This window comes from Mesoplodon bidens, assembly GCF_964165515.1.
Source record: "Mesoplodon bidens genome assembly, chromosome: 6".
Classification (NCBI taxonomy): Eukaryota; Metazoa; Chordata; class Mammalia; order Artiodactyla; family Ziphiidae; genus Mesoplodon; species Mesoplodon bidens.
In genome coordinates, this window is record NC_138162.1 from 96807629 (window position 1) to 96879717 (window position 72089).

The 72089-nt window shown below is 39.7% G+C and overlaps 1 protein-coding gene across 3 annotated transcripts; it reads left to right on the forward strand.

Annotated features, from left to right (window-relative positions):
- The first annotated feature begins 7343 nt into the window (after positions 1 to 7343).
- ZNF169 (zinc finger protein 169) lies at positions 7344 to 53975 on the forward strand. 3 transcript variants are annotated; one of them, XM_081237859.1, is made up of 5 exons: positions 7344 to 7876; positions 20707 to 20794; positions 37306 to 37432; positions 37913 to 38008; positions 49969 to 53975. In XM_081237859.1, the coding sequence occupies exons 2-5, from the start codon at positions 20762 to 20764 to the stop codon at positions 51516 to 51518; spliced, it is 1806 nt and encodes a 601-aa protein (XP_081093985.1). In that variant the 5' UTR covers positions 7344 to 7876; positions 20707 to 20761; the 3' UTR covers positions 51519 to 53975. The 3 variants fall into 3 exon arrangements, with proteins under 3 accessions (XP_081093985.1, XP_081093984.1, XP_081093986.1); XM_081237858.1 differs by having other exon boundaries at positions 7602 to 7640; XM_081237860.1 differs by having other exon boundaries at positions 7602 to 7640; positions 49972 to 53975.
- Positions 53976 to 72089: the final 18114 nt, after the last annotated feature.

A 72089-nucleotide genomic window follows, 5' to 3' on the forward strand; every position in this document is an offset into this window, starting at 1 on the left:
CTATGCCAATAAAATGGACAACCTGGAAGAAATGGACAAATTCTTAGAAATGCACAACCTGCTGAGACTGAACCAGGAAAAAATAGAAAATATGAACAGACCAATCACAAGCACTGAAATTGAAACTGTGATTAAAAATCTTCCAACAAACAAAAGCCCAGACCAGATGGCTTCACAGGCGAATTCTATCAAACATTTAGAGAAGAGTTAACACCTAGGCTTCTCAAACTCTTCCAAAATATAGCAGGGGGAGGAACACTCCCAAACTCATTCTCCGAGGCCACCATAACCTTGATACCAAAACCAGACAAGGATGTCACAAAGAAAGAAAACTACAGGCCAATATCACTGATGAACATAGATGCAAAAATCCTCAACAACATACTAGGAAAGAGAATCCAACAGCACATTAAAAGGATCATACAACATGATCAAGTGGAGTTTATTCCAGGAATGCAATGATTCTTCAATATATGCAAATCAATCAATGTGATACACCATATTAACAAATTGAAGGAGAAAAACCATATGATCATCTCAATAGATGCAGAGAAAGCTTCTGAAGAATTCAACACCCATTTATAATAAAAACCCTGCAGAAAGTAGGCATAGAGGGAACTTTCCTCAACATAATAAAGGCCATATATGACAAACCCACAACCAACATCGTCCTCAATGGTGAAAAACTGAAATCATTTCCACTAAGATCAGGAACAAGACAAGGTTGCCCATTCTCAGCACTCTTATTCAACATAGTTTTCGAAGTTTTAGCCACAGCAGTCAGAGAAGAAATGGAAATAAAAGGAATCCAAATCAGAAAAGAAGAAGTAAAGCTGTCACTGTTTGAAGATGACATGATACTATAGTATACTATACTATATATAGTATACTATACTATATATAGTATACATGATACTACAGTATAGAGAATCCTAAAGATGCTACCAGAAAACTACTAGAGCTAATCAATGAATTTGGTAAAGTAACAGGATACAAAATTAACACACAGAAATCTCTGGCATTCCTATACACTAATGATGAAAAATCTGAAAGTGAAATCAAGACAACACTCCCATTTACCATTGCAACAAAAAGAATAAAATATCTAGGAATAAACCTACCTAAGGAGACAAAAGACCTGTATGCAGAAAATTATAAGACACTGATGAAAGAAATTAAAGATGATACAAATAGATGGAGAGATATACCATATTCTTGGATTGGAAGAATCAATACTGTGAAAATGACTCTACTACCCAAAGCAATCTACAGATTCAATGTAATCCCTATTAAACTACCACTGGCATTTTTCACAGAACTAGAACAAACAATTTCACAATTTGTATGGAAACACAAAAGACCCTGAATAGCCAAAGCAATCTTGAATACGAAAAACGGAGCTGGAGGAATCAGGCTCCCTGACTTCAGACTATACTACAAAGCTACACTAATCAAGACAGTATGGTACTGGCACAAAAACAGAAAGATAGATCAGTGGAACAGGATTGAAAGCCCAGAGATAAACCCACTCACATATGGTCACCTTATCTTTGATAAAGGAGGCAGGAATGTACAGTGGAGAAAGGACAGCCTCTTCAATAAGTGGTGCTGGGAAAACTGGACAGGTACATGTAAAAGTATGAGATTAGATCACTCCCTAACACCATACACAAAAATAAGCTCAAAATGGATTAAAGACCTAAATATAAGGCCAGAAACTATCAAACTCTTAGAGGAAAACATAGGCAGAACACTCTGTGACATAAATCACAGCAAGATCCTTTTGGACCCACCTCGTAGAGAAATGGAAATAAAAATAAAAATAAACAAATGGGACCTAATGAAACGTCAAAGCTTTTGCACAGCAAAGGAAACCATAAAGAAGACGAAAAGACAACCCTCAGAATGGGAGAAAATATTTGCAAATGAAGCAACTGACAAAGGATTAATCTGCTAAATTTACAAGCAGCCCATGCAGCTCAATAACAAAAAATCAAACAACCCAATCCAAAAATGGGCAGAAGACCTAAATAGACATTTCTCCAAAGAAGATATACAGAGTGCCAACAAACACATGAAAGAATGCTCAACATCATTAATCATTAGAGAAATGCAAATCAAAAGTACAATGAGATATCATCTCACACCAGTCAGAATGGCCATCATCAAAAAATCTAGAAACAATAAATGCTGGAGAGGGTGTGGAGAAAAGGGAACACTCTTGAACTGCTGGTGGGAATGTGAATTGGTACAGCCACTATGGAGAACAGTATGGAGGTTCCTTAAAAATCTACAAATAGAACTACCATATGACTCAGCAATCCCACTACTGGGCATATACCGTGAGAAAATCATAATTCAAAAGGAGTCATGTACCAAAATGTTCATTGCAGCTCTATTTACCATAGCCCGGAGATGGAAGCTACCTAAGTATCCATCATTGGATGAGTGGATAAAGAAGATATGGCACATATATACAATGGAATATTACTCAGACATAAAAAGAAACGAAATTGAGCTATTTGTAATGAGGTGGATGGACCTAGAGTCTGTCATACAGAGTGAAGTAAGTCAGAAAGAGAAAGACAAATACCGTATGCTAACACATATATATATGGAATTTAAGAAAAAAAATGTCATGAAGAACCTAGGGGTAAGACAGGAATAAAGACACAGACCTACTAGAGAATGGACTTGCGGATATGGGGAGGGGGAAGGGTAAGCTGTGACAAAGTGAGAGAGTGGCATTGACATATATACACTACCAAACGTAAAATACATAACTAGTGGGAAGCAGCCGCATAGCAAAGGGAGATCAGCTCGGTGCTTTGTGACCACCTAGAGGGGTGGGATAGGGAGGGTGGGAGGGAGGGAGACGCAAGAGGGAAGAGATATGGGAACATATGTATATGTATAACTGATTCACTCTGTTATAAAGCAGAAACTAACACACCATTGTAAAGCAATTATACTCCAGTAAAGATGTTAAGGAAAAAAAAAAGCTAAAAATAGAACTACCCTATGACCCAGCAATCCCACTACTGGGCACATACCCTGAGAAAACTGTAATTCAAAAAGAGACATGTACCACAATGTTCATTGCAGCACTATTTGGAATCATCAGGGCATGGAAGCAACCTAAGTGTCCATCGACGGATGCATGCATAAGGAAGATGTGGCACATATACACAATGGAATATTACTCAGGTATAAAGAAGAAATGCAATTGAGTTATTTGTGAGAGGTGGATGGACGTAGAGTCTGTCATACAGAGTGAATGAAGCCAGAAAGAGAAAAACAAATATTGTATGCTAACACATATATATGGAATCCAGAAAAAAAATCGCTCTGATGAATATATGGCCAGAACCGGAATAATAACACAGACATAGAGAATGGAGTTGAGGACACGGGGTGGGAAGGGTACGCTGGGACAAAGTGAGAGAGTAGCACTGACATATATACACGACCAAATGTAAAACAGGTAGCTAGTGGGAAGCAGCTGCACAGCACAGGGAGTCCAGCTTAGTGCTTTGTTACCCCCTAGAGGGGTGGGATAGGGAGGGTGGGAGGGAGACACAAGAGGGAGGGGATATGAGGATATATGTATACATACAGCTGATTCACTTTTTTGTACAGCAGAAACTAACCCAACATTGTAAAGCTATTATACTCCAATAAAGATGTCTAAAAAAAAAAGAAAACAAAAAGAAACTATCTCAAAGGCATTTCTTTACAGTCCTTCCTTCATAGTAAGGTAATGCTATTAAATAATCCAGTCCATCCACAAACAGCTCCCCGTATCTGCTGTAGTGTCTTCTACCATATCATTTTATATTTATGCATGTGTGAGATAAGTGTTCTAAACATTCTTATTTTGATAACCTGAACCTGTTGTTACTTGTGGGCTCTTGTCCTCTCCAAATTACACAGTAAAGTCCATGGCAAATGGGAAGAAGTTCAGTGTTGGCTCCTGCCTTATATCCCTTACTGTGCCACTGCCTCTTGTACCATAGTTTCCTCCACCGTAAGTTTCTCTTATGTTCCTACTGTCACCAAAATTTCCACTCTTCATTGGACCATAGATATAAGGTTGCTAATTATAATTTTAAAAACATTCTAATTTCCACTTCCATAATTTTTTCCTGCATAGTTGTCATAATCACCTCTGTAGCCTCCCCACTACCCACCTCCGACTGCCAGATCCAGGTCCTCCACTATTATATCTTCATCTTCCTCCTTCATAACCTGTGCTACCTCTAAAATTGCCACCTCCAGATCTTCCTCCATACCCATTATAGCTATCCCCCAATCCATGTCCTCTTCCATATTCATCAGATCCTACTCTAAACTTGCCTCATGATCCTGGTCCCAAAATTCACTGCCTCTGCACGAATCCCTCAAAGTCTCCTCTGCCACTACTAGAACTTTGGACTTTCTGTGTTCTTGTCTAGATAAAGCCTTTCTTACTTCTGACCACTGATGGTATGGTATTGCTGCAGTACAGTTTAATCCACATGATCATGGTTATCAAAAGTAGTAAACCCAGAACTTCCCTTGTGGTCAAGTGGTTAAGACTCTGTCCTTTCAAAGTGGAGGATGTGGGTTCAATCCCTGATCAGGGATCCCATGTGCCGCACAGCGCAGCCAAAAAAAAAAAAGTAATAAACCCAATGCTTCTTTTCTTTCCACACTGCCTGTCAAGTAATTATCTCAAATGACATCAACTTTTCCATAGTCCTTGCAGTAATCTCTAAGCTGATGTTCTTTGGTATCTTCTTTAGTTCCACCAACAAAGAGCTTTTCAGTTACCTGAGTGCCAGGCTTTCCAGATTCCTCTCTGGCTATGGCACATTTTGGCTCAATCACTCTTCCGTCAATTGAATGAGATTTTGCAGCCATGGCAGCATCAACCTTATCTATGGATGGAAAAGTTACAAAACCAAATATTCTTGAGTTTTGCTTTCAGGATCTCTGATTACCACAGTCTGTAAGTTTTCCCCATGGCTCATAGTAGTTCCTCAAGCTTTCTTCTGTGGTTTCAAAGCTTAAGCCACCAATAATGTTTATAGAAATGTCCTTTTCTCTCTCAATAGCAGACTCAGTCACTTCAGCTGGATTTCAGCCCAGACAGATGAGAGACATATCCACCAATGAGCATGAGCATACTTGTCCTGACACTGTTGTCTTGAGGCATTCTTTTCTTGATGGTCTCTGCTTCAGTGTAATGCATGTAGAGGCCTTCCGGACCACAAGATGGTTTTCAAAATCATTTATATTTCATGTTAGATCTCTGACTTCTCTTTTTATATTTGTTTTGTGAGCTAGCTTAATTTTCCCAAGTAACTATTTTTTCTTAAACTTTCCAAACTGAAGCTTTCCATCTTTCTCAATTTTCCTCCCTCTCTCCCTTCCATTTTATTGACTTTCCCTTTAGTTCCATTCAGCTGACTTGCATTACTGTCACACTAATTATTATAGTTTTATATTAAAATGCTAATAATAGAGCAAACTGGGTTTTATTATTTATCACCATTTTTGATAAATATCATCAATATAGTCATCCAGATATATATTAGAATTACTTTGTGGTGTTGAAATATATGCAAATGCTATTTTAAGTGCATTTTATTAAATTTACTGCTCATTTTATGGGAAACCTTGAATCTAGTTTCTTCAAAAATTTTTTATATAAGAATATGTATATTTCTGCATACACAATTCATGTAAAAATGGAAGTGACTTTTAAGATTTCTGAAACATATTTGACATACTTCTCCCCTAAATTTAACATAAAGATTCTCTCAATCAGGCATTTAGGCCTAATTTTGCCCCTGTCATTGAGGCAAAATTCTTGTGAGAATTCTTTACTCCACACCATGTGAATTATGAAGATTTCCGTTCTGTCTGGCAGGAACAGGCACTATTCCTGGCCCTATGTGAGCTCACGGTATTTCTCTCTAATCTTTTTCAGTTTCTTTCCTGGGGGGTTGCACGTGTGCACATTCGTTGGCACTCAACTGACACTTGAGAAAGAGGTCCCTCCAGTTGGATTTCCCTTCTCTGTCCTGTAGCCTGAAATTTCTCTCCATCCAGTGATGTTCAAAGTCTCATCTGGTTTCTTACCTATTTCTCAGGGTTCATGGCTCTTCATTGTCTTATGTCCAATGTCTTCAAACCTGTCATTTCATATGTTTTGTTTTTTTAAAGTTGATTTAGGCAAGAGGTTAAATCTGGTTCTCATTATTTCATTTTGAGTAAATAGGAAGTAATTTGAAAACACTTTCATCAAATTCCTAGAAAAAGAGTACGTCTGTTTATTAATACTTTTTAAATATAAATTTATTTTATTTATTTTGGCTGCGTTGGGTCTTTGTTGCTGCACACAGGCTTTCTCTAGTTGTGGCAAGCGGGAGATACTCTGCTGTGCACGGGTTTCTCATTGTGGTGGCTTCTCTTGTGGCAGAGAATGGGCTCTAGGCACACGGGTTTCAGTAGCTGTGACACGTGGGCTCAGTAGTTGTGGCACACGGGCCCTAGAGCACAGGTTCAGTAGTTGTGGCACACAGGCTTAGTTGCTCTGTGGCATGTGGGATCTTCCCAGACCAGGGTTCGAACCTGTGTCCCCTGCATTGGCAGACAGATTCTTAAGCACTGCACCACCAGGGAAGCCCTGTTTATTAATACTTTGAAATGTTTCTAAGCTTCCTATTCTGTTACAACTAATCAGCGATTTTTGTATTAGTAAAATAATTTTAATTTTAGTTATTGTAGCTTTAAATGTCTTCATGCTTAGTTTTCCTCATTTTTTCTTCTAATTATTGTTATTTTTAATAAACTTCAGAATTTTTCCTCTTTAAAAAAGAAAAATAGGGCTTCCCTGGTGGCGTAGTGGTTGAGAGTCCGCCTGCCGATGTAGGGGACACGGGTTCGTGCCCCAGTCAGGGAAGATCCCACGTGCCGCGGAGCGGCTGGGCCCGTGAGCCATGGCCGCTGGGCCTGTGCGTCTGGAGTCTGTGCTCCGCAACGGGAGAGGCCACAACAGTGAGAGGCCCGCGTACCGCAAAAAAAAAAAAAAAAAAAAAGGAAAAAAAAAAGAAAAAAAAAGAAAAATGCCAGGACCTTTGGCATATTTTAAAAGTTCATTCATTACGCGCTGTTATTTAAATATAAAAACACTAGGGTGAATCTGCAGTATGGAGGACAAGTACACATCCAGGTGACTAAAAACTAAGAGGACCCCACAAGTTAAAAAAGAAAGATTTTAATGCTCACCTGAACCACCTGAACCACCCTTCTAATGTACCTGAAAGTCACTTTACTAGACTTTACTTATCTAATTTTCCACAATTTCTCCCAGAGCCCAAGTGGCTGTAATTATGGATCTTGAGCGCGGGTTCCAACGGAGCAGAAGAGAGGCGTACTGGAGCTCAACAACTGGGTCCAGTGGGGAAATGTGCCCGCGCCCCGGCGCATTGTGGGTAATGTAGTCCCGCGCCCACCGGTGATCTGGCGAGTACGGTCTTGAGCTGTCTGGGCATTTTGGGTATTGTAGTCCCGCCCAAAGGTATTGTGGGTATCGCACTTCCGCTTCGGGCTTTCGTATTTATGCACATTGTGACCATCTTTTAACTCTCGTGGTGAGCAAGCCCTCTCATGGCCGCTGACTCCCGGGATTAGAGGGTTGGGAAAACTTGGCGAGGGCAGGCGGGGTTGGTCTTCCCTGTCCGCGGGTTCCTTCAGGTTTGATTGTTTTCCGGACGGGGTCGGACGCAGTCCGCCTAGTAGGGGTTGTGGGCTGGGGTCTCGGGTCTCGTGCTGTCCGGCGGTGCAGGGGAGCCAGCGTCCTGTCCCGGAGGGGTCTGGACTGGTGCAGGTGATTTGGGGGACATAAGTACCCCTCGCCCGGAGCAGACGTCTCCACTGCTGGGGCGCGCGGCTCGGCCATCCTTCCTGGGTCTTAATTGGGGAGCGCGGCTCGGGCATCCTTGCTGGGTCTTAATTGGGGAGCGCGGCTGGGTGGTGCCAACCATGGTGATGGAGGCGCCGCTTGGCCCCGATGTCCCGGATTTTGGGGGAAGGACTGGCCTGGGGCAAACACCCAGACTTGTCTTGATTGGGGTGGGGAGGACGACTTGGGTCAGCGGCATCGGGGCCCGCAGGCTCCTGGGGGAGTTGGAAGGGCCTGGTGGGAGTCAGACATCCCCAGGTTTGCGTGGGGCGTCCTTTTGCCCAGATCGGCGACTCCAGAAGTTGTCTGGCTCCTCCGGCGCTGGGGCTCTTCCAGGAGCTTGGGGTGGAGCAAGTGGAGTGCAGCCCACGGGGCAGGGAACTTTCCTCAATCCCCAGGGGGCTGGTGGCTGACTCCCTGAATGACTGGGGATGGGAGAGAGGAGTGGGTGGTAAGACGTCCAGACTTAAGTTTTATTTTAAATTTTGCATTATGAAAACATTGTAAATATACACGGAAGTAGGCGTGAGGTCTCCTGGATTCATCGCTCAGATTCACCACTTACGAATGAGAGCCCTATCTTTCTCCCCCAAATCTGCAACCTCAAGTGTGCGTCTCTTTGGGCTTTGCCTTTCCCTCGGGGCCTATCCCAGGCCTGCTGTGGGAGCCTCGCCCTCCATAGGGAGAATTCAAATCCAGGTCTGCCTCTTTCTCATAGTCACGTTGAGCAAGGTACTGAACCTCCTGGGGCTATTGGGAGTGTGGAAAGGGTAAAACGGGTGTCTGGTACATGCTAATATGACGTTCATTTCAATAACGTTCAACAACCCCCATAGGCACATAGAAGATTAATGTCATGCTGGATATCAGCATGACATGAGAGAAGGCTTAGTCTAAAACCCATACCCCAATTCTGTCCCACGTATTGTCCTTCCCTTCCATACCTGGTTCTGATACCTTACTTTAGTGAAGTGCTCCCCAACTGCAGGCTTGGGGATTTCCAGCCTGCTGTCTGTGCTGGGAGAGAATCCTGAGGCCAGAACCACTTCTGTTGTACCAGGTTTGCCCTGGAGCTCTCTGTTCTCTCACATCCAGAGGGGACTGCCCGTTAGGGAGGAGAGAACTCCTAGGGGCCTGGCAGCCCTGCCTCAGATGGGTACCACTTCCTTGTTGTGTTGTTATCTTTGGTCATAATGGAGAGTGTGTCCTTGATATCCTATGCCAAAGTCATAGTCCCTTTGGGGCACAGCTGCAGGTGGTCTTCCAGGAAGCCAGGCTTGTTCTTGAAGGGGCACATTCCTGTGCCCTCATTCAGGGCTTTCCATCTTCTCTGGAGGTGCTCCTGCATTGTCCTGCATTGTTTCTCTCCATATACATTCACACTGTTGTATTCTCCGGGCCTTAGAGTGCTACCAAAACAACGATGGTGAAAAGTACTGTTTTGTTAGCAGTAGTCCTGTGTCGGCAGTGTGCTTTCTATTCACTGCCATACTTTATTTTCTCAGTCACCTTGCACATTAGGTAGTTGAATTCTCATTTTCTAGAGAGGAAAATGGTATAGTAGAGGATTAAGTAACTTTTACTTTGGAGCTATTAAAACTTTCAAAGTTTTGATGAAAATTTAAAAGGAGCTGCTCTATTTTTCACGTTTGTCTCATACATCTAATGCTGATAAAGATAAACTATATGTTCATTTTCTCCTGATCATTGGTCTCAGCCCCTAACAGTAATGGTGACATTAATGACACCAGCAGAAGGCTGGAATCAGACCAGTGTTTGGAGTCCACATACCACCCACCCCTACCCCCACCCCCATAAAGTTTTTTCTCCTTTTCTTTTTTGGGGGTATAGAAGGAGATGGAGTTATTACATTTAAATTTTATTATGAAAAGTTTACAAATGCAGCCAAAAGTAGTGAGAATACTGAAAGAACATCTTTGTACCCCTCACTCAGCTTCAGCAGTTGTTAACACTCTGCTCTTCTCTTTCTTTTAATTTTCTCTGTTGTAGTATTTTGCAGCAAGTCCCAGGTATTTTACCTGTAAATACTTCAGTGTGCATCGTTTTTGAATAAGGACTTTAAAGAAAATAACCTTTATACCAAATGGCACACCCAACAAAATTAACCATAATTCCTTAATGTCATCTAATATTCAACCTGTGTTCAGTTACCCCATTTGTCTCAAAATGCCTTGCTACAGTTTAAATCCTACTCTCTTAACCCAGTTAAGAGGCATGAACAGGGAAATATCTGGAACTCTGTCTTCTGAATCCTCCCTTCCCCTTTTTTTATACCCACTCTTGCCTTGCTGATCTTTGTTAATAGCAGGAGTCCACCTCTGGGCACTTACTCCTTGACCTCAGCATTCTTCTTGCCTCCTTGTGTTTTACAGATTTTCTCACTAATCTGATGAGCTGTTAAATCCTGTCAATTCTTCTTGCCTTTCTCCTCTCCCCTCACCTTTGTGTTAGCTCAGCATAATTTGTCTTTCCCCATGTTCTAGTTTGTCTGTTAAGAAAGGACCCTCCCTTTAGGCTCTGAAGTTGGACTCTTAGGCTCCACCACCTATTGACTCTGTGACCTTGGATATTGCCTCTGTTCTATGTGCCTCCCTTTTTCTTACCTGTAAAATGGGGTTGATAGCAATGTCAGGGTTGTTGGGAGGTGGAAATGTGCCTGTGCTTCTGAAGTGGTTAGGGTGCCTGGCGCACAGTGAGTGCTCAGGGAAAAGTGAGGTGTGGTGATGATTATTATCAATTCTGAATTTCCCCCCCAACCCACCTTTCCAGAATTATCCTTTACTCTTCACTCTGATTGGACTCTGTCTTACAGTCACATAGGAATATATTCTACTCCATGCAGTTGTATTCCTTCATGCCTTTATTATTTTTTTGAATTTTATTTTATTTTTTTTTATATAACAGGTTCTTAGTAGTTATCCATTTTAAACACTAGTGTATATATGTCAATCCCAATCTCCCAATTCATACCACCACCACCACCACCCCCGCCACTTTCCCCCTTGGTGTCCATACGTTTGTTCTCTACATCTGTGTCTCAATTTCTACCCTGCAAACTGGTTCATCTGTACCATTTTTCTAGGTTCCACATATATGTGTTAATATACGATATTTGTTTTTCTCTTTCTGACTTACTTCACTCTGTATGACAGTCTCTAGATCCATCCACGTCTCTACAAATGACCCAATTTCGTTCCTTTTTATGGCTGCATAATATTCCACTGTATATATGTACCACATATTCTTTATCCATTCGTCTGTCGATGGGCATTTAGGTTGCTTCCATGACTTGGCTATTGTAAATAGTGCTGCAATGAACATTGGGGTGCATGTGTCTTTTTGAATTATGGTTTTCTCTGGGTATATGCCCAATAGTGGGATTGCTGGGTCATATGATAATTCTATTTTTAGTTTTTTAAGGAACCTCCATACTGTTCTCCATAGTGGCTGTATCAATTTACATTCCCACCAACAGTGCAGGAGGGTTCCCTTTTCTCCACACCCTCTCCAGCATGTGCTGTTTGTAGATTTTCTGATGATGCCCATTCTAACTAGTGTGAGGTGATACCTCACTGTAGTTTTGATTTGCATTTCTCTAATAAGAAGTGATGTTGAGCAGCTTTTCATGTGCTTCCTGGCCATCTGTATGTCTTCCTTGGAGAAATGTCTATTTAGGTTTTCTGCCCATTTTTGGATTGGGTTATTTGTTTTTTTAATATTGAGCTGCATGAGCTGTTTATATGTTTTGGAGATTAATCCTTTTTCCGTTGATTCATTTTCAAAAATTTTCTCCCATTCTGAGGGGTGTCTTTTCGTCTTGTTTGTAGTTTCTTTTGCTTTGCAAAAGCTTTTAAGTTTAATTAGGTCCCCTTTGTTTATTTTTGTTTTTATTTCCATTACTCTAGGAGGTGGATCAAAAAATATCTTGCTGTGATTTATGTCAAAGAGTGTTCTTCCTATGTTTTCCTCTAAGAGTTTTATAGTGTCCAGTCTTACATTTAGGTCTTTAATCCATTTTGAGTTTATTTTTGTGTATGGTGTTAGGGAGTGTTTTAATTTCATTCTTTTACATGTAGCTGTCCAGTTTTCCCAGCACCACTTATTGAAGAGACTGTCTTTTCTCCATTGTATGTCCTTGCCTCCTTTTTCATAGATCATAGGTGCGTGGGTTTATCTCTGGGCTTTCTATCCTGTTCCATTGATCTATATTTCTGTTTTTGTGCCAGTAGCATATTGTCTTGATGACTGTAGCTTTTTTTTTTTTTTTTTTTTTTTTTTTTTTTTTGCTGTACGCGGGCCTCTCACTGCTGTGGCCTCTCCCGTTGCGGAGCACAGGCTCCGGACACACAGGCTCCGCGGCCATGGCTCGCGGGCCCAGCCGCTCCGCGGCATGTGGGATCTTCCGGGATAGGGGCACGAACCCGTGTCCCCTGCATCGGCAGGCGGACTCTCAACCACTGCGCCACCAGGGAAGCCCTGTAGCTTTGTACTATAGTCTGAAGTCAGGGAGTCTGATTCCTCCAGTTCCATTTTTTTTCCTCAAGACTGGTTTGGCTATTTGGGGTCTTTTGTGTCTCCATACAAATTTTAAGATTTTTTGTTCTAGGTCTGTAAAAGATGCCATTGGTAATTTGTTAGGGATTGCACTGAATCTGTAGATTGCTTTGGGTAGTAGAGTCATTTTCACAATAGTGGTTCTTCCAATCCAAGAACATGGTATATCTCTCCATCTATTTGTATCATCTTTATTTTCTTTCATCAGTGTCTTATAGTTTTCTGCATACAGGTCTTTTGTCTCCCTAGGTAGGTTTATTCCTAGGTATTTTATTCTTTTTGTTGCAGTGGTAAATGGGAGTGTTTCCTTAATTTCTCTTTCAGATTTTTCATCATTAGTGTATAGGAATGCCAGAGATTTCTGTGCATTAATTTTGTATCCTGCAACTTTACCAAATTCATTGATTAGCTCTAGTTGTTTTCTGGTGGCATCTTTAGGATTCTCTATGTATAGTATCATGTCATCTGCAAACAGTGACAGTTTTACTTCTTCTTTTCCAATTTGTATACCTTTTATTTCTTTTTCTTCTCTGATTGCCGTGGCTAGGACTTCCAAAACTATGTTGAATAATAGTGGTGAGAGTGGACATCCTTGTCTTTTTCCTGATCTTAGAGGAAATGCTTTCAGTTTTTCACCATTGAGAATGGTGTTTGCTGTGGGTTTGTCATATATGGGCTTTATAATGTTGAGGTAGGTTCCCTCTATGCCCACTTTCTGGAGAGTTTTTATCATAAATGGGTGTTGAATTTTGTCATAAGCTTTTTCTGAATCTATTGAGATGATCATACGGTTTTTCTTCTTCAATTTGTTAATATGGTGTATCACATTGATTGATTTGCGTATATTGAAGTATCCTTGCATCCCTGGGATAAATCCCACTTGATCATGGTGTATGATCCTTTTAATGTGTTGTTGGATTCTGTTTGCTAGTATTTTGTTGAGGATTTTTGCATCTATATTCATCAGTGATATTGGTCTGTAATTTTCTTTTTTTGTAGTGTCTTTGTCTGGTTTTGATATCAGGGTGATGGTGGCCTCATAGGATGAGTTTGGGAATGTTCCTTCCTCTGCAATTTTTTTGGAAGAGTTTGAGAAGGATGGGTGTTTGCTCTTCTCTAAATGTTTGATAGAATTCACCTGTGAAGCCATCTGGTCCTGCATTTTGTTTGTTGGAAGATTTTTAATGACAGTCAATTTCATTACTTGTGATTGGTCTGTTCATATTTTCTAATTCTTCCTGGTTCAGTCTCAGAAGGTTGTGCTTTTCTAAGAATTTGTCCATTTCTTCCAGGTTGTCTGTTTCATTGTCAGAGAATTGCTTGTAGTAGTCTCTTAGGATGCTTTGTATTTCTGTGGTGTCTGTTGTAACTTCTCCTTTTTCTTTTCTAATTTTATTGATTTGAGTCGTCTCCCTGTTTTTCTTGAAGAGTCTGGCCAATGGTTTATCAATTTTGTTTCTCTTCTCAAAGAACCAGCTTTTAGTTTTATTGATCTTTGCTATTGTTTTCTTTGTTTCTATTTATTTCTGCTCTGACCTTTATGATTTCTTTCCTTCTACTAACTTTGGGTTTTGTTTGTTCTTTCTCTAGTTCCTTTAGGTGTAAGGTTAGAATGTTTATTGAGGTTTTTCTTGTTTCTTGAGGTAGGCTTGTGTCGCTAAAACTTCCCTCTTAGAACTGCTTTTGCTACATCCCATAGGTTTTGGATCGTCGTGTTTTCATTGTCATTTGTCTATAGGTATTTTTTGATTTCCTCTTTGATTTCTTCAGTGATCTCTTGGTTATTTAGTAACATATTGTTTAGACTCCATGTGTTTGTGTTTTTTACGTTTTGTTCCCTGTAATTGATTTCTTATCTTATAGTGTTGTGGTCAGAAAAGATGCTTGATATGATTTCAATTTTCTTAAATTTACTGAGGCTTGATTTGTGACCCAAGATGTGATCTGTCCAAGTGTCATCTGCAGTTTTTGGGTGGAATGTCCTATAAATATCAATTAAATCTTCACTCTCATTATTCTGAATTCTTTTTCTGGAAGGTTGCCTATCTCCACTTCATTTAGTTGTTTTTCTGGGGTTTTATCTTGTTCCTTCATCAGGTACATAGCCCTCTGCCTTTTCATCTTGTCTATCTTTCTGTGAATGTGGTTTTTGTTCCACAGGCTGCAGGATTGTAGTTTCCTTGCTTCTGCTGTCTGCCCTCTGGTGGATGAGGCTATCTAAGAGGCTTGTGAAGGTTTCCTGATGGAAGGGAATGGTGGTGGGTAGAGCTGGCTGTTGCTCTGGTGGGCAGAGCTCAGTAAAACTTTAATCCGCTTGTCTGCTTATGGGTGGGGCTGGGTTCCCTCCCTGTTGGTTGTTTGGCCTGAGGCGACCCAACACTGGAGCCTACCTGGGCTCTTTGGTGGGGCTAATGGCGGACTCTGGGACGGCTCATGCCAAGCAGTACTTCCGAGAACTTTTGCTGCCGGTGTCCTTGTCCTCATGGTGAGACACAGCCACTGCCTGCCTCTGCAGGAGGCCCTCTAACACTAGCAGGTAGGTCTGGTTCAGTCTCCTGTGTGGTCACTGCTCCTTCCCCTGGGTCCCAATGTGCACACTACTTTGTGTGTGCCCTCTAGGAGTGGAGTTTCTATTTCACCCAGTCCTGTCGAAGTCCTGCAATCAAATCCCACTAGCCTTCAAAGTCTGATTCTCTATGAATTCCTCCTCCCGTTGCTGGACCCCCAGCTTGGGAAACCTGACGTGTGGCTCAGAACCTTCACTCCAATGGGTGGACTTCTGTTGTATAAGTGTTCTCCAGTTTGTGAGTCACCCACCCAGCAGTTATGGGATTTGATTTTATTGTAATAGCGCCCCTCCTACCATCTCATTGTGGCTTCTCCTTTGTCTTTGGATGTGGGGTATCTTTTTTGGTGAGTCCCAGTGTCTTCCTGTCAATGATTGTTCAGCAGTTAGTTGTGATTCCAGTGCTCTCACAAGAGGGAGTGAGAGCATGTCCTTCTACTCTGCCATCTTGAACCAATCTCTTCCTTCAAGCCTGTATGCTTCACAAATTCACTCTTGTTATCTAAGTAGCTCAGATGTTTCTCCAGTGCAAAGATTTCTGAATGTTCTCTGGCAGAATTACTCCTATTGCTCCCTTTAGTCCCAGAACACCTTATACACGAAGACTCCAGTGCTTGCATTGTACATCCTGTTTGTCCCACTGGTTTTGAGATGGTGCTTTGAGGGACGGGCACCTTGTCTGCTCCTCATGGGTCACTGATTGGCACCCAACTGTGAGGATATGAGGGGCTGTCCTTTCTGCCTGGAAAGGTTTGTAGGAGGACTGATGGAAACCCAAGTGGAAAAGGGGGTTAGGCTATTATTGGGGTAGACCGTGCGTGCCAAAATAATAGGTGTGGACCTATTTTTGTGGTCATTGGGACCCACTGCAGGGTTTTGAGCAGAGAAGGCTCATCATTTCCTCCTTCAGTTATTACCTCATCTCTGTGTTCTCCTTTATAATGGAAATCATCAAGAGAGTTTTCTGTGTTTGATAATCCAGTTTTTTTCTGCCCAATCTCTCATTAATTTCCAGCTATTTGGGATGTTTTTAGATAATTTATTGTTACTGATTTCTTATTCAATTCCACTCAAGTCAGAGAACCTTCATAGTGTTTTCCACAGTGTCTATACAGTGCACTAGGGTTTCAGTTTCTCCACATCCTCGCCGAAACTTGTTATTTTGTTTGTGTGTGTGTGTTGTTTTTAGTTTTTTAAATTATGGCCATTTTAATGGGTACAGGTGCTATCTCATTGTGGTATTGATTTGTATTTCCCTGATAATTTGTAATGCTTAGCATCTTTTCATATGCTGTTGGCCATATGCTGTTTATTTAAGTCCTTAGTCCATTTTTTAGTCTGGATATATGTTTTTTGTTAGTGAGCTGGAGTTCTTTATATATTCGGGATATTAACCCTTTATCTGATACATGGTTTGCATCTATTTTCTTTCATTCCATAAATTGCCTTTTCACTTTGTTGTTTGTTCCCTTGCTGCACAGAAGTTTTTAAGTTTAACGTAGTCTCATTTGTCTATTTTTGCTTTTGTTGCTTGTGCTTTTCATGTTATATCCAAGAAATTATTGCCTATTCCAATGTCATGAAGCTTCTCCCCTATGTTTCCTTCTAGGCGTTATACAGTTTCAGGCCTGGGGTTTAGCAATTTTAATATTTGCAAATAATCAACCTTTGGCTTTTTAATTTTCCTTGGAGTTTCATTGTTATTTTTTCCTCTTTATTAGTTTCTTCTTTTTTTTCCTTTTAATTTCCTAGCGTCTTAAGGTGGGAGCTGGAGTTGTTTTTTTAAATTAAAACTTTTCTGGTATATTCATTTAAAGCTATAAGTTTCCCTTTAAGAACTGCCTTAGCTGCTGTGTTTGTTGCTAGAATTGCCATAATCACCACAGACTGGGTAGCTTAAACGACAGAGATTGATGTTCTCTCAATTCTGAGGCTAGAAGTTAAAGATCAAGGTGTTGGCAGTGTTGGTTTTTTCTGAGGCCCTTCTTTGGCTTATAGCTGGCTGTCTTCTCCCTGTTTACATGGGCTTCCCTCTGGACCTGTCTGTGTTCAAATTTCCTCTTATAAGGACACCAGTTATATTGGATTAGGGCCCACCCTAATAATGCCATTTTAACCTAATTACCTCGTTGAAGACCTATCTAAAAATACAATCACATTCTAAGGCACTGGAGGTTATGAATTCACATATGAATTTCATAGGAGACACAATACACCTGTAATAGATCTATATCACAAATTTGGTTAGTTGTCATATGTTTTGATATGTTGTGTTTATTAAATCATTCAGTTAAAAGTATTTCTAAATGTCCCATGGAATTTTTTCTTTCATCCATATCTCCTTTAGACCAGTATTGCTTTACTGATTCCTACTTTAATTCCATCTTGGGCAAAGAACATACTCTTTTTAAGTTTCAGTCCTTTGAAATTGGTGACTTGTTTTATATGCCTTGGAATTTCATTTTCCTTGGTTAATATTCTTTGTGCCCTTGGAGGGTTTAGCATTCTATAAATGTCAATTTGATCAATACTGCCTGATAGTATTTTTTAAACCTTCTGTTTTTCTTCTTTACTGTTAGTTTGCTTTTTCATTTACTGAGAGGTGTATCAAGTTTTTTTAACTGTGATTATGATTGTTTCTCTTTTCCACTCTCATTTTTTTCCTTCCTGTATTTTTTCCAGTCTATGACTTGACTTTTTATTTTCTTGCCAGTATCTTTTGCGGAACAGAAGTCTTTTAATCCTAACAGAATCCACCGTATCAATATTTTTCTTTCATTGGTTGTGTTTCTGGTGTTATATCTGAAGAGACACTGCCAAGTCCCTGGTCACCTAAATTTTCTCCCATGTTATTTTCTAGGAGTTTTATAGTTTCATATTTTACCTTTAGCTCTGCTATCCATTTTTTAAAAATCAATCAATTAATTAATTAATTAATGGCTGTGTTGGGTTTTTGTTGCAGTGCGCAGGCTTCTTATGGTGGTGGCTTCTCTTGTTCTAGAGCACAGGCTCTAGGCACACAGGCTTCAGTAGTTGTGGCACGCAGGCTCAGTAGTTGTGGCTCACGGGCTCTAGAGCACAGGCTCAGTAGTTGTGGCGCACGGGCTTTGTTGCTCCACAGCATGTGGGATCTTCCTAGACCAGGGCTCGAACCCGTGTCTCCTGCATTGGCAGGAGGATTCTTAACCACTGTGCCACCAGGGAAGTCCCTGCTATCCATTTTGAGTTAATTTTTATGGCAGGTACAAGGTCTGTGTATGTGGATGTTCAGTTGTTCCAGTACTGCCATTTATTGAAAAGATAGTCCTTTCTCCATTAATTTTTCCTTGCTCAGTTGACTTTATTTATGTGAGTCTATTTCTTTGCTCTCTATTCTGTTCCATTGATCCGTTTGTCTATTTTTTAAATTTATTTTTTGCCAATACCACACTTTCTTAATTCCTGTAGCTTTATAGTAAGTTGCAAAATCTGGTCACGTCAGTCTTCTGACTTTGTTGTTCTTCAGTATTGTGTTGGCTCTTCTGGGCCCTTGCCTTTCTGTATAAACTTTAGAACCAGTTTGTTGATATCTTCAAAGTAACTTGCTGGGATTTTAATGGATTGAATGTATAGATCAAGTTGGGAAGAACTGACATCTTAACAATATCAGGTCTCCCTATCCATAATATGGACTATCCATTTTATTAGATCTTTGATTTTTTTTCAGCAGAGTTTTGTAGTTTTCCTCATATAGATCTTATATGAAAAATTTAAAAAGATTTCTACCTAAGTATTTCATTTTTCTGGGTGCTAATGTTGATTTTAAAATCCATCTGTTCATGGCTGGTATAGGAAAGCAGTTGATTTTTGTATATTAACCTTGTATCCTGCAGCTTTGATATATCACTTGTTCTAGAAATTTCTTGTTGATTCTTTGGGATTTTCTGCATAGACAATCAGGTCATCTGCAGACAAAGACAGTTTTATTTCTTCCTTCCCAATCAGTATACCTTTTATTTCCCTTTCTTATCTTCTTACATTAGCTTGGAATTCCAGCATGGTGTTGAATAGGAGTGGTGAAAGGTGACATTCTTGCCTTGTTTTTGATCTTAGTGGATAGCATCTAGTTTCTCAGCATTAAATATGATGTTAGTTGTAGATTTTGCACTTTTTTTTTTTTTTTTTTTTTTTTTTTTTTTTTTAATTATTTATTTATTTATTTATTTATTCATGGCTGTGTTGGCTCTTCATTTCTGTGTGAGGGCTTTCTCTAGTTGCGGCAAGTGGGGGCCACTCCTCATCGCGGTGCGCAGGCCTGTCACTATTGCAGCCTCTCGTTGCGGAGCACAGGCTCCAGACGCGCAGGCTCAGTATTTGTGGCTCACGGGGCTAGTTGCTCCGCGGCATGTGGGATCTTCCCAGACCAGGGCTCAAACCCATGTCCCCTGCATTGGCAGGCAGATTCTCAACCACTGCGCCACCAGGGAAGCCCGATTTTGCACTTTTTATTTAAGCATAGCCACAATTATTTGCAGAGAGTATCAGCACAGCCCATTTTTAGCCTAATCCTAACAAAATTAATATTGATTCTTTAATGTCATCTAATATCTTATCAGTGTTCTTATTTCCTTGATTGCCTCCAAAATGTCTAAACAAGGTCCACACATTGTATTTGATTGCTGTGTCACTTAAGTCTTCCTTTTATTCCATAAGACCTCCCTCTTTTTATGCTATTAACTTGTTGAAATCTTCATGTTTTTAAAAAATTGCAAATTATGTCAGTTCGCCCTCAGTACTTCAGCATCATTTCTTAATTGTGACTTGTTTTTCTCTATATCCAGAATCTCATGATCCTACCTAACAATATTCACAATAATTATCTAACATCACCTAATACCCAGTTCATTTGAATTGGCCTTCATAGTCCCCAAAATGTTTTTCAGTTCATTTGTGCAGACTAGTCAGTCAAGACTAATAGATGACATCTGAAGAATGGTTTATCTCTTAAGTGGATTTGCATTAAGGACAATCTCTCCTCTTAAAAATTTTGTCATGAAATTGATTTGTTGAAGACCTAGGGTATTTTATGACTGCCCATTCTTAAATTTCAAGTCACATTTCAAATCTTGGGTATATAAGTGAAGGGGAAGGTGCAGCCAGGTTATGGCTTCTACTGTGCTTCAAGTTCCCCCGTCCCCCAAATCTACATTCTGTCCTGAGCTGTAGTGGTCTTTCTGTTTTGAATTTCCTAGGCCTTGTCCTTTGGCCTCAGGGCTGATGTGGATGGGGAGCTTCTATTTTCACTATGATAGGTCACTTTATTTCTCAACGTGAATGCTCATCTGTGGGCACTGTGAGGCCCTTTCCTCTTAATAAGAGTCCACACAGTGACTTAATGGAGTCTCATCCAACTGCTAGGGCTGTGGACTTCATTTCCCAACTGGAGATTGGGACTAAACCTGCTGCTGGCCCAGCTCTGGGAGCCTTATTTACAGGACACACTGGTTAAGAATGGATGGCTCTGATGCCCTCTGCAACCTGCCTTCCTATCTCCTTCTTGCCTCTGCTGAACTGGGAGGCTGGATAGAAGGGTACTTCTCCCAAGCACCCCCTCACTTCTCTTCTCTTTCCCCAGCTCTGCCTCTGCAACTTGACTCTTCTCTAGGAAGAGCACTCAGCAGACCAAGACTATGGCCCCAGGGCTCCTGACAACCAGGGATGAGGTGAGTCCTGAAATTTCTTCCTAGCTCTTGCAGGATGGACCCATTGCCTTTTCTTGTCTTGGAGCTGCCTTGTTGGTACCTAGCCCTGATCTTGGAGGTGGGGTTCATCTTACCTGGAGCCTTTTCTCAGACTCCTGCTCCATTCATGACCTATGCATTCATCAAGTAGTAAAGTGTTATCAACACAGTTAAAACACAATCATGCTTATGTGCCCAGTGATTCCCAAGGCCTAAAAAAGGGAAGGAAGGCTTTCAAGGAAGGAGCCGCCTGAGCTGCCCCTGACAGATTTGACAAGTTAAAGAGCTGAGGGAATTCATTCCTGTGGGAATGTGGCTGGAATCCTAGCATGTCTCAGAGAGCAGGTGACCTGCAGGCTGTCCCTCATCATATGGGAAGCTTGGAGCAGTCAGTGGCCTTTCGTCACATCATTTTTCTCTGTTTAGAGGTGAGGATGCTGATCTGCTGTCTGCTGGTGATTCATGGGTAGACTTAGTTTGGCTGACCCCATGCATTATATTTGGGTTTTCCACACTTAAAAATTGGAAGATTACACCTAAGTCCTGAGTCCACACTCTTGGTGTGTATGACAAGTAGCTGGAGCCAAACGGCTTCTCCGTGGTGTTGTCACACCCCCTTGTGCCCCTTAACCCCATGGCTGAGGTGCCTGATTCGTTCATTACTTGCCTTGCCCTTGAAGGCTTTGCTTTCACCCCCTCTGAGCCTGGATGGAAGTAGTTCAGCCAGAATCCTGAAAGCCAGGCTGAGGAGTGTGGACTTGAACCTGGAACAAGTTCGGTTTTGAAGGATTCTGAGAAGGAATTTGCCATAAATAGTAATCGAATGAATGTATGTCCCGAAGGGAAGATTTTCTAATCCCTGAGACTAGGCATATTGTGAACTTGACGTAATCAAACGGAGTTAACATTTACTGACCACCTAAACAGATGCCAGGTGGGATGCTTATGCTGATTATATCAATTACCAAAAATAGTGTCAGTTGGACTAATTAAGTTTTGCTTTGCCTGTCCTAAAAATATGACAAGTGTAGAATTTTTTTTGTAAGATCTGAACTTGATCTTAATACTGAGCTCATATAGTGGATATTTGTCTGTTACTGTATCAGTTAAAAATGATTGGTTTTGATGTTATCAGATATTGTTGAGGGCTGTATGTCCCTCAGTTGTCAAATCTTTTATACCTTTGAGAGAAAATGTTTATGTAGTGTATGCAATTCAGAATGTTCCCGGGGTGGGGGGGTGGCTTTTCTTTTGTATGTTTCACTTTACCATTTCTGATGTTAATATAGAAGCATTCTTGGCCAAAATGGAGCATTACTTTTCCTGTCCCTATTCTGCCACTTCCTGTGGGATCCTTAGCACACCCTGAACCTTATCCTATCTATGACCAACATTTCTCAGTATACACTTTTTTCTTTTATTCATTCATGAAAAATTGATTCCAGGGCACGAGCATCTGAGTAGGTTTGTTTTTTAAGATGAAGTTTCCATACCTGCAAATGTAAGACACTTATAACATAGCTGTTTCATAAATGGACCCAATCTTAACTTACTTTGAAAGTACAACAGAACAAAGGGGTTTGCTTGTTTTTATGTTTGTTATTTGAGGCATAGAAATTATATATTTTAGGGTTCTTTAAATTGCATTTTCAGGTACTTTGTTATATGTCAGTTCTGAATTATATAGAATATTCTGACCTATATATACATCATGACATTTAGGCATTTTTTCCTAAGGGCTTTTACCTGAGAGGAGAAATTGGAATATGCATTAGAGTTGTGACATAGAAGGGGGTTGTACCTAGAGGCTATTAACTAGTAGGAAATTAGCACTTTTTAATTTAATCTCAAAATTTTTTGAATGTCTGCTGTGTGCAGGAGCCTTTGATGGTTTACAGACAGTGTTACCTATAGCACAGCCTCCATTCTTATAAGACTTCCAACTTTTTTAGGGGTTTACCTATCACTGGAATTAAATATTTTGAAAAGTTTTCATTGACATATAATTCATTTCCAATAAAATTTGCCCTTTTAAAGGGTACAATTCAGTAGATTTTAATATATTCACAAAGTTGTGCAACATTCACCACTATCTAATTCCATAATGTTTTCAGACCCACCCCCACCCCAAAGAAACCCTGCATGCATTAGGAGTCACTCTCCATTCTCCCCTCCCCCAGCTCTTGACAACCACTAAACTATTTTTATAAACTTGGTTGTTCTGGATATTTCATATAAATGGACTCATATAATATGTGGTCTTTTGTGTCTGTTTTCTTTCACTTAGCATAATATTCTCAAGATTCATCTGCATTGTAGCCCAAATCAGTAATTCATTCTGCTTTAAGGTTGAATAGTATTCCATTGTATGGCTATGAGACATTTTATTTATTCATTTATCTATTGATAGACATTTCAATTATTCCTATCACTTGAATTTAATTAATATTTTTGGTCTGTGTGCATCTGACTGATTTTAATGATAAAATTGTAGTGTATTAAAACTAGTGACTACCCTACTGTCATACATTTAAAGTGAAGAAACCATAAACATTCATATTGAAATCAATGACTCTACAGGTTAAAAGTATTCACAGGAAGGGATGTGGGAACAGATGTATATGTATGACTGATTCACTTTGTTATAAAGCAGAAACTAATAAAAAAAAAAGTATTCACAGGTTTTCACTATTCCATCCCACTGTTTCTCAGTCATTGGAAATTTAACCTGTTCTCAATGTTTGAGAACCTATTTCTTTAGGAAATTTTGTTCATGAAATGAATTTTGGACTTACCACAAAATATGGCCAAGTGAAGAGACATGAGTGTTTTAAATCATATGAGCTACAACTCTATAGTAGAGTATGTTCTTTTGTCTGCTTTCAAAACCATCCACAAGATGTTCTAACACCTCTGCTCTCTATTCTACCACTAGCTTACCTTTCCCTCCTGCCAGATGTTTTACCCTACCCATATCATAGGCTTTCTCCCTCTTCTGCTCATGGCATCTGTGTTCCCTTCCTCCCTACATGCCTCATCTTGATTCTTAACCCTCTGCTTTTTCCTCAACTATTCTGAATCTTACTCATCTTATAAATTTTAATTTTTTTGATATGTAGTTTACATACCATAATTCACCCTGTGGATGAAATTATCAGACAAGGACTTTAAAGTCTCTACATTAACTATGCCCAATGAGGAAAGGAAAACATAGCACTCACTATCAGCTATCAGATAAAATCAACTTCAAGACAGAGGGAAAGAAGACCATTTCGGAATGATAAAGGAGTCACTTCATCAGGAAGACATAAGAGTTATGTGTGTATATAACTGTTCAAAATAACAAAGCTTCAAAATAATTGTCAGAATTAAAGGGAGAAAAAGGCCCCCTTTTGAGTAATTGATAGAACAACTAGGTAAAAAATTAGTAAAGACATAGATGATCTGAAGAAAACTAACGACTGTGTTATCCTGGTTGATAATTGTAGAACACTGCAGCCTACAACTGTAGAATACACATTCTTTTCAAGTACATTTGGTGTGCTCACCAAGACAGACTACATGGGGGGTCTATAAAGGAAGTCTTAATAAATTTAAAAAGAGTTAAAGAATACAAAGTATATTCTATGACTTAAGAGAATTGTATTAGAAGTCAACAATAATATAAATTTAAAATACTGGAAATTAAACAACACACTCTTTACTAATCCTTACATCAAAGAAGAAATTGTAAGAGAAATTAGAACAGAGTGATGATGGAAATACAACATATCAAAGCTTGTGGGAGGCTAACCTGGGTAGTTCTCCCTTGCCAGCCCTCTAGCAGTGCCCTCCACCACTTCTGGGGCTAGGGTCTCTGTGCTAGCCCCACCCCTGGCATCCAACTTGGAGACCCATGCAGTGTCCCCAGAGGAACTGAGAGGAAGACAGAGTATTGCTGATTGGGCCCCCATGTTCTCTCTCTCACTTGACTTTCTGTTCCTTGTTGGGGAAGCTCATGGTCTGTGATTTGATGATGAGGTTACAAGGATTAGCAGTTGGGAAGTGACTGGAATGAACACCGCAGAGCCATCACCTGCTTACTTTCTTAGACTGGGATAGAGGCAGCTACATGTGACCACAGTGCTAGCTTGCCAATCGGCTGATGAGCCACTCTGGACTTTATCTGAATTACTTTGGTATCAGGCACATTGCACCCAAAAGCAAGATCTCCTTTGCCTAATGAGAAAGAACTTCAGGACAGAAACATCATAGGCTCTGCCTTCAGTGGACTAATGTTGAATAGGAGAAAATTCATGTATACAACCTAAATCAAAACAGGTAATTCTGCAATAAAGATGGAGACAAACCATCTTATTTTGTGAAAGAAATCTCAGATAATGGTTCCTTCTTGGTACTGGGGATGGTCTTGAGGCATGGTCCTTGGGAGCCTGGTTTGGGGAAAGCTTGTAACATTGGCTCAGGTTACATTCCTCCAAGACCCTCCCTGAGTAATTCTCTTGTATTTCTGGCAAGTGACCATGCCTCTCCAAATTCTGCAGGAACAAGAACCAAGGGATTTGATGAGTGTAGGAGCAACATCAGTCTAAACTCAGACTTTCCTACAAGGAGAGTGATACTTCAGGAAAAAGAACCCACAATTGTGTCATTTATGGCAGAGGCTTCAGATTCAATTATGAACTCGGGCAACATCAGAAAATTCATTTTGGTGAGAAACCCTATGTGTGTGATAATGGAAGTAAATGCTTCATTGAAAGCTCAAAACTTACTTAGTATCAGAGGATTCATACTGGAGAGAAACTTTACAAGTGTATTGAATATTTTAAAAGCTTCAGTCAAAATTCTAATCTTCAGCATTAGAGATTTCACACTGGAGAGAAACCCTATGGATGTAACAGTATAGGAAAAGAAAGGATTTAAATCCATCTCAAATCTCTTTCAGCACCAGAGCATTCATTTGGGAGAGAAACTTAAAAATCTGGTAAATGTGAGATAGATAGCCTTTAGTTAGAACTCATACCTTGTTCCAATAGGCAAACTTACAAACTCATAGGGAGAAGCCCTATGAGTGTAAGGTGTGTGGGAAATCCTTTATCTGTAGCTTATATCTAACCCAACACCAAAGAATCTACTTCAGAGAGAAGCCCTACAGATGTGATAAATGTGGGAGGGGCTTCTGTTTGAACTCACAACTTGGCCAGCACCAAAGAAGTTACAGCATGGGAAAGAAGCCATACAAATGTAGTATCTATAGGGAGTGCTTCCGCCAGAGCTTCTACCATCATTGCCACCACAGAATCCCCACTGGTGAGAAACTCTATGGATGTGATAAGTGTGGGAAAGCCTTTTGTCAAATTGCAAATCTTATTCAGCATCAGGAAGTTTATAATGGAGAGAAACCCTCTGTATTAGACTGCTAGGGCTGCCATAAAAGAGTATCACACACTAGTTGACCTAAACAACAGAAATTTTATTTTATCACAGTTCTGGGGGCTGGAAAATCTAAGATCCAGGTGTAGCCAATTCAGTTCCTGGTGAGGATTCTTCCTGGCTTGTAGATGGCTGGCTTCTTGCTGTGTGTTCGTATGGCAGAGACAGAGTTCTGGTATCTCTTCCTCTTATGAGGCACCATTCCTATTGGATCAGGGCCCCACCCTTATGACCTCACTTAGCCTCAATACTTTCTTAGAGGCCCCATCTCTAAATACAACCAAATTGGGGTTTAAGGCTTCAACATAATTTTGTGGGACATAATTCACTCCATGGCATTCCACCCCCGGCCCTTCAAAATTCATGTCCTTCTGACATGAACATACATTATTTCGTCTTAACAGCCCCCCAGATCTTAACTCATACCAGCATCAAATTTAAAGCCCAAAGCCTCATCTAAATATCTAAATCAGATACAGGTGAGACATGAGTAAAGGTACCATTTCCCTAAGGTAAAATTCCTCTCCAGTTGTGAACCTGTGAAACCAGGTAAGTTATGTACTTGCAAAATAAAATGGACAGGAGTAGGATACACATTCCCATTCTAAAAGGGAGAAATCAGAAGGAAGATAGGGTGAAGGATTCTAAATAAGTCCAAACCTAGCAAGGTAAATTGTATTAGATCCTAAGGCTGGAGAATAACCCACTGGATTGATGTTCTACTCTCCAGGCCCACTAGATTGGCAGTACCCCTTCGGCCCAGAGGTGTGACCCTGCCTCTGTGGCTTTCTGAGAGGGCCATGCTGTAAGCAAGGAGTGGCAGCCTTGCCCCCTGGGCCTGTGGTGGGATTAGAGGACCTGACAACTTACAAATAGCCTCTCTTTCCTTGAAGGATAATACATATTCACACTCTTCCTGTTTCATCCCATTTTCTGTGCCTACTTTAGTCCCAGCTGCAGTGTTTTTGTGGGTATACTTCCATCTCTTCCTGGCGTCTGCTGAGATGGCTGATTAAATTCATGGTTCACACCCATACTAATTATCTTATCAAATTGTTCAGACATGCCCTCAGTGTTCTCCTCAGAACAAGTTTTCTCTCTCTTTTTTTACAATGTAGATAAGTTAAGAATTTTCCAATCTTCAGTATGGGTTCATTTTTACTTAACAATTCCTTCTTCAATTCATCTCTCTTCTTTCACATTTTATCATAAGTAGTCAGGAGGAACCAAGCCACTCCTTAACACTGCTTTGAAATCTCAGTTAAATATCCAGTCTCATCACTCACAAGTTCAACCTTCCACAGAACACTAGAACACAGTTCACTCGAGTTCTTTGCCACTTTATAGCAAGGTTCACCTTTCCTCCAGTTTCCAGTAACCTGTTCCTCATTTCCATCTGAGACATCACCAGAATGTCCTTTAACATCTATATTTCTGCCGTCATTTTTTCCATGATTATTCATGTATTCTCTAAGAAGATGGAACTTTTCTTTTCAGCTCTTCTCTTTCTGAGCCCTCATAAAAATCACCTTTAATGTTTGTATTTCTACCAACAGTCCCTTCATGTCAATCTCAGATTTTTCTAGCATGCACCACAAAATTCTTCCAATCTCTACCCATCATACAGTTTCAAAGCCATGTCCACAGTTTTAGGAATTTGTTACAGCAGCACCCCACTGTCAGTACCAAAATCTGTATTAGTCTGCTAGGGCTGCCATAACAAAATACCATCGACTGGTGACTTAAACAACAGAAATTTAGTTCTCACAGTTTTCAAAGCTGGGAAGTTAAAATTAGGGTACTGGCTGATTTGGTTCCTGGTGAGGGCTCTCTTCCTGGCTTTCATACTGCTGCCTTCTTGCTGTGTGCTCACACAGCAGCATCAGAAAGAGAGTAAGCTCTGGTCTCTTCTTATAAAGTACAAACCCTATCAGGGCCCTACCTTTCTGACCTCATTTAACCTTATCCCTTGCATGCCATATCTCCAAATGTAGACACATTGAGAATAACGGGTCAACATGAATTTTGAGAGGACACAATTTAGTCCATAGCACCCCACAAATGTTATGAGTGTGGAAAAACCTTTAGTCAAAATTCACAACAAGCATCAGGGAGTACACAGGTAAAAATTCACAGGGGTGGAGAGAACCCTTAAATACAATGAATGTGAAATTCTGGATTTGTTCAGTGTTAAGAAGACTGATAGAGGGAGAAAGGCCATAGATACAAGTGACATGTAGGAAGCTTCAATGTGCTAAGCCCAGGTGGAGCCTGACCCCACATCAGAGTGTTGACACCAGGAAGTGTAAGGAACATGAGGAAGATTCTGATGATACTCAGTGTATGTAAGATCATGAGAGCCCTGTGAATAATCTCTTTCCAATTTGTTGGAAGTATTAGTCTGGGCCATCTACTAGGATATGTAAAGTGCCCTTGGAAACACATCTCCTTAAAAGTGACTTTAAAATTTTTTGTTGATGTGAAATTCACATAACATAAAGTTAGCCGTTTTTTTTTTTTTTTGCAGTACGCGGGCCTCTCACTGTTGTGGCCTCTCCTGTTGTGGAGCACAGGCTCTGGATGCGCAGGCTCAGCAGCCATGGCTCACGGGCCCAGCCGCTCCACGGCATGTGGGATCTTCCCGGGCCGGGGCACGAACCCGTGTCCCCTGCATCGGCAGGCGGACTCTCAACCACTGCGCCACCAGGGAAGCCCAGTTAGCCATTTTAATATGTACAATTCAGTGGCATTTAGTACATTCACAGTGTTGTGCAACTATCACCTCTTATCTAGTTCCAGCATTTTTATCATTAAGCAGTCACTCCCTATTTGCTCCTCTTCCCAGATACTGACAACCACTAACCCTCTTGTGTCTCTGTGGTTTTAACTGTTGTGGATATTTCATATAAGTGGAATCATACAATTAAAAAAAAAAACTTTGTGATATGAAAAATGACAGAGTAAGGGATATCCATGACCGTACCTGCTCAAAAGCAACTAATGGGCTGCCAGAAACTGTCAGAATTAACTTTTGTAAAACTTTGGAATCTAGTCAAAACTGGAAGATTTGGTGAAGAAAGAAGCTCCTTTGTTTGTGGCAGGAGAGTACTGTGGCATTTTAAACTGCTTGCCTACTAACTATCCATGAGGAAGCCCCAGCACAAAGACTTTAAATCAACTATCTTAAATATGCATAAAGAGCTAAAAGAAACCATGGACATGGAACAAAAGGAACTAGGTCAACAATGTTTGAACAAATAGAGATTATCAATAAAGAGAAATTATAGAAGGGAACCATATAGGAATCTTGGAGCTGCAAAGTACAATAACTGAAGGGAAGAATTCATTATAGGAGTTCAACAGCATATTTAAACAGGTAAAATTAAGTCTGTGCACTTGGAAGTATTTCAACTGAGGTTACCCATTGTGAGGAACAGGAAGAAAAGATTGACGAAAGATGAACAGAGCTTGAAAGACCTGTGTGACACCATCAGGTTTACTTACATACACATAATGGGAATTGCAGAAGGAAAGGGGAGAGAAAATTTCAAGAGATAATATCCAGAAACTTCCCAAATTTGATAAAAGAATAAATCTATACATCCCTGACACTCAACAGACTCCAAGTAGGATAAAATCAAAAAGATCCACACCAAATTGTCAAAACCCAAAGACAGAATTTTGAAAGCAGCAAGTGAGAAGTTGTTTGTTACCTACAAGTGACCCTCAAATAGATTAACAGCCAATTTCTCATCAGAAACCATGGAGGCCACCAGTCAGAGAGATAACACATTTTAAGTCTTGGAAGAAAAACCGTCAACTAAGAATTCTATGTCTGGCAAATTATTCTTGAAGAATGAGGGAGAAATTAAGATGTTACCAGATAAAATCTGAGAGAGCTCATTAACAGTAGACCTGCTCTACAAAAACCCAAAAACCAAACCAAAACAAAACAAAAAATTCAAGCTGATTTGAAAAGGACACTAGATAGTAACTCTAAACCGTAAGAAAGAAAAGTGAACACTAGTACAGAGGCTTGTATAAAAGCCAGTATTATTGTACTTTTTGTTTGGTTTATAACTTCTGCTTTTTCTGTATGATTTCAGGCAAACACAAAAAATATACATCTACGTTAATGGGCATACACTGTATAAAGATGTAATCTTGGACAATTACAAAATAAGGGGAGAGGGTTGGAAAAGTATAGGAGCAGAGTGTTTGTATGCTATTGAGACTAAGTTAGTAGATTTTTACAAGCTTAACATGTTAACATGGTAACCACTAAGAAAATACTTAAAAATATACAGAAAATGAAAGAAATGATAAAAGTGAAAAAAGTACAAGAAAAAAATCAATAAATATTTTAAAAGGCAGTAATGGAGGAACTGAGGAACAAAAGATATACACAGAAAACAAAAGGCTAAATGGCAAAAGTAAATCCTTCCTTTTCAGTAATCACATTAAATATAAATGGAATAAACTCCCCAATCAAAAAAGGCCTAGGTTAGCAGTTTGGATAAAAAAAAAAACCCAAGATCTGTACATATACTGCCTACAAGAGACTCACTTTAGATAACATGGACATAAAGAGGTTGAACGTAAAAGGATGGAAAAAGATATTTCATACAACTAGTAATCAAAAGAGAGTTGGGATGGCTGTATCATGAGACAAAACAGATTTTAAATTAGGAAAAGATAATAAAATGAAGAAAGACATATATTGATAAAAGGTTCATTACAGAAATAATATATAGCAATTATAAATATGAACATAACCTAGCAATATAGTCCCAAAATATATGGAATAAAAATGGACAGAATTGAGAGAAAAATAGGTCTACAATAATGGTTGGTGACTTCAGTACCCAGCTTTCTATACTGCATAGGGCAGCCAGACAGGAGATCAACAAGGAAATATAGAACTTGAACTACACTGTAAATCAGTTTCACCTAACATATGTACAGAACACACCACCCAACAACAGCAAAATATATATTCCACTCAAGTGCACATGGAACGTTCTCCAGGATAGACCATATGTTAGGCCACAGGTAAGTCTTAAGTTTGAAATGATTGAAATCTTACAAAGTAACTTTTCTGTTCACTTTCTGGAATGAAACTAGAAATGAATAACAGAACTTCGGAAAATTCACAAATTTGTGGAAACTAAGTAGGACACTCTTAAACAACTACTGTGTCAAGAAGAAAAATCACAAAGTAGAAAATACTTTGGGAGACAAATGGAAATGAAAACATGACATACCAGAACTTATGGAATATAGTAAAAACAGTACTTAGAGGGAAATTTATAGCTGTAAATGCATGTATTAAGAGAGAACTCAAATTAATAACCTAACTGTATAACCTATGTAACTAGGAAAAGAAGCACCAACTAAACTCAAGCTAGCAGAAGGCAGGAAATAATAAAAGAGCAAAGACAAAATAGAGAATAGAAAAATGATAGAGAAATCAACAACACCTAAAGTTGGTTCCTTAAAAAGATTAACAAAATTGACAAACCTTTGTCTAAATTGACTAACAAAAAAGACAAGTTACTAAAATCAGAAATGAAATTGGAAACTTTATTATCAATTTTTTAAAAATATAGAGGATTATAAGGGAATACTATTAACAGCTGTTTGCCAACAAATTTGCTACCCAAGGTGAAATGGACAAATTTTGAGACATGCACAGTTTATCTCAACTGACTCAGGAAAGAATAGAAATTATGGATAGATCTATAACTAGTGAGGATATTGGAGCAGTCATTAAAAAAACCTCCCAACAGAGAAAAGCTCACAATGAGATGGCTTTACTTGTTAATTCTACTAAATATATAAAGAAGAGTTAACATAAATCTTTCTCAAACTATTCCAAAATACTGGAGAGGACACTTTCTGTCTCATTCTGTGACACATTGCTCTGACTACAGAGGTCTCAGACAAAGACACTACAAGAAAAGAAAACTACAGGCTAATATCCCTTATGAATATAGGGGCAAGAATCCTCACCAAAATGCTGTAACTCATGACCAAGTGAGATTTACAATGATGTTTCAAAATATTAAAATCCTGTAATATACTTCATTCAGAGAATGAAGGATAAAAACTGCATGATCATTTCAATTGATGATGAAAAAGCACTTGACAAAATGCAGCACTCTTTCATGGTAAAAACATTCAGTAAACCAGGAATACATGAAAATTTCTTGAACATGATAAAGGCCTTATATGAAAAATCCACACTAATGTTGTTCTTTATGGTGAAAGACTGAAAGCTTTTCCCGGAAAAACAGTACAAGATAAGGATGTCAGCTTTTGCCACTTCTGTTCAACATAGTACTGGCAGTTCTAGCCAGAATAATTAGGCAGATAAAGAAACGACATCCACATTCAAACAGAAGTAAAATTATTCCTTTCCTCCAGACATTATCTCAAATCTATACAACCCTAGAATCCACAAAAAAATTATTAGAGCTAAAAATGAATTCAGCGAAGTTTCAGGACACAAAATCAACACACAAAAGTCAGTTGTATTTATGTACGTTTTCAAAGAACTATTCAAACAGGAAATATTTTTTAAAATCCCACTTACAGTAGCATCAAAAATAATAAAATATTCAGTAATAAGCCAAGCAGGCAAAAGCCTTGTTCACTGGAAAGTGCAAAACATTGCTGAAATTAAAGGAGACCTAAATAAATGGAAAGACTTCCCATGCTTCTGGATTGGAAGACAATATTGCTAAGATGACAGTAATATCCAAAGTGATCTATGGATTCAATACAGTCCCTGTCAAAGCACCATTCATGTTTTATATAAATAGAAAAACCTATCCTAAAATTCATTTGGAATCTCATAGGACCCTGAATAGTCAAAACAATCTTGAAAAAGGAAAAGAAATTTGGAGGACTCACTCTGCTTGATTTCAATACTTAGCTCCAAGCTACAAACAGTGGCAAAACAGTGTTATACTGCCATAAGTATAAACATATAGATCAGTGGAATAGAACTGAGAGCCCAGAAAAATATCCCTCTTACATATGATCAATTGATTTTTGACAAGGATACCAAGACTGTTCAATTGAAAAAGAACAGTCTATACATGTGGTGCTTGGACAACTGGATATCCAGAACTAAAAGAACATACTTGAGAAAAATGAAAAATTAGAAAGCCTCTGCAAAGAAATAGAAGATGTAATGAATAAGCATATGGAAATTTCAGAACTGAGAAATATGTACCTGAAAGAAAAAGTTCAGAAGATGGGCTTAAGAGCAGATTGGAGGTAACAGAGAAATTATTGAACTATAAGATGGAATAATAGAAATGACCCAATCTGTGCAACAGGGAGAAAATATACTGGGAAAAAGATGAACAGAGCCTCAAGAATTGTGAGAGTATAACAAAATATCTAACATTTGTGTTACTGCAGTTCTGGAAGAAGAAGCAAAGAAGGACAGGGTTGAAAAAGTATTAGAATAATTAATGGCTGAAAAGTTCCTAAATTTGGCAAGAGATTTAAACCTACAGATTCAAAAAGCTGAGTGTATCCCAAACATGATAAGCCCACTGAAATCCACACCAGGATACATTATAATGAAACTCCTGAACACTAAAAGTGAAGAAAACATCTTGAAATCAGCTAGAGAAAAATAACACATTTCTTACAGAGGAAGAAAACTATTAGAATGGTAGTGAATTTCTCATCAGAAATGAGAGGCTAGATGGAAAGTGGTGTGATTTTTTCAGGCACTGAAGGAAAAGAATTGTATACGCCAAATCCTGTATGAAATGAAAATATTTTTCACAAATGAAGAGGAATCAAAAAAGAGATACATCATGCAGACATTAATCAAAGGAAAGCAAGAGTGGCTATATTAATATCAGGTAAGATAGACTTCAAAGAAAATTACCAGATACAGAGGGTGATAAATTGGTCAATTCGTCAGCAAGACAGGATCCTTAATGTGTATGCATCAAATAACTGAGCTTCAAAAGATGAGAAGAGAAAACTGAAAGGAGAAATAGACAAATCAACAATTTGAGACTTCAACACCCTTCTCTCAATGTTATGTAGAATAATTAGACCCCAAATCAGTAGGAGCTCAACAACGCCATCAACCAACAGAATCTAATCAACATTTACAGAACATTCCACCTAACGATAGCAAAATGCATATTCTTACTGTCAGCCCTCCATATCCATGGGTTCCACATCTGCAGATTCAACCAACTGCAGATCAAAAATTAAAAAAAATTTTTTTCCAAAAGTTCCAAAAAGCAAAATTTGAATTTGCTGTGTGCCAGCAACTATTTACATAGCATTTACATTATATTTACAACTATTTATGTGGCATTACATTGTATTAGGCATTATAAGTAATCTAGAGATGACTTAAAGTATACAGGAGGATGTATGAGGTTATATACAAATACCATGCCATTTAATATACAGGACTTGAGCATCTGTGGATTTTGGTATCTGAAGGGGGGTTCTGGAACCAATCCTCTGTGGATACTGAGGGATGACTGTATGAAGATAGATATATTCTGGGCCACAGAACAACACATGAAACAAAAAAATTGGTTTACCTTAATGAATTAAAAAAAATTTAAATCATGCAAAGTATGTTGTCTGACCACAATGGAATCAAACTTGACATCAATAAGAGAAAGTTAACAGAAAAATCTCTAAGCACTTAGAAAATAACACACTGCTAAATAATCTGGGCATTAAAAATGACATCTCAAGGGAAATAAAAACCTGCGTGAAAGTGAATGAAGGGCTTCCCTGGTGGCGCAGTGGTTGAGAGTCCGCCTGCCGATGCAGGGGACGCGGGTTCGTGCCCCGGTCCGGGAGGATCCCACATGCTGCGGAGCAGCTGGGCCTGTGAGCCATGGCCACTGAGCCTGCGTGTCTGGAGCCTGTGCTCCACAACAGTGAGAGGCCACAACAGTGAGAGGCCTGCGTACCACAAAAAAAAACAAAAAAAACAAAAAAAAAACTATAAGTAGCATTATTTTTTTTAATATAAAATATACATAACAAAATTTTCACCATTTTAAAATGTTCAGTTCATTGGCATTAAGTTCATTCACACCATTGTGCAGTCATCACCTTTCTTCATTTCTAAAACTTTTTCGTCTTCCTAGACTGAAACTCTATCCATTATATAATAACTCCCCATCCCCCACTCCCCCCAGCTCCTGGTAACCTCTATTTTACTCTGTCTCTATGAATTTGCCTATTCCAGGTACCTGCTATAAGTGGAATCAAACAATATTTGTCCTTTGTGACTGGCTTATTTCACTTAGCATAATGTTTTCAAGGCTAATCTCTGATGTAGCATGTATCAGAATTTCCTTCCTTTTTAAGGCTGAATAATATACAGTTTTTTTGTATATATGTACTACATTTTCTTATCTGTTTATCTGTTGATGGACATTTGGGTTGTTGCCACCTTTGAGCTATTGTGAATAATGCTGTTATGAGCATTGGTGTATGAGTATCTGAGCCCTTGCTTTTGATTCTTTGGGGTATATATACTGAGGATTAAAATTGCTGGATCATATGGTAAATTGTATGCTTAACTTTTTTCTTTTTGTATGTTTAACTTTTTGAGGAACTGCTGAACTCTTTTCCACAGAAACCATACCATTTTACTTTTTCCACAGAAACCATACCATTTTACTTTTTCCACAACAATGCACAAAGGTTCCAGTTTCTCCGCTCCCTCCCAAAACCTGTTTTTTTCTGTTTCTTTGGTAATAGTTATCCTAATGGGTGTGATGTGGCATCTTTGTGGAACAGTATTCTTAATGCTTAGAGACATGTTTTCCTCCTCATATGAAATATGAAGAACAAGGAAAGGATGTCTGCTCCCACCACTTTTTTTTTTTTTTTTTTTTTTTTTTTGTGGTATGCGGGCCTCTCACTGTTGTGGCCTCTCCCATTGCAGAGCACGGGCTCCGGATGCGCGGGCTCCGGATGCGCAGTCTCAGCGGCCATGGCTCACGGGCCCAGCCACTCCGCGGCATGTGGGATCTTCCCGGACTGGGGCACGAACCCGTGTCCCCTGCATCGGCAGGCGGACTCTCAACCACTGCGCCACCAGGGAAGCCCCCACCACTCTTATTCACTTTTGTGCTAGAAGTTCTATAGTAAGGCAAGACAGGAAATAAAATACATATAGATTATAAGGAAAGAAATAAATCTGTCCCTATATGCAAATACCATGATTGTCTATATAGGAAATCTTAAGGAATCTAGGAGAAAAAAACTCCTAGAGCTAATAAGTGAGTTCAGCCATGTTGCAGGATTCAAGATAAGCATACAAACAATTTATTTCTATATCATAGCAATGAACAAAATCTATATCATTTTTAACTGAACTAAAAATACAATACCATTAAAATCACTAAAAAAAAAGAAAAATGAAGGAATTTTTAGGGATCAGTTTTTAAACAAAACCTACTTAGGATTTGTATGCTGAAAACCACAACATGCTGATGAAAGACATCAAAGAACATCTCAGTAAATGGAGAGACATCTCATGTTCATAGATTTGAAGAGTCAACATGGTAAAGATGTCATTTCTTCCTAAATTGATATACAGGTTTAATGCAAATCTTGTCAAAATTCCAGCAGGGTTTTTTGGTAGATATAGATGAGATTATTCTAAAATTTATATGAAAAAGCACATGCCCTAGAATAGGTAAAATATCTTTAAAATGAAGAATAAAGGGGGAGAAATCACTCTACCTGATTTCAAGACCTACAGGATATCTACAGTAATCAAAACTGTGATTTTCACAGCATCGTAGACATAAAGATCAATAGAATAGAGAACCCCTGAATAGAGCCACCAGCAATGTGGGAGCAGGATTAGTAGTCTTGAACACATGGCAAAAGGGTTCAGATTGAAAGCAGGATCGATCTGTCTATCTCACCCGCATGCCCCACGCTAGCCTTATTGCTGCCATGGCTCTGGTTAGTGGCTTAGGTTAAGTTGACTAGTGGGCATGGGTGGCTTCTGGGTGAGTAGGGATGTGTTTGTGTTACAGGCATCAATGGCCTTCAAGGATGTGGCTGTGGCCTTCACCCAGAAGGAGTGGAAGCTACTGAGTCCTGCTCAGAGGACCCTGTATCGGGATGTAATGCTGGAGAACTACAGCCATATGGTGTCACTGGGTAAGGCTGACCTGTCTCATGTCTCAGACTGCCTGTGGGCATCTTAAGATTTTATGGAGCAGCCACTATTCTTTGGGCTTAGAAAGAAACATATTTTTCCTACACCCAGAGAATGTCTGGATTCTATAGAGTTGGAAATAGTGAAGTTATGTGTGTGTGTGTTGCTGGGGGGGTATGATGTTGCATTTCCAGGCCTCTTCCAAGGCTGGGCCCTCCTCCAAAGTGATCTTGCTTCAAATGGGTGAATATTTGTATTTACTCAAGCACAGGGGAGAATCATATACTGCCTTTAGATCCAGGATTCCTCCCTCCCCTTAGTCATCTTTTCTCAGCATTCAGAGAAACTTTGTCCCCCTCCACCCGCCCTGCCATGCTTCCCTACCCTCTTAGTCATTGCATTCCCCAGCTGAGTCCGAGTTCTGTGATAGCCTCTTAAGTCACTATCCCAAGATCACCTTGGTTTTTTTCCCCTGTGAGTAGGAATTGCCTTTCCTAAACCAAAACTCATCACACAACTGGAGCAAGGGGATGAGCCCTGCAGAAAGGAGAGTGAAAGTCTTCTGGACCTTTGTCCAGGTAAGTGGGAAACACCAGGCATACAAGGAGACAAGGCAGTGAGGCGCTCAGCAGGTGAGGAAAGAGGAGCATCTGAGCTTCTGGGGAGAAAGCTCTTCTGCAGGCCTCCCTTCTATGCTATTCCACTCAGCCCAGAGAGGGCTTCCCTGGCAACCCCCTCTTTCCTCCCCCATAGAGCCACACTCTGCTCATTTGGTGTCCCTTGTCCAGCACTTCTAGGATCTCCCCATTCTTGAACTTTTGTTGGTTGGCCTGACCTTTAACATAGCACTTATCCTCTGAGACTAAGTCATCTACCCTGCTAGATTTCTGTCCAGTAACCTGGTAACATTTTTGTGCATCGGTTCTACCCCGTAAGTTCCCATTACTTTGTTTCTTCAATGATGGGTTATTTAAGATTACAACAGGGTATGAAGAATTATACGAGTGCAAATCTGCCTTCCCTGCAGCCTAAGAAATAGACCATTATAAGACCAGGTGACAACCCCCTGGTTATGTCCCATTCCTCCCGCCCCTGAGAATCCGACTTCTGCATTAGCATGCCCATGATTGCCTCTAGCCTTTTAACCATTCAGCAGGTCTTTCAACCATATAGAGTTGTTTTGCATGTCTGTAAACTTCTCTGCACATAGTATCATATTGTATACCTCCTTCTGGAACATGCCTTTTCACCAGTTTTATGTGAGATTCATATTAAAATGTGTAGGTTTAGTTTATACTTTTAAAAATGGTTATATATGATTCTATTATATGAATATTTTAATGCAGATGAATTATCTTGTCCCTTCTTTTGGACATTTGAGTTACCTCCAGTTTTTGGCTATGAAATAATGTTGCTGTATATTCTTGCTACCTCCTTGGAAACACATGCGAGAGTTTCTCTCAAGATGCATACCTAGGAGCACAGTGGCTGGTTCATGGGCATGGGTAGCCTCAACCTGATTAGATTGCCACATTGTGTTCTGAAGCTGTTCAACACCACTTTATACTCCCAGCAGCAGTGATGAGTTGTTGTTCCACATCCTCACATTTTCCACCCATCTGTTAGGTTTGTGGTGAAATCTCATATGGGTTTTGCTTTCCAGTGAGCATGAACATCTCTTCCTGTGTTGACTGGCCATTGGTGTTCCCTTTTCTGTGATTTGACTCTTCAGGGTATTTCCCTACTTTGATTTGGGCCATTTCTGTCATTGAGTTGTAGAAATTCCATACACATTCTGGGAACATTTAGGTCTTTAATCCAAGTGGAATTAATTTTATGTGAACGTTGGGAGGTAAGGATAAATTTCTGCCTGACTTTTTTTTTTTCGTTCTTTTATTTTCAACATCCCTGGCATTTTATTTTTGTTTTGTTATTTATTTATTTATTTGCTTCTAAATACAACCATATATCTGTACTTGTACTTTACAGCAAACTCAGTGCTTTTTTCTTTTTTAAAAAAGAACTATTATATAAACTATAATTATAGTATAATAGAAAAACGTTATTATGGTATAATAGTTAAGGGATAATTATAAGGTATATTATCAAAGTATAATAAACTACGTATATTTAAAGTGTAGAATTTGGTAAGTTTTGACATCTACACAGCCATGAAACCATTGCCGTGATCCATATCCTGAGCATACCTTTCACCCCAAAGTTTCCTTGTGCCTCACTGTAATCTCTGTCTCCTGCCTTTCCTAGTCCTCCCCTTCCTCCCATACCCAGGCAACCACTGATCTGCTTTCCATCATAGATTTGTTTGCATTTTTAGAATTCATATAAATTGAATCATATAGAATACATACTGGATTCTTTCACTTAACATAATTATTTTGAATTTTATCCATAATGTTGCATGTATCAATAGTTCATTTCTTTTTATTGCTGAGTAGTAATATAGATATCACAATTATTTAGCCACTCACCTGTTAAAAGAAATTTGAGTAGTCTCCAGTTTTGATGAATACAAATAAAGCCTGTATGAACATTCACGAAAAGTCTTTGTGTGAACATACGCTTTTACTTCTTTTGGATAAATACCTGGGACTGGAGTGGCTGGGTTGGATGATACAGGGTATATTTAACTTTTTATGAAACTCACAAAGTGGCTGCACTATTTCACATTTCCACCAGCAGTATATGAGAATTCTGGATGCTCCACATATTTGTCAATGCTTAGGTATTATGATTTCAATTTTAAGCATTTTCATAGCTATGTAGTGGCATCTTGTGTGGTTTTACTTGACATTTTTCTAATGACTAGTGATGCTGGGAACCTTTTCAGGTGCTTATTTGCTATCTGTATATCTTCTTTGGTGAAATGTCTTCTCAAATCTTTGGCCCACTTGAAAAGTTGGTTTCTTATGTTTTTATTATTGAATTTTGCAAGTTCTTCATATATTCTGTATAGAACTCCAGTATCAGATATTTGATTTACAAATCTTTTCTCTGTGGCTTGCTTTTTATTCCCTTAATAGTGTCTTTCAATGAGAATTTCTTAATTTTTGTGAAGTCCAAAGTTTCAATTTTTTTCTTTCATGAGTTTCACTTTTGGTGACATATTTAAGAAATCTTTCCCAAAATGAAGGCCAAAAAGAGTTTCATATATTTTTTCTTCTAAAAGTTTTATAATTTTTACTTTACATTTAGGTCTATATCTTGAATAAGTTTTTATACTTGGTACCAGGTCTGGATTTAAGTACAATTTTTCTTTCTTTCTTTTTTTTTGTATACAAATATCCAATTTTTCAGCACCATTTATTGAAATGACAACCCTTTCTTTACTGAATTTCCTGTGCACCTTTGTGGTAAATCAGTTGTGTATGGGTCTATGTCCAGACTCTTTTTCACTCCTTTCTTTATCTATCTTGATGTCAATACCACAGTCTTTTTTATTAATTAATTAGTTAATTTGTTTTAATGAATGAATTAATTTTATTTTATTATTTATTTTTTGACCACATTGGGTCTTCATTGCTGTGTGCAGGCTTTCTCTAGTTTCAGCGTGCGGGCTTTCTCTAGTTGCAGCGAGCAGGGGCTACTCTTCATTGTGGTGTGCAGGCTTCTCATTACGGTGACTTCTCTTGTTGCAGAGCATGGGCTCTAGGGCATGCGGGCTTCAGTAGTTGTGGCTCATGGGCTCTAGAGCACATGCTCAGTAGTTGTGGTGCTCGGGCTTAGTTGCTTCACAGCATGTGGGATCTTCCCAGACCAGGGTTTGAACCCATGTACCCTGCATTGGCAGGCGGATTCTTAACCACTGTGCTACCAGGGAAGCCCTATTTATTTATTTAATTTATTTTTTGGCTGCATTGGGTCTCTGTTGCTGCGTGCGGGCTTTCTCTAGTTGCGGCGAGTAGGGGCAGTGTGTGGGCTTCTCATTGCGGTGGCTTCTCTTGTTGCGGAGCACAGGCTCTAGGAATGTGGGCTTCAGTAGTTGCAGCATGTGGGTTCAGTAGTTGTGGCTTGCGGTCTCTAGAGAGCAGGCTCAGTAGTTGTGGTGCACGGGATTAGTTGCTCTGTGGCATGTGGGATCTTCCTGGACCAGGGCTTCACACACCCATCTCCCCTGCATTGGTAGGCAGATTCTTAACCACTGTGCCACCAGGGAAGTCCCAATACTATGTAGTCTTGATTACTGAAGCTTTATAATAAGTCTGGAACTTAGTATAAATCCTCTAACATTTTTTCTTTTTTCAAGTTGTGCTAGATTCTTTGCATTTCCACATGAATTTTAGACTCAGCTTGGCAATTTTCACAAAAAAAAGGCCTGCTGGGATTTTGATTGGGATTGAGTTGAATGTACATCAATTTGAGGAGAACTTACATGTAAACAGTACTCTGTCATCCAGTATATGAACACAGTCGATCTCAATTTTTATGGGACTTCTTAATTTTTGTCAGCATTGTTTTGTAGTTTTTCGTACACAGCTCTTATGCATCTTGTCAGATTTATCCCTGTGTTTCATATTTTTGATGCTATTTAAGGTACTTTAAAATTTCAGTTTTCAATTGTTTGTTGATAGTATATAGAAATACAATTAATTTATGTATAATGATCTTGTATCTGGTAAATTTGCAAAACTTACTTCTCAGTCCTAGCAGGTTTTGTAGATTGTATAGGATTTTCTAAATAGATGATTAAGTTATTTGTAAGTAAGTATAGTTTACTTCTTTCCATTCTTTACGTCTTTAATTTCTTTTTCTTGCCTCATTGCACGGCAAGAAAATCAGTGCAATGATGAATTTAAATGGTGAGAGTAGACATCCTTTCCTTGTTCCTGATCTTATGGGGAATACTTTCCTCCTAAGTGGAAGTTTTATAGCTGCCTTTCAGCAGCTTGACAAACTTCCCTTCTATTCCTTGTTTGATGAGTTTTTATTGGGAATGGATGCTGGATTTTGTCCAATTTTTTTTTTTTTTGCATCTTTAGAGATGATCATGTGTGTTTTTCTTTTTTAGTCTTTTAATTTGGTAAATTACACTGTTTTTTTTTTCTTGTTAAACCAACCTTGTATTTCTGTAATGCAATGCACTGACCTTATTCAGATTTTACCAGTTGGACCTTCACTTTTGTGTATGTTTATTTCTATGAAATTTTATACATGTACATTCATGTAACTACCACTATATTCAAAGATACAGGACAGTTCCATCACGAGGATCCCTTCTGCTACCCTTTTATAGTCACAGCCAACTCCCTCACTCCTCCCCTTCTCTTCTTCTGGCAACCACTAATCTGTTCTTTGTCTCTATAACTTTGTCATTTCAAGAATGTTATATGAAAGAAGTCATAGCATATGTTACCTTTGAGGATTGCTTTTTTTCACTCAGCATAATTTTCTTTTGAGATCCATCCAAATTGTTGCATGTATCAGTATTCCATTCCTTTTATTGCTGAGTAGTAGTCCAATGTATGAATGTACCACAGTTTGTTAAACCATTCATCCATTGAAGGACATCTGGGTTCTGTATAGTTTTTGGCTATTATGAATAAAGCTGCTATGGACATTTGTGTATAGGTTTTTGTGTGAATGTAAGGTTCTCATTTCTGGCATAAATGCCCAAAAGTGAAAGTTTCTGGCTTATATAAATATATCAATATGTTTAGTTTTGTAATAAAGTGCCATACTCATTTCCACAATGGCTAAACCATTTTACATTCCCACCAGCAGTGTTTTTTTTTAATTTTTTTATTAGTTTCTGCTTTATAACAAAGTGAATCAGTTATATATATACATCTGTTCCCATATCCCTTCCCTCTTGCGTCTCCCTCCCTCCCACCCTCCCTATCCCACCACTCTAGGTGGTCACAAAGCACTGAGCTGATCTCCCTGTGCTATGCGGCTGCTTCCCACTATCTATCTACCTTACGTTTGGTACTGTATATATGTCCATGCCTCTCTCTCGCTTTGTCACAGCTTACCCTTCCCCCTCCCCATATCCTCAAGTCCATTCTCTAGTAGGTCTGTGTCTTTATTCCTGTCTTACCCCTAGGTTCTTCATGACATTTTTTTTCCATATATATGTGTTAGCATACTGTATTTGTCTTTCTCTTTCTGACTTACTTCACTCTGTATGACAGACTCTAGGTCCATCCACCTCATTACAAATAGCTCAATTTCGTTTCTTTTTATGTCTGAGTAATATTCCATTGTATATATGTGCCACATCTTCTTCATCCATTCATCCGATGACGGACACTTAAGTTGCTGCTATCTCCTGGCTATTGTAAATAGAGCTGCAATGAACATTTTGGTACATGACTCCTTTTGAATTATGGTTTTCTCAGGGTATATGCCCAGTAGTGGGATTCCTGGGTCATATGGTAGTTCTATTTTTAGTTTTTTAAGGAACCTCCATACTGTTCTCCATAGTGGCTGTACCAATTCACATTCCCACCAGCAGTGCAAGAGTGTTCCCTTTTCTCCACACCCTCTCCAGCATTTATTGTTTCTAGATTTTTTGATGATGGCCATTCTGACTGGTGTGAGATGATATCTCATTGTACTTTTGATTTGCATTTCTCTAATGATTAATGATGTTGAGCATTCTTTCATGTGTTTGTCGGCAGTCTGTATATCTTCTTTGGAGAAATGTCTATTTAGGTCTGCCCATTTTTGGATTGGGTTGTTTCTTTTTTTGTTATTGAGCTGCATGAGCTGCTTGTAAATTTTGGAGATTAAGCCTTTGTCAGTTGCTTCATTTGCAAATATTTTCTCCCATTCTGAGGGTTGTCTTTTGGTCTTGTTTATGGTTTCCTTTGCTGTGCAAAAGCTTTGAAGTTTCATTAGGTCGCATTTGTTTAGTTTTATTTTTATTTCCATTTCTCTAGGAGGTGGGTCCAAAAGGATCTTGCTGTGATTTATGTCATAGAGTGTTCTGCCTATGTTTTCCTCTAAGAGTTTGATAGTTTCTGGCCTTACATTTAGGTCTTGAATCCATTTTGAGCTTATTTTTGTGTATGGTGTTAGGGAGTGATCTAATCTCATACTTTTACATGTCCCTGTCCAGTTTTCCCAGCACCACTTATTGAAGAGGCTGTCCTTTCTCCACTGTACATTCCTGCCTCCTTTATCAAAGATAAGGTGACCATATGTGTGTGGGTTTATCTCTGGACTTTCTATCCTGTTCGATTGATCTATCTTTCCATTTTTGTGCCAGTACCATACTGTCTTGATTACTGTAGCTTTGTAGTATAGTCCGAAGTCAGGGAGCCTGATTCCTCCAGCTCCGTTTTTTGTTCTCAAGCTTGCTTTGGCTATTCGGGGTCTTTTGTGTCTCCATACAAATTGTGAAATTTTTTGTTCTAGTTCTGTGAAAAATGCCAGTGGTGGTTTGATAGGGATTGCATTGAATCTGTAGATTGCTTTGGGTAGTAGAGTCATTATCACAATGTTGATTCTACCAACCCAAGAACATGGTATATCTCTCCATCTATTTGTATCATCTTTAATTTCTTTCATCAGTGTCTTATAATTTTCTGCATACAGGTCTTTTGTCTCCTTAGGTAGGTTTATTCCTAGATATTTTTTTCTTTTTGTTGCAGTGGTAAATGGGAGTGTTTTCTTAATTTCACTTTCAGATTTTTCATCATTAGTGTATAGGAATGCCAGAGATTTCTGTGCATTAATTTTGTATCCTGCTACTTTACCAAATTCATTGATTAGCTCTAGTAGTTTTCTGGTGGCATCTTTAGGATTCTCTATGTATAGTATCATGTCATCTGCAAGCAGTGACAGCTTTACTTCTTCTTTTCTGATTTGGATTCCTTTTATTTCCTTTTTTTCTCTGATTGTTGTGGCTTAAACTTCCAAAACCATGTTAAATAAGAGTGGTGAGAGTGGGCAACCTTGTCTTGTTCCTGATCTTAGTGGAAATGCTTTCAGTTTTTCACCATTGAGGACGATGTTGGCTGTGGGTTTGTCATATATGGCCGTTATTATGTTGAGGAAAGTTCCCTCTATGCCTACTTTCTGGGGGGTTTTTATCATAAATGGGTGTTGAATTTTGTCGAAAGCTTTCTCTGCATCTATTGAGGTGATCATATGGTTTTTTTCCTTCAATTTGTTAACATGGTATATCACATTGATTTGTGTATATTGAAGAATCCTTGCATTCCTGGAATAAACCCCCATTGATCATGGTGTATGATCCTCTTAATGTGCTGTTAGATTCTGTTTGCTAGTATGTTTTTTGAGGAGTTTTGCATCTATGTTCATCAGTGATATTGGCCTGTAGTTTTCTTTCTTTGTGACATCTTTGTCTGGTTTTGGTATCAGGGTGATGGTTGCCTCATAGAATGAGTTTGGGAGTGTTTCTCCCTCTGCTGTATTTTGGAAGAGTTTGAGAAGGATAGGTGTTAGCTCTTCTCTAAATGTTTGATAGAATTCACCTGTGAAGCCATCTGTCCTGGGCTTTTGTTTGATGGAAGATTTTTAATCACAGTTTCCATTTCAGTGCTTGTGAGTGGTCTGTTCATATTTTCTATTTCTTCCTGATTCAGTCCTGGCAGGTTGTGCATTTCTAAGAATTTGTCTATTTCTTCCAGGTTGTCCATTTTATTGGCATAGAGTTGCTTGTAGTAATCTCTCATGATCTTTTGTATTTCTGCAGTGTCAGTTGTTACTTCTCCTTTTTCATTTCTAATTCTATTGATTTGAGTGTTCTCCCTTTTTTTGTGATGAGTCTGGCTAATGGTTTATCAATTTTGTTTATCTTCTCAAAGAACCAGCTTTTAGTTTTATTGATCTTTGCTATCGTTTCTTTCATTTCTTTTTCTTTTATTTCTGATCTGATCTTTATGATTTCTTTCCTTCTGCTAACTTTGGGGGTTTTTTGTTCTTCTTTCTCTAATTGATTTAGGTGCAAGGTTAGTTGCAACAACATGGATGAAGTTTAAAAACTATACTGACTCAGGCATCCCTGGTGGCGCAGTGGTTGAGAGTCCGCCTGCCGATGCAGGGGACACGGGTTCGTGCCCTGGTCCGGGAAGATTCCACATGCCATAGAGTGGCTGGGTCCATGAGCCATGGCCGCTGAGCCTGTGTGTCCGGAGCATGTGCTCTGCTACGGGAGAGGCCACAACAGGGAAAGGCCTGTGTACCGCAAAAAAAAAAAAAAAAAAAAAAAGTTGCTATTACATTCTTATGCTGAGAATTTTTTGTTTTTGGTAAACCTTTGTTTTCATTTCCTTTGGATAAATACCTTGGGTATATTAGTTTTCTAGGGTTGCTGTAATAAATTACCACAAACTTAGAGGCTTAAAACAAAGAAATTTATTCTTTCACAGTTCAACTTCAACATACTGGAGGGGCTGGTTCCTTCTGGAGGTTTTGAAATGGAGTCTGTTCTTTGTCTCTTTTAGCTTCTGGTGGTTGTTGGCAATCCCTAGTATTCCTTGGCTTGTAGCTGTATTGCTCTCATCTCTGCCTCTGTGGTTACATAGGCTTCTTCCTTCTATATGTCTCTGTATCCTAATCACCCTCTCCTTGTAAGGATTCCAGTCATTGAATTAAAGCTCATTCTAATCCAGTATAACCTCATCTTAACTTGATTACATCTGCAAAGACTCTATTTCAAAATAAGGCTACATTCACATGTTCCAGGTTGATATTAATTTTGGTGGGATAATATTCAACTCAGTATACTGAGTCATAGGGTAACTGTATGTGTAGTTTTATAAGAAACGACTAGAACTTTTCCAGAGTGGTTGTACAATTTGTCACTTCCATGAACAACAAACACATGAGAGTTCCTGTCACTTCACATCTTCCCTGACAGTTTTCATTTTATCTGTGGTGATGGATGTGTAGAGTTATCTCATGGGGGTTTCCATTTTGCTGACAGTTAGTGACAGTGAACCCTTCTGTATGCTTTCTGATCATTAATATGTATCATATACCTTACTTTGTGAGGTATACATTCAAATCTTTTTCCAATTTTTCTGCATTGTTTTTATTATTGAGTTCTATGAGTTCTTTATTAATCCTGGATACCAGTCCATTGTCATTTGTACATTTTGCAAACATCCTCTCAGTCTGAAACTTTTCTGTTCATTTTCTCAACAATAACTTCTGATGAGCAGATATTTAATATTGAGGAAGTCTAATTTTCCTCTGTCATGGCAACCTGTGACCAGCGAAGTTAATACATAAAATTGACCATCACATATGCTAATATTTCTTTTATGTTTTCTTAAAATCATGGAGATAGCATTTTATGAACGTTGTCCAACTTCCAGGGATTAATTCTGATTAATATTGAAAATGTTCCCTTTCTACATTTGTGGACTAAGTCTTAAAATTCTTTAAATTGTTTAAAAGCAGTGAATGCACAGCATTCTTTCTTCTGCTGTAATCCAGTGTCTATGGTCATTTGTTTAACTCACTCCTATACTTTCCTTCCTCACAACTGCAGCAGCAGAAGGCAAAATTTCTTTAAGGAGCCATTAGACATGGATTTCTTTTTCCTTTGGAACGTTTAAGTTCATGTACAATTATTGAAGTACTTACTGGTCTGAAGAATCAATTGGCATGAGAGCAGCTGTAGATTATAAAAGAATTTATAAACTGATTAACTTTTTTCTACATAGTGGAAATTTTTGTGATTAACTGAAAAGCATTACCTTGGTAACATTTTAGTTTTTATTTCTCCTTCTATTGAGGAACTTCTGGATGTTTGAAACCAAAGTGGACTTTGTAATTCTTAATCACTTTTAGCTAAAATTTGCCACATTACTAGGTAGGCAGAAAAATGATGAATGAGTAGTCATATTAGAGGCTATGGTTCCCATAAGGGCAGCGTTAACTATTTAAATCAGTCACCGTATTTTATACAGAAGACACTGAACGGCACACCTGTAATGATGTGCCGTTTACCACTGGCCTTGGACTTTATGCCTAGCCGGGAGTATAAACAGGCCAAGGAGAAGGCAGGTGCTGCTTTTCTCTCCCCATCACAGACAAGGAGCCAGTAGTGCAATACTGAAGGCTCAGCTGTCAGAACTTTAGAATTACAACAAAGTATTTCTTGGAAACTGCAGGCCAGAAATGTACATACACGCTACGAGTTTTGAAAACGTGGACAGCCTAGCTTAACAAAATAAACTGACTGATAGTTCAATGAGCTGAAGTAGAGACCAACCATGGTGGGACCCCTGACTGAAAGGATGTTCACTTTCACAGTGAAAGTCCAGCAGGGTCAGCACTTGTGAGTGATTATCAAGGCCATTTCACAGGAGCTTCTAGGTCTAGCAGCACACACACATGCACACACACACGCACACACAGAACAAACTAAATTCAGTGAATAGTTTGCTGAGGGGTTTTTAAGTGTTAGGAAGGGGTTTCATGGTAGCTCTTCTTGTTAGTATTGAAAGCTAGCCTCTTAGACCAGATGGAATGAGTAGTTTCTGTAAAACGGTCAGGTCGTAAATATTTAATCTTTTTAGCCTTTATGTTCTGTGTTGCAACTACTCACCTTTGTTGTTGTATGTGAAAGCTTCCATAGACACAACATGAAGACAGAGTGTGGCTGTGGTCTAATAGACCTTTATTTACAAAACACCTGGTTGGCTGTAGTTTGCTGCCCAGTGTTATAGACGGGTCATAAAATTCATCTCACTTTTGATTGATGAAGAAAGAGTCAGGTAGGTCTGCAAAGGCCTGGTATACTGTGTTTATTTAAGGTTCATGGTATTTTTCATCAGCTTCTAGCAGATAGAAGCAGAATAATGGAGCAAGGCATACAAATTTGATATCTGTTAGAGCTATTTTAGGTGGAAATGTTTCTATTTACAACAGTTAAAAAAAAAAAACACTGCAAAAAGCAGGTCTTGGAGGAGTCAAAATCCTTTAATGGGTTGCAGGCCTAGACTATGTTTTTGTGTTTTACTGCTGAATTCACACTCCCAGATAGAGAACCCACTGCATAATGCTCTAGGAAATACTTGTTTAGGATGAGGGAAACACCTTCCAGTTCATTTCCCACATGGGTCTCTGACCTGTCCTCTCTATTGCCTCCACCATGGGTCCTCTGGGTGGAGTGACTCCCTTTTTTGACTCCATCCTTTCTTGTAGGAAATGTCCCTAAAGAAATTTGTAATAAGTTATGTAATTTAACTCTCAGTAAAAGCATATATTTGTAGATATTGTTTACATCAGTATTAATGACTGTGGCTTGTAATATCATTGTATTGGGGGCAGATGTATAACTTTAATGGCATCAATTTATAGGGCTAGAGCTGCCTGTGATGCTTTCTTAAAACTATTTAAGCTGGGCTGATATTTAGAGCTGGCTCATTGTGTGGGTTTTATGTGTTGTAAAAGGATATACATTAATGTGTCACCCTGGGATGAAAGGTAGATCTGTGAAGGAAATCTTTGTTGTGGGAACATCTGAGGAATGACTGCTGGACAAGTGTTACCATCCGCAAGGTACCTGTGGTGATTCTGACCGACACTTTCTCTCCAGCAGAACCAAGAACAGAATTCCAGCCCCATCTCTCCTGCCCAGTGAATTTTTCCAGTCCACAGTTCCTCCATCAATATGTGCTCTGCGGTCACTCCCCTCAGATCTTCCCACGTTCATCTGCAGGAAGCCACTTCCTACTAGAAGCTCCAAGCTGCTCGAGTGACAAAGCAGAAGATGGAGAGAGAGAAGGCTCTTGCACTGTGTTTGGGAGGCTGCAGCTGAGCGGGACTTCAAGGGCATTCTTCAGCTCATCTCAAGGTCAGCCAGTAGACCAGGAAGGCAACAGTAGTGGAGGAATAGATCAGGGGATGATCCCTGAGGAGACAGATGCAACGTTGACAGGGGCAGACATCTCAGAATCTGGAGCAGTCATATGTGAAAAATACAGACTAGGACTTAGCACAAAGTCAAGCCTCTTTAGCCTCCAGAAGCTTCATGTGTGCCCTGAATGTGGCAGAAGCTTCTACCAGAGGTCAGACCTCGTCAAGCACCAGAGGACACACACAGGGGAGAAGCCCTATAGTTGTAGGGAGTGTGGGCGAGGCTTTGACCGAAAGTCCTCCCTCACCATACACCAGAGGAAACACTCAGGGGAGAAGCCCTACATGTGTAGCGAGTGTGGGCGACACTTCAGGTATACATCCTCCCTAACTAACCATAAGAGGATACACTCTGGGGAGAGACCCTTTGTATGTCAGGAGTGTGGGCGAGGCTTTCGCCAGAAGATTGCCCTCATCCTGCACCAGAGGACACACTTGGAGGAGAAGCCTTTTGTGTGTCCAGAGTGTGGAAGAGGCTTTTGCCAGAAGGCATCACTCCTCCAACACCGTAGCTCACATTCGGCTGAGAGGCCCTTCTTGTGCCTTGAGTGTGGGCGTGGCTTCAGGCAGCAGTCGCTGCTCCTCAGTCATCAGATCACACACTCAGGGGAGAAGCCTTATGTTTGTGCCGAGTGTGGGCACAGCTTTCGCCAAAAGGTCACTCTCATCAGACACCAGAGGACACACACAGGGGAGAAGCCTTACATGTGTTCTGACTGTGGGCGTGCCTTTAGCCAGAAAGTCTCCCTCATGGGCCACCAGAGGACACACACAGGGGAGAAGCCTTATGTGTGCCCTGAGTGTGGGCGTGGTTTTGGTCAGAAGGTCACCCTCATCAGACACCAGAGGACGCATACTGGGGAGAAGCCTTATCTGTGCTCTGAGTGTGGACGTACCTTTGGCTTCAAGTCACTCCTCACCAGACACCAGAGGATACATTTAGGGGAGGAGGCTGATGTGTACGGAGTATGTGAGCAAAAACTTGGTCAGAAGACCCACCTCACCTCTGACCGGAGGACATACTCAGGAGAAAAGCCGTGTGTGTGTGATGAGTGTGGACATGGCTTTGGCTTCAAGTCAGCCCTCATCAGACACCAGCGGACCCATTCAGGAGAGAAGCCGTATGTGTGCAGGGAGTGCGGTCGTGGCTTTAGCCAGAAGTCTCACCTCCACAGACATAAGAGGACCAAGTCTGGCCATCACCTCCTGCCACAAGAGCTGTTCTCTTGACGTTTTCTTTCTTTTCCCCATGAGTGTGTAGATGGCAGAAATCACTAGGAAATGTTCCACTTTCCTTAAATTTAGTCGAGGAAAAAAATGTTGCATTCTTTCAGTGATCTTAAGATAGTTGATTTGTGGTTTACTTCTTGCACTAGTAATGTGTTTTAATTTGCTAGGACTTCCATAACAAAATACCACAGACGTGGTGGCTTAAATAACAGGAGTTTGTTTTTTCAAAGTTCTTGAGACTGGAAGTCTAAGATCAATGTGTAGGCAGTTTGGTTTTTACTGAAGTCTCGCCCCTTGGCTTGCAGATGATTGCATTCTTGCTGAGTCCTGAATGGCCTTTTTTCTGTGTGTGTGCTTCTCTGGTATCTCTCTTCTTCTGAGGACACCAGCCATACTGGGTTAGGGCTCCACCCTATGACTTCATAATATTTACCATTAAAAGTCACATTGTAGGTTATGGCTTCAGTGTACGAATTTGGGGGAACAATTCAGTCTTAACAACTCAGCCCTCTGGACGCCCCCCAGATTCACATTCTTCACATACAAAATACATTCACCCCACCTTAACAGCTGCAAACATCTTAACCCATTCCAGTATCAACTCTAAATTAAAATCTCACCTAAATCTCTTCTAAATTGAGTGTGGATGAGACTAGAGGTACGTTTCATCCTTTGCCACAATTCCTTTCCAGCTGTGAACCTGTGAACCAGACAAGTTATTCGCTTCCAAAATACAATGATGGGATAGGCAGAGAATTCACATTTCCATTCTAAAGGTGGAAAGAAGGATTTCTGGGTCCCAAGCAAGTTTAAAACCTTGCAAGGCAAATTATGTTAGTTTTGAAGGCTTGAGAATAATCTTTGGCTCTGTCCTCTGCCCTCTGGTCCCACTGGGGTGGCAGCCCCACCTTCTAGTCTCACTGGGATGGCAGCAGTGATACCTGGCCCACTGAAACCATGGAAGAACCATACGGCTCCTCAGACTTTTATTCTCTAGGCCTGTTTTGGAAATGGCAGACCTGCTGGTCGCTGTTTCACCTTTGGGGTCATTCTTTCCTTTTCTTGATGGATAATGTCTTTGTAGTCAGATAGATAGCTCTATTCTCCCTTCTTGTAGAATCTCAGAAATCTGAGAGCCTGCCTTCATTTTGTCCCATCTAGGTCACCTTTAGTTCTACTGAGATTGTTGATTGGTTCCAAACTTACCTCTCTGTCTTTTTTTTTGTTGTTGGGTCTTCCTTGCTGCGTGCGCGCTTTCTCAAGTTGCGGCGAGTGGGGGCTACTCTTCGTTGTGTTGCGCGTGCTTCTCATTGAGGTGGCTTCTCTTGTTGTGGAGCATGGGCTCTAGGCATGTGGGCTTCAGTAGTTCTTGCATGTGGGCTTCAGGAGTTGTGGCAGGAGGGCTCAGTAGTTGTGGCTCACAGGCTCTAAAATGCAAGCTCAGTAGTTGTGGCACACAGGCTTAATTGCTCCACGGCATGTGGGATCTTTCTGGACCAGGGCTCGAACCCGTGTCCCCTGCATTGGCAGGCAGATTCTTTTATTTTTTTTTAACGTCTTTATTGGAGTATAATTGCTTTACAATGGTGTGTTAGTTTCTGCTTTATAACAAAGTGAATGAGTTATACATACACATATGTTCCCATATCTCCTCCCTCTTGCGTCTCCCTCCCTCCCACCCTCCCTATCCCACCACTCTAGGTGGTCACAAAGCACCGAGCTGATCTCCCTGTGCTATGCGGCTGCTTCCCACTATCTATTTTACGTTTGGTAGTGTATATATGTCCATGCCGCTCTCTCACTTTGTCACAGCTTCCCCTTCCCCTTCCCCATATCCTCAAGTCCATGCTCTAGTAGGTCTGTGTCTTTATTCCCGTCTTACCCCTAGGTTCTTCATGACATTTTTTTCTTAGATTCCATATATATGTGTTAGCATACGGTATTTGTCTTTTTCTTTCTGACTTACTTCACTCTGTATGACAGACTCTAGGTCCATCCACCTCATTACAAATAGCTCAATTTCGTTTCTTTTTATGTCTGAGTAATATTCCATTGTATATATGTGCCACATCTTCTTTATCCATTCATCCGATGATGGACACTTAAGTTGCTGCCATCTCCTGGCTATTGTAAATAGAGCTGCAATGAACATTTTGGTACATGACTCCTTTTGAGTTATGGTTTTCTCACAGTATATGCCCAGTAGTGGGATTCCTGGGTCATATGGTAGTTCTATTTGTAGTTTTTTAAGGAACCTCCATACTGTTCTCCATAGTGGCTGTACCAATTCACATTCCCACCAGCAGTGTAACAGTGTTCCCTTTTCTCCACACCCTCTCCAGCATTTATTGTTTCAAGATTTTTTGATGATGCCCATTCTGACTGGTATGAGATGATATCTCATTGTAGTTTTGATTTGCATTTCTCTAATGATTAATGATGTTGAGCATTCTTTCATGTTGGTAATCTGTATATCTTCGTTGGAGAGATGTCTATTTAGGTCTTCTGCCCATTTTTGGATTGCGTTCTTTGTTTTTTTGTTATTGAGCTGCATGAGCTGCTTGTAAATTTTGGAGATTAAGCCTTTGTCAGTTGCTTCATTTGCAAATATTTTCTCCCATTCTGAGGGTTGGCTTTCTGTCACGTTTATGGTCTCCTTTGCTGTGCAAAAGCTTTTAAGTTTCATTAGGTCCCATTTGTTCATTTTGTTTTTATTTCCATTTCTCTAGGAGGTGGGTCAAAAAGGATCTTGCTGTGATTTATGTCATCGAGTGTTCTGCCTATATTTTTCTCTATGAGTTTTACAGTATCTGGCATTACATTTAGGTCTTTAATCCATTTTGAGTTTATTTTTGTGAATGGAGTTAGAGAGTGTTCTAATCTCATACTTTTACACGTACCTGCCCAGTTTTCCCAGCACCACTTATTGAAGAGGCTGTCCTTTCTCCACTGTACATTCCTGCCTCCTTTATCAAAGATAAGGTGACCATATGTGTGTGGGTTTATCTCTGGGCTTTATATCCTGTTCCATTGATCTATCTTTCTGTTTTTGTGCCAGTACCATACTGTCTTGATTACTGTAGCTTTGTAGTATAGTCTGAAGTCAGGGAGCCTGATTCCTCCAGCTCCGTTTTTCATTCTCAAGATTGCTTTGGCTCTTTGGGGTCTTTAGTGTTTCCATACAAATTGTGAAATTTTTTCCTGCTAGTTCTGTGAAGAATGCCAGTGGTAGCTTGATAAGGATTGCACTGAATCTGTAGATTGCTTTGGGCAGTAGAGTCATTTTCACAATATTGGTTCTTCCAACCCAAGAACATGGTATATCTCTCCATCTATTTGTATCATCTTTAATTTCTTTCATCAGTGTCTTATAATTTTCTGAATACAGGTCTTTTGTCTCCTTAGGTAGGTTTATTTCTAGATATTTTATTCTTTTTGTTGCAGTGGTAAATGGGAGTGTTTTCTTAATTTCACTTTCAGATTTTTCATCATTAGTGTGTAGGAATGCCAGAGATTTCTGTGCATTAATTTTGTATCCTGCTACTTTACCAAATTCATTGATTAGCTGTAGTAGTTTTCTCGTAGCATCTTGAGGATTCTCTATGTATAGTATCATGTCATCTGCAAACAGTGACAGCTTTACTTCTTTTCCGATTTGGATTCCTTTTATTTCCTTTTCTTCTCTGATTGCTGTGGCTAAAACTTCCAAAACTAGGTTGAATAAGAGTGGAGAGAGTGGGCAACGTTGTCTTTTTCCTGATCTTAGTGGAAATGCTTTCAGTTTGTCACCATTGAGGACGATGTTGGCTGTGTTTTTGTCATATATGGCCTTTATTATGTTGAGGAAAGTTCCCTCTATGCCTACTTTCTGGAGGGTTTTTATCATAAATGGGTGTTGAATTTTGTCAAAAGCTTTCTCTGCATCTATTGAGATGATTATATGGTTTTTATCCTTCAATTTGTTTATATGGTGTATCACGTTGATTGATTTGTGTATATTGAAGAATCCTTGCATTCCTGGGATAAACCCCACTTGATCATGGTGTATGATCCTTTTAATGTGCTGTTGGATTCTGTTTGCTAGTATTTTGTTGAGGATTTTTGCATCTATGTTCATCAGTGATATTGGCCTGTAGTTTTCTTTCTTTGTGACATCTTTGTCTGGTTTTGGTATCAGGTTGATGGTTGCCTCGTAGAATGAGTTTGGGAGTGTTTCTCCCTCTGCTGTATTTTGGAAGAGTTTGAGAAGTATAGGTGTTAGCTCTTCTCTAGATGTTTTATAGAATTCGCCTGTGAAGCCATCTGGTCCTGGGGCTTTTGTTTGATGGAAGATTTTTAATCACAGTTTCAATTTCAGTGCTTGTGATTGGTCTATTTTCTATTTCTTCCTGATTCAGTCTTGGCAGGTTGTGCATTTCTAAGAATTTGTCCATTTCTTCCACGTTGTCCATTTTATTGGCATAGAGTTGCTTGTAGTAATCTCTCATGATCTTTTGTATTTCTGCAGTGTCAGTTGTTACTTCTCCTTTTTCATTTCTAATTCCATTGATTTGAGTCTTCTTCATTTTTTTCTTGATGAGTCTGGCTAATGGTTTATCAATTTTGTTTATCTTCTCAAAGAACCAGCTTTTAGTTTTATTGATCTTTGCTATCGTTTCATTTCTTTTTCATTTATTTCTGATCTGATCTTTATGATTTCTTTCCTTCTGCTAACTTTGGGGTTTTTTTGTTCTTGTTCCTCTAATTGCTTTAGGTGCAAGTTTAGGTTGTTTATTCGAGATGTTTCCTGTTTCTTAAGGTAGGATTGTATTGCTATAAACTTCCCTCTTAGAACTGCTTTCGCTGCATCGCATAGGTTTTGTGTTGTCGTGTCTCCATTGTCATTTGTTTCTAGGCATTTTTTGATTTCCTCTTTGATTTCTTCAGTGATCACTTCGTTATTAAGTAGTGTATTGTTTAGCCTCCATGTGTTTGTATTTTTTACAGATCTTTTCCTGTAATTGATACCTAGTCTCATAGTGTTGTCATCAGAAAAGATACTTGATACGATTTCAATTTCCTTAAATTTACCAAGGCTTGATTTGTGACTCAAGATATGATCTATCCTGGAGAATATTCCATGAGCACATGAGAAAAATGTGTATTCTGTTGTTTTGGATGCAGTGTCCTATAAATATCAGTTAAGTCCATCTTGTTTAATGTATCATTTAAAGCTTGTGTTTCCTTATTTATTTTCATTTTGGATGATCTGTCCATTGGTGAAAGTGGGGTGATAAAGTCCCCTACTATGAATGTGTTACTGTCGATTTTCCGTTTTATGGCTGTTAGTACTTGCCTTATGTATTGAGGTGCTCCTATGTTGGGTGCATAAATATTTACAGTTGTTATATCTTCTTCTTGGATTGATCCCTTGATCCTTATGTATTGTCCTTGTTTGTCTCTTGTAATAGTCTTTATTTTAAAGTCTTTTTTGTCTGATGTGAGAATTGCTACTCCAGCTTTGTTTTGATTTTCATTTGCATGGAATATCGTTTTTCATCCCCTCACTTTCAGTTTGTATGTGTCCCTAGGTCTGAAGTGGGTCTCTTGTAGACAGCATATATATGGGTCTTGTTTTTGTATCCATTAAGCCAGTCTGTGTCTTTTGGTGCGAGCATTTAATCCATTTACATTTAAGTAATTATCGATATGTATGTTCCTATTCTCATTTTCTTAATTGTTTTGGGTTTGTTATTTTAGGTCTTTTCCTTCTCTTGTGTTTCTTGCCTAGAGAAGTTCCTTTAGCATTTGTTGTAAAACTGGTTTGGTGGTGCTGAACTCTCTCAGCTTTTGCTTGTCTGTAAAGGTTTTAATTTCTCCATGAAATCTGAATGAGATCCTTGCTGGGTAGAGTAATCTTGGTTGTAGGTTTTTCTCCATCACTTTAAATATGTCCTGCTACTCCCTTCTGGCTTGCAGAGTTTCTGCTGAGAGGTCAGCTGTTAACCTTATGGGGAGTCCCTTGGGTGTTATTTGTTGTTTTTCCTTTGCTGCTTTTAATATGTTTTCTTTGTGTTTAATTTTTGACACTTTGATTAATATGTGTCTTAGCGTGTTTCTCCTTGTGTTTACCATGTATGGGACTCTGTGCTTCCTGGACTTGATTATTTGTTTTCCCATATTAGGGAAGTTTTCAACTATAATCTCTTCAAATATTTTCTTAGTCCCTTTCTTTTTCTCTTCTCCTTCTGGGACCCCTATAATTCGAATGTTGATGGTTTAATGTTGTCCCAGAGGTCTCTGAGACTGTCCTCAGTTCTTTTCATTCTTTGTTCTTTATTCTGCTCTGCAGTAATTTCCACTTTTTTTGTGTGTGTGTGGTATGTGGGCCTCTCACCCCGCGGCCTCTCCTGTTGCAGAGCACAAGCTCCAAACGTGCAGGTCCAGCGGCCATGGCTCACAGGCGCAGCTGCTCCGCGGCATGTGGGGTCCTCCTGGACTGGGGCATGAATATTCCCGGACCAGGGCACGAACCCGCGTCCCCCTCATCGGCAGGCAGACTCCCAACCACTGCGCCACCAGGGAAGCCCCCTATTTCCACTATTTTATCTTCCAGATCACTTATCTGTTCTTCTGCCTCAGTTATTCTGCTATTCATCCCTTCTAGAGTATTTTTAATTTCGTTTATTGTGTTCATTGTTGCTTGTTTCCTCTTTAGTTCTTCTAGGTCCTTGTTAAATGTTTCTTGCATTTTCTCTATTCTATTTTCAAGATTTTGGATCATCTTTACTATCATTATTCTGAATTCTTTTTCAGGTAGACTGCCTATTTCCTCTTCATTTGTTAGGTGTGGTGGGTTTTCATCTTGCTCCTTCATCTGCTCTGTGTTTTTCTGTCTTCTCATTTTGCTTAACTTACTGTGTTTGGGGTTTCCTTTTCGCAGGCTTCAGGTTTGTAGTTCCCGTTGTTTTTGGTGTCTGTCCCCAGTGGCTAAAGTTGGTTCAGTGGGTTGTGTAGGCTTCCTGGTGGAGGGCAGTAGTGCCTGTGTTCTGGTGGATGCGGCTGGATCTTGTCTTTCTGGTGGGCAGGTCCACGTCTGGTGGTGTGTTTTGGGTTGTCTGTGGCCTTATTATGATTTTAGGCAGGTCCACGTCTGGTGGTGTGTTTCGGGGTGTCTGTGGCCTTATTATGATTTTAGGCAGCCTGTCTGCTAATGGGTGGGGTTGTGTTCCTGTCTTGCTAGTTGTTTGGCATAGGGTGTCCAGCACTGTAGCTTGCTTGTCGTTGCATGAAGCTAGGTGTTGGCGTTGAGATGGAGATCTCTGGGAGATTTTCACCATTTGATATTACGTGGTGCTGGGAGGTCTCTTGTGGACCAGTGTCCTGAAGTTGGGTCTCCCACCTCAGAGGCACAGCACTGACTCCTGGCTTCAGCACCAAGAGCCTTTCATCCACAGGGCTCAGAATAAAAGGGAGAAAAGGAAGGAAGGAAGGAAGGAGAGAAAGAAAGAAGGAAAGAAGGAAGCAAGGGAGGGAGGGCGGAAGGAAGAAAGTAAGAAAGGGAGAGAGGGAGAGGGAGGGAGAGAGAGAGAAAGAAATAAAGAAAGGAAGAGGATAAAATTAAATAAAGATAAAATTAAATAAAGTTATTAAAATAAAAAATAATTAGTAAGAAAAAGTTTTTTTTAGGAAAAAAACAAGACCAAAAGAAAACGGACGGACAGAACCCTAGGACAAATGGTGAAAGCAAAACTCTACAGACAAAATCTCACACAGAAACATACACATACACAGTCACAAAAAGAGGAAAAGGGGAAAAAATAATATATCGTTGTTGCCAAAGTCCACCTCAATTTGGGATGATTCTTTGTCTATGCAGGTATTCCGCAGATCCAGGGTGCATCTAGTTGACTGTGGAGATTTAATCTGCTGCTTCTGAGGCTGCTGGGAGATTTCCCTTTCTATTCTTTGTCAGCACAATTCCCGGGGTTCAGCTTTGGATTTGGCCCCGCCTCTGCATGTAGGTCGCTGGAGGGCATCTGTTCTTCACTCAGACAGGACGGGGTTAAAGGAGCAGCTGATTTGGGGGCTCTGGCTCATTCAGGCTGGGGGAGGGAGGGGCACGGAGTGCAGGGCGAGCCTGCGGCGGCAGAGGCCGGCGTGTCATTTCATCAGCCTGAGGCGCGCCGTGCGTTCTTCCGGGGAAGTTGTCCCTGGATCACGGGACCCTGGCACTGGCGGGCTGCACAGGCTCCTGGGAGGGGAGGTGTGGATAGTGACCTGTGCTTGCACACAGGCTTCTTGGTGGTGGCAGCAGCAGGCTTAGCTTCTCAGGCCCGTTTCTGGTGTCCGCGCTGATCCTGCAGCTCGCGCCCGTCTCTGGAGCTCCTTGAAGCAGCACTCTTAATCCCCTCTCCTCGTGCACCAGCAAACAAAGAGGGCAGAAAAAGTCTCTTGCCTCTTCGGCATGTCCAGACTTTTTCCCGGACTCCCTCCTGGCCAGCCGTGGTGCACTAACCCCTTCAGGCTCTGTTCACGCCACCAGTCCTCTCCCTGTGATCCAACCAAAGCCCGAGCCTCAGCTCCCAGCCCACGCCCGCCCCGGCGGGTGAGCAGACAAGCCCCTTGGGCTGGTGAGTGCCAGTCAGCACCGATCCTCCGTGCGGGAATCTTTCCACTTTGCCCTCCGCACCCCTGTTCCTATGCTCTCCTCCGCAGCTTCCCCCCTCCGCCATCCGCAGTCTCTGCCTGCAAAGGGGCTTCCTAGTGTGTGGAAACCTTTCCTCTTTCACAGCTCCCTCCCACTGGTGCAGGTCCCATCTGTATTCTTTTGTCTCTGTTTTTTCTTTTTTCTTTTGCCCTACCCAGGTACGTGGGGTGTTTCTTACCTTTTGGGAGGTCTGAGGTCTTCTGCCAGCGTTCAGTAGGTGTTCTGTAGGAGTTGTTCCACATGTAGATGTATTTCTGATGAATCTGTGGGGAGGAAGGTGATCTCCGTGTCTTACTCTTCCACCGTCTTCCTACACTCTCCCCTGGCAGGCAGATTCTTAACCACTGTGCCACCAAGGAAGTCCCCTAAACATTGTCTAGCCACACCATAGTATTCTTTCCAGAACATGTGTTCTCATTTTTTACAACATGGATAGGCTGAGAAATTTCCAAATCTCTAAATTCTGGTTCTCAAAATTTTGCTTAACATTTCCTTCAATTTATCTCTGTACTCACACATTTTACTACAAGGAGGAAGGAGAAACCAGGTTGCACATTCAACACCTTGCTTAGAAATCTCCTCAGCTAAATATTTGTCACTCATGTCACAATTTCTACTTTCCACAAAATACTGGAACACAAGCCAGGTTCTTTACCACTTTATAACAAGGACTGTCTTTCCTCCAGTTTCCAGTATCATGTTCCTCATTTCTATCTGAGACTGCACCATAATCACTTGTAATGTCTGTATTCCTGCCAACAGTCTGTTCGAGGCAATCCAGGCTTTTTATAACAAGTGCCTCAGATATCTTCCAGCCTGTATCTATCACCCATTTCCAAAGCCATTCCATATTTTTAGATATAACTCTCAGTACCAAAACTATTCTTTTGCTAATGCTGCCATAACAAAACCAGAAGCTGGATGGCTTAAGCAACAGAAATTTATTTTCTCAGTTTTGGAAGCTGGAAGTCCAACATCAAGGTGTCAACAGGGTTATTTTCTATTGAAGTCTCTCTTCTTGGCTTGCAGATGGCTGCCTTCTTGCTGCATCCTCACATAGGCTTTCCTCTGTACATGTGCTGGAGAGAGAGAGTGAGCTCTGGTGGCTCTTACTCTTACAAGGACACCAGCCCTATTGGATTAGGGCTCCAGCTCTATTGGATTAGGGCCCCAGCTTTATGCTACCATTTAATCCTTTTTTGTTGTTGTTGATTACACCATTTAATCTTAATTACCTCCTTATAAGCCCTACATCCAAACACTGGGGGATTAGGGCTTCAACCTATGACTTCCGGGGGGAGGAATTCAGTTCATAACACTGCCTTCTGGATACCCCAAATTTATATCTGGCTAACAACTATGCCATAAAGGTGTGTTCTGACCTTTGCTTTTCTTTCCCCGTGAGTGTGAACGTGGCAGAAATCACTAAGAAATGTTCTGCTTTCCTGAAATGGAATGGAGGGGGAAAATGTTGCTTTCTTTCAGTGTTTATTAGTTGGTCTATCACTTACTTTCTAAGCAGCAGTCCTTCTCTATATTTTATGGCTTCTTGTTTTAATAAATTGCTTCTTTACAAAGTTGCACACCTGGTTATGTACCTTATTCACTCACCTCTCAAGAGCCCCAGGTATTTAACCTCTTGGGAGACATGAGAAAGTCACTGTCTGTTTTGTTCTGGACTCTAGTTCTGTAGAGGGAGAGCAATATTATAATAGCCTTCATCTTTACCCTTCTTAAGTCCTCCAAAACCATATGAGATCTCCAAGCCATACACTCAGCACCACCCCCAACAGCTGATTGAAAGGGATCCATTAATACCCATCCCTGCAGTCCAAGGCCCATTGGCTGTGCATACATGCCACTGATTTAGCCCAAGGACTCATGGCCTTCAGTCACGACCCTCCCTAGTCCTCCAGTCAGGGGCTAAGGAATGGGAGCACCCAGCTTTATATCCAGGCATTGACCATTGTTTCTCAATTTCTCTAATATCCAGAGTCTGAAAAATACCCAGTCTGTGACTGGCTGTGTGCCCTTGCCTTGGGCACTGAATGGTCACTACAGGGTCATTTTTCCCAGGCCCAGATGGCTTTGCTGGCTTAAAGCCCAGAGGCAATAAAAGGTTAATAAAGTATAGTATACAAAAAAACAACAAAAACAAAAAAAAAACAAAAACCTTTCACATGGCAAAAAAATACCGTAAGTATCATCAAAAGACAAATGATTGGAAGAAAAGTATATCAACATATAAATCAACATCCTTCACAGTTCAAGGGTTAATATCCCCACTTTATAAGAGCTTTTAAAAATCAAGAGGAAAATACCAGATGTCCTATAGAAAAATGGATAAAAGACATGATCAGTTTACCAAAAGAGGTATAAAGAAATGAAAAGATGTTCAACTTCACTCATGATAAGAGAAATGCAGATTATAACTACACTGAGATACCATTTCTCACTCATCAGCTTGACAAAAATTCAAAAGCTTGACAGTACTCTGTTATATGTGAGGCTGTTAGGAAATAGACATTTTACTACATTGTTGGTGGGAATGCAGAATGATAGAAGCCTTTTAGAGGGGAACTGGCCAATATTTAAACTGTATATACATACATACCTATTGACAGAGCAAGCACACTTCTAAGATTCTAAAGAGTCACTTGCAATTTTATGAATATACACATGTACATGGTTCTTTTTCACAGCATTATTTACAGTTGCAAAATATTGAAAATGGCTTGAATGTTTAAGCATAGGAGGCTCTATCAACTGCAGCATATACACAATGGAGTAAAACACATGTGAGAAAAAGTCTGAGAAAGAAGATATTAATGAAATATTACGGAGGAAATGTTATTAAGTGAAAAGAACAAAGGGGAAAAAGCATATATAGTTTGTTACCTCTTGTGTTAGAAAGAAGGAAAAATAATGAACATAGTATTTGACTATATATCCTCAGTCTTGGGCAGTTTATTTTTATATGTGTGTTTGTTAGAATTACAAAAAAATCTTAAACTCTTTAGTAGGTTTGTTTCTTATAGCAGTATGGTGAAGCAGTTTTGAAACTATTTTGGATGCATTATAGGATTCAGCAAATGAGTACATATGTCTATGTTGTTGGGAGCCAGGGTTTTCACTGTGGAAGAAAAGTCATACAAATATGGAATGGGACAAAGCAGGGAAGAATCCCATGAGGATGAGCGGGAATTGGGAAGTACTGGTGTGAACTTAAGATTTGTTAAGATTTGTATACGTGTGTCTGTACGTGCTTATGTGCCCATGCATATTAGTATGCATATATATTTGTATATGTGTGTATAAACCCATGTATTTTCTATGTCCACTGACAAGTGCAAGAAGAATGCTCCAGTAGCAGTGAGCACATCTAGCATCCAGATCTTAGTCTCTAACACCATTTTCCATTAGTGGAAACCCTGGCTTCTTGGCTTACTGGCTGCTTCCAGGGTTAGGATAGGGTAAGTACAAGATGATTCTGGATCCAGAAAGTAAAAAAGTGATAAAAACATGTTGGAGGATGACACTAGGACTGGGGAGCCAGTTTGAAGGGATTCCCACCCACTGGCCAAATCTGGGATGATTTGAGCACCAAACTACTTGAGTACACTTATAAACCACTGAGAAGAAAAAGAGAAACTTACAAGTCTATAACAATAAATATATAACTCACTGAAGTCTATTGCTTATAGTAGAATGCCAATGGCAACTGGTAACTTCACTTCTTCCTCTTAGTATCAACAGCTTATATAATCATAGTACATTTATTAAAGCTAAGAAAGTAACATTGGGACATCACTATTAGGAACTGCACACTGTATTGAGATTTTCCACTATTGTCCTTTTTATGATCTAGGATCCAGTCTAGGACGTGACACCACGTTTAGTCATCATGTCTCTTTAGTCTCCTCAAATCTGTGACAGTTTCACTGTTTCTGTCTTTCATGACCTTGACACTTGAAAAGAGCTAGTCAGCTATTTTATTGAATGCCCCTCAATTTGGGATTTTCTGAAGTTTTCTCCTTAGATTTGCATCATGGACTTTTTGCAAGAATACCACAGAAGTGAAGTGTACCATATCAAGGGGTACATGATGCCAACATGATTTAATAATCCTGGTGATATTAACCTTGATCACTTGATAAAGGTAGTGTTGGACAGGTTTCTCCACTACAAAATCAACCATTTTTCTCTTTGCATACCCTCTTTGTTAAAAGTAATTAGCAAGTGCAGCTCATACTCCTAGGGAGAGGAATTAAGCTCTACTTCCTGGAGAATGGACCTTGTGACTAGAATAACAACATAGTGACAGTGCTTCTCACACTCCCCCACCCTATAGAAGAAAGTGGCCCAGTACTTCCTGGATCCAAAACTAGCAAAAGACAGCCCAAATAGGCTCATTTCTCCCTGGATGGAACGGAAGTCCTGCTGACAACACCAGGTGAGCCCAGCAGCACCTGCATGTGGTATCAGTTAGGACCCCTGATAACAGTAAATGGTGAAGAGAGGTGCTCTCTTTTCTCACAGGACTGACACTCCCCTCCCCTCCCCTAGAGACACTAGGTAGTTGGCTGGTAGCAGCCAGGGCAATTCTGCCAAAGAAATACCTGTCCCCCTGTCCCACAAAGTGTTCTTTATCCCCACATACCTGAGACTCCCCATCTACATGCAAGACACCTGGCAGCTAGGCAGCACCAGCAAGGACATGTCCCCTCTTCCCCACCTTAAATTGCCCAGCAGAGGAAGAGATTCTCCTCCCCTACTGACAGATACCAGGTGGCCAGGAGACACTGGGAAGGGGGACCCTGATACATCAGTGGCTCAGCCAGTGAAACTTTTCCTATTTTGGGCCACAGCATCCCCTACCCAGAGACACAAAGAAGCCTGTTTTGGGAAGCTCCATCCACACTCTCCAAAAATACCAGCAGGGAAAAGTGGGAGCAACACTGTTACCAAATAAACCAAACACATTCATAGTATCACAAGAGTTTTGAAAACTGTCATTGGAACAGACACAGCCCATAGCGCTAGGCTGGGACCTGGGAGCCAAACCTAAAGACACAGTGACCTTCTGCTAAAATGAAACATTTAAATAAGATGCAGAGTCCCTTAACATCATAGCTAAATGTTCAGGATACAATAGAAAATTACCCATCATACCAAGAAGCAGGAGTCACAAATTAGAAAAGATAATCACCTGACACCAACACTGAGATGGGACAGCAAAGCAGCCATCATAAAAATGCTTCAAGCAATTGTAAGTTCTCTTGAAACAAAGGAAAAAGTACAAAATTTCAACAAAAAGAAGGTATACAAAAAGTGAGGTGGAAATGATACAACTAAAAATTAGAAAATTTAAAACTCATTGGAGTGGGTCGATGGTAGAGTTGATATGACAGAAAATGGAATCAGAGAATTTGAAGACAGGTCAATAGAACTTAGCAAATCTGAACAAGAGAGAGTAAACAGACTGGGATAAAAAAAGAATCTCTGGGACAAGAATAAAAAAGCTAACATTTATGTTATCAGAGTCCCAGAAAGAGAGAATGGGACTGAAGAACTATTTAAATAAATAATGGCTTAAAACTTCCCATATTTGGCAAAAGACCTAAGTGTGCAGATTCAAGAAGCCAAGTGACTATTAAGTGAATCCTAATATATCCACACTAAGACATCATATTTAAAATTATGAAAACTAAAGACAAAAAAAATATTGAAAGCAGCCAGAAAGAAATGACTCATTACCCATAAGGGAGAGGGGAACACACCAATTCAGACGACAGCAGATACCATATGAAACATTGGAGCTCACAAGGAGATGGCACAATCTTTTTCTTCAAGTGCTGAAAGAAAAGACTGTCAACTGATGAATGCGCATCTGGCAAAACTATTCTTTAGTAATGAAGTGCAATGAACATGTTTTTAGATGAAGGAATAAAAGAATTTGTTGCTAGCAGACCTACCCTTAAACAATGTCTAAAGGAAGTTCTTCAAATGGAAGTAAATGATAAGAAATACTGGAGTATTAGGAAGGAAGAAAAATGAAAAGAACACAAATATGAGTGTATATAATAGATCTTCCTTCTACCCACAAGATTTTAAAATCACATGTGATGACTGAAGCAAAAATTATAATACTGGTACTCTAGAAAATGATATTTTAAAATGGGAAAGATAAAGGGACCTAAATGAAAGTAATGTTTTCACACTTAACTACAAGTGGTAATATACCGTGAAAAGGCATGTATGTATACTGTCTAATACTCAGAGCAACCACTAAGAAAACTACAAAGCGATGCACTAAAAAACATTAAGAATGAATCCAAATGGAATCTTAAATAATAATCAAATAACCCACAGAAAAACAAGAAACAAGTTAACAGAAAAATGAGAACCAGAGGAAACAAATGTAAAATAAATAATAAAATGGCTAACATAAGCCCTAACATATCAGCAAGTAACAGTTCTCATTACACCATTCGAAAGAGAGATTGTGAGGGTGGATTAAAAATCATAATATGCTGCTTATCAAAGTCAATGACATAGGTAGATTGAAAGCAAAAGGGCGGAAAAAGACATATCATACAGTCAATTTTAAAAGTGAGTAGTATACTCAAGTAGATTTCAGAGCAAAGAAATTTATTAGAGACAAAGACGGCCATTACTTAATAATCATGAATCAATCCACCAGGAAGATGTAACGTTCCTATATGTATATGAACCTAGTGACAGAATGCATGAAGCAAAAACTGATAGAGCAAAAAGAGAAAATGAGAAAATTCATTACTATTGACAATTGTTGGTATTCTATCAATTGACAGAACTACTGGAACAAAAATCAAAAAGGATGGGCTTCCCTGGTGGCGCAGTGGTTGAGAGTCCGCCTGCCGATGCTGGGGACATGGGTTCGTGCCCCGGTCCAGGAAGATCCCACAGGCCGTGGAACGGCTGGGCCCGTGAGCCATGGCCGCTGAGCCTGCCCGTCCGGAGCCTGTGCTCTGCAACGGGAGAGGCCACGACAGTGAGCGGCCCGCGTATCGCCAAAAAAATAAAATAAATCAACAAGGATGTAGACATGAACACCATAATGAAACACCAGGATCTAATTTATACACACACACACACACAAACATACGTATATCATTCCACCCAAGAATAGCAGAATACATGTTTGTTTTTCCAGCACCCATGAAACATTCACCAAGACAGTCCATATCCTGGGACATAAAACACACTTCAACAAATTTAAATGAAAGGGTATATTCTTTAACCACAATGGAATCAAACTAGATATAAATAACAGACTAAAGGATAACCTCCAAAGGCTCTGAAATTTAACAACACAGTAATAAACCATGGGTGAAACAGGAAGTCATTTCAAAGGAAATCATTTAAAAAGACATAGCACTGAATGAAAATACAACATATCAAACTTGTAGAATGCTGCTACAGCCAGGATGAGAGGGGAAATATATAGCACTAAATGCTCACATTATACATTAAGAAATGTTTCAAATCAGTAGTTTAAATTCACACCTGAAGAAACTTGGAAAAGTGGCGCAAAATAAATCTAAAGGAAGCAGATGGATGGAAATAATAGAGATAGAAACAGAAATCAATATCATTCATACAGAAAAACAAGAGGTAAGGAAACAAAAAGTTGGTTCTTCAAAAAGGAAAATAAAATGGATGAATCTCTTATAATTATGACAAAAATAAGAGAGAAGATATAAATCACCAGTATCGAGAACAGTACGGAGGTTCCTTAAAAAACTACAAATACAACTACCATATGACCCAGCAATGCCACTACTGGGCATATACCCTGAGCAAACCATAATTCAAAGTCATGTACCAATATGTTCATTGCAGCTCTATTTACAATAGCCAGGACATGGAAGCAACCTAAGTGTCCATAAGCAGATGAATGGATAAAGAAGATGTGGCACATATATACAATGGAATATTACTCAGCCATAAAAAGAAACGAAATTGAGTTATTTGTAGTGAGGTGGATGGACCCAGAGTCTATCATACAGAGTGAAGTAAGTCAGAAAGAGTAAAACAAATACCGTATGCTAACACATATATATGGAATGTAAGAAAAGAAACCGTCATGAAGAACCTAGGGGTAAGACAGGAATAAAGACACAGACCTAGTAGAGAATGGACTTGAGGATATGGGGAGGGGGAAGGGTAAGCTGTGACAAAGTGAGAGTGGCATGGGCATATATACACTACCAAACGTAAAACAGATAGCTAGTGGGAAGAAGCCACATAGCACAGGGAGATCAGCTCGGTGGTTTGTGACCACCTAGAGGGGTGGGATAGGGAGGGCGGGATGGAGGGAGACGCAAGAGGGAAGAGATATGGGAACATATGTATATGTATAACTCATTCACTTTCTTATAAAGCAGAAACTAACACACCATTGTAAAGCAATTATACTCCAATAAAGATGTTAAAAAAAAAGAATGAAATGGGATATCACCATAGACCCTGTAGCTATTAAAAGGGTAATAAGGAATTACTATGAACAGTTTTACTATACTCACGAATTCTGTGTCTAGAGAAAATGGAACAATTCCTCAAAAACCACATTTCAAAATTCTAGATAAAATAGATTATCTGAATAGTTACATAACCACTAAGGAAACTGAATTTATAATTTAAAAATTCCTGAAAGAGAAATATCCAGGCCCAGATGATTTCACTGGAGTATTCTATGAAACATTTGAAGAAGGATGAATTTTATACAGGCTCTTCCAGAAAACAGAAGAGGGAACATTTCCTAATTTATTTTATGAGGCCATTGTACCTTGATGCCAAAAGCAGACAAAGTACAAAACTGTAAAAGTACATACCAGTATCTCTCATGAAGATACAAGCAAGAATTCTCAAACAAGTTAGCAAATTAAATCAAACCATGTATAAATAGCATGATATCTTATGACTGAGTAGAATTAATTCCACATATGCAAAGCTGGTTCAATATTAGGAACTCAGCAATGAAAAAGAGTGAACTATTGATAAAAGCAACAACATGGATGAATTTCCAGAAAATTACGTTGAGTGAAAAAAGCCAATCCCAGTAGGTTACATACTATATGATTCCACTTTTATAATATTTTTTAAAGTGACAAAATTATGAAGAAAATAGTAATGTTTAACATGGGTTAAAGGTGAGGTTAGGGGGACAGGAGAGAGGTGGGTGTGACTGAAAGGGCAACATGAGGGATCTCTGTGGTAATGAAACTGTTGTGTATTTAGTGGTAAATATATGGACATATGCATGTGGTAAAATTGCATGAGGTAACTATACACATGCACACAAATTCTTATATATGAAACTTGGAAACCTGAATATGATTGATGGATTGTATAAATATGAATATTTTTGTTAAATACTTGTACTATAGTTTTGCAACATGTTGCCACTGGAGAACATCATGAAGGGTACACAGGATCTCTATTTTATTTCTTACAATTGTATGTGAATGTACAGTTATCTCAAAACTAAAGTTTAGCTTTAAAAGAGAACCACGGTAAATTTTTTTTTTTTTTTTTTTTTTTGCGGTACACGGGCCTCTCACTGTAGTGGCCTCTCCCGTTGCGGAGCACAGGCTCTGGACACGCACGGGCCCAGCTGCTCCGCAGCATGTGGGATCTTCCCAGACCAGGGCACGAGCCCGTGTCCCCTGCATCGGTAGGCAGACTCTCAACCACTGCGCCACCAGGGAAGCCCTAGAACCAAGGTAAATTTTAAGCCACAAAACTCTGTAGAGACTCCTGCTCTAATCCTGGATGTACTCCATCCCATTAGGGTTAGAGAAGAATTTTTAGGACACATTTTAGGCCTTTTTTCTTTTATGAATTTTACAGTATTGGAGTTAGTTGGAATTCACGTATTCCTGCTATGTTGTAGGAATGCACAATGGAATAGAGTAATCAGAAACAAAAGATTCTTCCTGTCTCCCAATGCACAGGCCTTTCTCCTCACTGCTAATGGTTAATTTTACATCACTTAGGCTGGGGCACAGTGCCCAGATATGTGATTAAACACTCTGGATGTTTCTGTGAAGGTATGTTTTGTAGGAGACTAACATTTCAATTGTTGGACTTTGAGTAAAGCAGTTCACCCTCTAGGATATGGGTGGGCTTCATCAAATCAGTTGAAGGCATAATAGAACAAAGACTGATCTTCCCCAAGCAACAAGGAATTTTGCCTTTGGACTCAAACCACAACTCTTTCCTGAGTTTCCAGGCTTGCTGGCCTCTCCCGTCAGATTTTGGATTCACCGTGCCTCCAAAATCGAGTGAAGTTCCTTAAATGAATCAATTCTTCTCTATATACACATCCTGTTGTTGCATTTCTCTGGAGAACACTGACTAATACACTTTATATTTCTATCCTTTCCCTCTTTTTCCCCTCCTTTCTCTTATGGAATCCCTCATTACTTTATCTCCCTCTGCATATGGATGCACTATGGCCGGCTTTGGCTTCAAGGTAATATTCCAGGGCCTTATGAGTTTGCTGCTTCTCTCTCTCTCTCTCTCTCCCCCTCTCCTCCCTTACCTTCTTTAGTCCCATGTTCTTTTATTTGTGGGAAAGAGCAGGAAAGGAAATGGGTGGTGGTGGTGAGATTTTTGTTAGGTTTATGAATTATCCTAAAGGGAAATTTCAAGGATGTAGATAGATGATAGCAAATGAAATTCTCTCTCCACAAATGAGCTGTCTCCACAATCTATGGGCTACTGATTGTAATCTTATAGCTGGTATGCTTGTGCAAATCTAAGGAGTGTTTGAAGCTAGGATAGGAGCCTATACAATTCAGCTAGCAGGAAGGAGAGAGGTCATCACCCTGAGAGATTCTGAAGACACATGGAGACCCTTTGTAACTAAACAGTTGTGTGCCAGAATGTTCTGACCATTGCCCCCTGCCCCAACAGGTGGGGGCTTACCATTTCACGACAACATACATCAGTTGCCTTTCTTGAACATGGGTATGATGAGAGGCCCCTCCAATAAACTTCAGTTAATTTGATGTTTTCCATCATTTTGACATGTCTGCAGTTCTTCATCCTGCAAAACTAAGCCAATAGTAGTATATCACTGAAATTGTACTTCATAGTTCGGGAACACAGCCGTTACAAAGTAGAATATAATAAAACCTAAAAAAAAAAGAAAAAAGCCTGAGGAGTATGGTTATAGGAAGAAACAAAGCACAAAAGAACTCTTGGAAATTGAAAGTATTCTTGTGAGACAAAATTAAGCTTGTTTTTTCCTTAGTATACAAAAGCCAACAATATTTATTTATTCTTCATACGATGAACAGCTAGTGTACATAAAGTCATAGTTTTCATGTCCTTCCCTTTTTCATATTTAACCTTTTTTTCTTCTCAGTATCATCACTCCAGTGTATGTATGTATGTAGACATTCTATAATCATGCATAATGTAAGATAGTTAAAGCTTTAATTTGCAATCGTGAATAAAATTACACTTATATTAAGATAATGTAAATTCTACATTGATAATGTAAATTTCAGAATTTAAGCCTTTAAAGATCAAAGATTATGCATATAGGGGTTGGCATGTGCCTGCCTGTGGGTCCAGTCTGGCCCACTACCTGTCCTTGTAAATACAGTTTTGTTGTTACATGGTCTCTCCTGTTTGTTTGTTGTCTATGGTTGCTTTCATCCTACAACAGCAGAGTTGATTATTTGCAGCAGAGACGGTATAGTCCTTAAAGGCTAAAATATTTACTGTGTGGTCTTCTACAGAACAAGTTTGCTGACCCCTGATATTTGTAGGAAAGAATAGAAGTAAAATTATTGCATGGTAAATAAGTATGTTTGTTTACTCAATGT

Excerpts from the sequence above, each read along its gene's own strand:
- ZNF169 (XM_081237859.1), top strand. The coding sequence starts at position 20,762 with ATGGCCCCAGGGCTCCTGACAACCAGGGATGAG. Across the intron at positions 37,433-37,912 it reads CAGCCATATGGTGTCACTGG|GAATTGCCTTTCCTAAACCA; the intron begins GTAAGGCTGACC and ends CCCTGTGAGTAG. Across the intron at positions 38,009-49,968 it reads TCTTCTGGACCTTTGTCCAG|CAGAACCAAGAACAGAATTC; the intron begins GTAAGTGGGAAA and ends CTTTCTCTCCAG.